Below are 72089 nucleotides of genomic sequence, written 5' to 3'. Positions count from 1 at the left end.
CTTTGTGTGTCCAGTAGGGCATAAGTGAGAATTTCTCTATCTGGATCCATTGTTGACGACACCAGAACTGGAACAATGCTAGAGGTGGCAGAAGTATGCTGCGTCAGTGCATGGGACATAACTTTGTGGATCTCCTTACTAGTATGTTCTCCTGTGGCAGCAGATTATTTGCCTGATGTCTCTGCAGGTCTTTTGTCTGTTTCTATGTGTAAGCAGGTTGGGTGACGTCGACTGCATGTGCTGCAGGTGTGTCGCCTTTTACAGTTTTTGGAAATGTGCCCCTTTCCTAGGCACCCGAAGCAAAGGTTATTCTCGTGAATCAAAGTTTTCTTCTCGTCTGTAGTCTTTGCTGTAAAGGTTGGGCACCTTGCAATACCATGCGTTTCATCCTTACAAACTAAACAAGGTGGCCATGGTTTTGAGTTTGAAGTTACAAATGTCTCTGAGGTGGGTTCATTCATTTCAGTACTGGTGTTGAGTGCTTTCGTTCTCCTGAGAAACCTCTCATCTGTGGTCTTGGTGTTTTTCATCAGGAGGGGGAATACAAAGGGATTACAAGCTATTCTAGCTTCCTTTTGTGTAAACTCTGTAAAACGTGCAAAACTTGGATAGTCTCCAAATGTGTCTAACTCTTCAACAACAATCCGACTCCACCTGTGAACCATCCACTCAGGCAGTTTTTGGAGAAGCTTGTGATTTTCCTCGCAATCGTTTAGGATGGACAGGCCCTTTACATGGGGAATAGCTTCAACACAACCTTGAAGGAAATCTGCAAACTCTCTGAGTGCTATGGGGTCGTTTAAATCTATCTTGGGCCACTTCATGAGCTTGTCTCTGAAAGCCTTTTGGACAATAAAGGGGTTTCCATATCTATCTTGCAAGACTGCCCAGGCACTGTGATATGCATCTTCTGAGTTTCTGTAGAAAAATCCTTCTACAGCCTTGTGCGCCTCCCCTGCGAGGTAACTCTTTAGATAGAGCATCTTTTCACCAACTGGGAGGGGCTTATTTCCAATGAGGGCCATGAAGGACATCTTCCAGTCTATGAACTTCAAAGGATCGCCAGTAAACGTTGTTGGTTCTGGGACAGGTAGACGATTCAGAGTAAAAGAGCTTGCAATTGCCTGGGTTAGGCTGACTTCTTCCTGAGACGTTGGCACTTCAGGCGGTGCAGGATGAAGCCGGAATGGCTTTGCTTGTGGATTTAGTGGGGGGGGGGGGGGGGGGGGGGGGGGGTTTGTGGTCGGTATTTCGGCCACCATGTTGAGATGTATGGTCAACCTCTTCTTCACAACTTTCAAACCCATCAAAATGTCTGTACGCTCTCACTCGAGCTGCTGCTACTTTTACTTCATTATCTACATGTAGCTGTTATAACCTTGTTTTTTCCTCTTCTAGCTTTAACTTCATTTCAGCCTCCTTCTGTTTGATTTCTGCCAGCATTTGTGTTTCCTTGAGTTTCCATTCACTCTCCAGTTTATCGAGTCTTGCTTGTTGGCCATGTAAACTTCGTGTAGCTTTTGCCTGTTCTTGTTTGGCTGCAAGGTCTGCTTCTGCATCTGCACGTTTACTAGAGGAGCTGGAGGTGTTACTTGGTTCTCGTGATGACTCTGAGATTACAGTTTCTGTGTTCGTGTTTCCAAAGACAGAGCCATACTCATTCTTATTTAGCGCCGCCCTCACTCTCTCCTTCTCAAGTTGGTCGTTGAAAACCTCATCTATATTCTCTTGCCTTTTACTGAGTAATTCACGAATCTCAGCTGTAAGAGTGACACATGCATCCATTTTCTTGGCAATATCTGGAGTAGTGGTAGGGTTGCGTCGAATGGGCTCATAATGTTGCTGTACTATGACATATTTGGATTCTGTGTCCTCTGTGCATCTATTTAGGTCTTCAGCTGAGCAGAAATCTTTCAGTCTTAGTCTAACCTCTCTTGCTGTCTGCTTCCAAGAGTCGTAGGCTTTATTGAATGCCTTTTCGTTTTTCTTAGCTTCATTTTCTTGCAACTCTAGGGCTTTTTGTGTTAGACTTTGTTCACGAGAGCTGGACCTGACTTGTGTCTCTGGGGGTTTGTCTGTTTCTTTAGCAGGTAGTGACATTTTGTTGCCCTTTTTCCTCTGTTTGTGCTTTAACTATAGTCTTACAGTGTTTTATGTCTAAACTCAATTTAAGTGAATGGTGACTTTAACTTTATCTATATACCACTCACATCAGACATTTACATGCTAAGATAAGCAAAACATGAATGATACAAAATGTCCCAAACAATAGTACTGCTAATGCTCTACAGTCAGACCATTTTTACCCTTTAAACATTACACGTTCGGGAATTAAGTTCTCATGAAATGACAGATGGTTAAGGGCCCTCTTTAACTATATAGCTCTCTGCTTTACGACTGTATTTTTGCACGATATGATATGGCTGTTCTTGAGCTCATTAATTGTGCATACAATGAATAAGCTTAGCAGACAGCTTTAAATCGATTTACCACCTTAACATTGACTATTTTCTTATATTTATTATTGGCTTTAACTTTTAGTCAGCCAAGTCTCCTACTGCAGCATTGGCCTCCGTACATTGACGTGCAGGACGTCAGATGATCTCGTATCCGCTGGCTGAGCCGGCACGACGTGGTGAATGACTCGTGCAGTCGAGTTTTCACTGTAGCTGCCCTCGGCAATAATCACAGCAGAGTCTCGACGGATGCAGTTTCTTTAATGGTCTTTCAATCATCGTGAAAACTAAAATATATACAGACATAGAACAAGTACAATTCATTGATTAAATCACAAATATATATATTCACGGATCAAACAAACACTTGTAATACAGTCCCTGTAACGTACCTCGCTCCGCTCACCGAGGGTGCAATATGTGCGACGTCAGGCATGGCAGTCCTTATCTTAATATATCACTTGGCACTATGAACAGTTGAGCCAAGGAACAACACACACAGTTTCAATTAAAACCTATAAAACCGATTATATAACACAATGTTCGTGGCAATTCAGTAACTTACATGTATGTTTGACAGGTCCGTAGCACAGGCTAGACCTCGTTGCCTGGCAATAGTTTAAATCAGTTATGATTCCAGGGTTCGCAGCGTCACACCCATACCTACGCCCACCCCTAACCATGCATATTAAAATAACGTAGCGGTCAGTTACAGGGGCTAAGGACCAAAGATCTGAGCAATAGCCATCTCTAAGGTTGCATTCATGCCGAATAGTCCGCGTCTTTACACCAGACGCAAGTGTATTACATCGTTTCATTTGCAGAAGGTTGGGTTTGCGTTCACCCAGGCAACCTCAAACAGACTATGAACTGTAAACTAAAGTCATTGTACGGAGATGCTTTTTCAACAATTGGCGGGACATTAAGCGGATAAAATGCAGATCCCAGCAATTCCTACAGTAGCCTGCATCATGGAGCATTGGCAGGTTATTTTCATGCTGCTGTTAATCTGGAGAGTGCATCAGCAGACTCTGCAGCCGGCGCATAGGATTATAAATCAGACAACGTGCATTAAAACATAACACATAATGAGGCGTTATGCAATGAGGAGGTTTCACCGATGACAGGTGGCTCTGATGAGATTGTACCACTGCCTTTTCTCTGTACACAGGGGACCAGTGAGGTAAGCAGTCACCAGAATGAATGCATGACCCTAAAGGTTACTGGATGTTGCACACAGCATAGATAGCAAAACAAGCGATGACGCGCAAATAGTTGTTTCCCATGTTTTGATGCGGACTACGTCACACCAGCAATGAATCTCTCAAGAGTTTACTAGCGAGCAACCCGAGACCACCTCTTTTAGGCGGAGCAGAGGTATCGGACTGCTTCCACACCAATCCAACGAACCGCATCAAGGGGTTAACGCTACAGGGACCGATTCAATAGTACTAACCAAGCAGGTGTGAACGTGACCTAAGACTAAGGTGCCTTAAGGTTTGGACAGATAGGCTTGTTCCTTATAAATATAAAACATCTCTTTTAGAGAGACTACCCGTGGGAGACCATAATTGAAGGCAGTAATCAGTATTGAATGTATTACAAGTATAATATGTAGTATGACGTAGAGCACTTTGAACATTTGGAAAGGCGCTAAATAAATAACATGAATTGTAATTATGGCAGTTCTGATGCGGGACAGCTTGTCTGGTGGCAGTGAAGCTTGCATCAGCACACTATCGAGAATTCTAGACGTGTGGAGCCTAGGGCTTCCAATCCCTGTTCTGAAAGAGGTAGGCCTAGCTGTTGAAGTTTTTCTGGGAAAGTTAACTAGGAAATGGTTAAAAGATGGACACCAAGGGGTGCTTGCAGGTGTTGCAGAGAATCAAGCATAATGCTTCTGATGAGGTGTCAAAGAAACGTGGGCTACTATAGCAACCAAATGCACATTTGATTGTAAAACCTTAAAATATATATGCCACGGAAGGCATATGGGATGTCTGACACACACACAATTTTTATTGTATTAGGTTCCAGGTTGAATTGAGGCGAATATTTATAATGTTCAGAAGTTGTTGTGTTTAATATTCATGAGAATATTTGTCATTGTTCAAATGATAAACATTAGCATAAAGCATATTTGTCCACATATGTTGATAAGAGTATTACAAACTTGAAAAATATTCCTCTAAGGTACATTTAAAACAGATCAAAAATGTGCGATTAATTTGCGATTAACTATGGACAATCATGCGATTAAATATTTTAATCGACTGACAGCCCTAGTTTAAATAGCAGCACGTGTAATACTCCTGGCTCCTTCAGTGCAAACTTCAGTCTTGAGTGCAGGTTTCAACAGACATGGGTCCCTGGGAGCCAGCATAACCTGCTAAGAAACCTTGATTTAAGCCTGTGATAAGGTCATTTGACGAACATCTGTGATTAGAAAGAGCTTGGAAACGATTTGCAGCATGAGGCACACCCAGCGAGGGGCAGAATATTGCAGGTAGAGCTTAATTCCTGTGAGGAAAAACTCTTCTTTGGTAGGTGATTAAATGTACATGGCCGCTTGGCAGAGAATGAGTCATGGTATTCATAGAAAAGACACTGTAGGAGAGATTGAAGTCAAAAATGTATCGAGCTTCCCTTCATATTCCCGTGATGGAAATTATTAATTTATTTCCATTTTAATTTCATTGGTTTATAGTAGTATAAATACTTATACACATACAACTTCTGTATAATTGCCTCAAATATGACTTACTGCAGGCCAAATATTTCCATAATAAAACATTGCTTATGCAGAATAGTATTATATACAGGGCTGCACATAACTGGTGCGCAGGTGCGCATGCGCACCTCCGCCAAAAAAAGAGCACCGTGTCATTTGAAACAAAGCGCATTTGCGTACCAACATTGAGAGGGAGAGAGAGAAGAGAAAAGAGAAAATAGAGGAGAGAGGAGAGATGAGAGAGAAAGATATTTGCGAGTTGCATATGAACCATGATATGAACTCAGGGCCGGCCCGTAGCACTGGCTAGATGTTCGCCTAGGGCGCCAGATCTGGGGACGGTGCTGCGCTGGCAGTTCTGGGAGGGAAAAATACATTTTGACCGTTGGGGCTCATCCTAATTTTCGGCCTTGATGTAACAATATTCACAATTAAGTAAATGTAACACCCTTTTCACCCCGGTTGGTACCAGCGCTGTTGTTATTAGAATCTGGTGCCGTGCTAGCTGCTCTAACGGAGATAAGAAGATGTTTCTACAATAATGTGGAGGGAGAGTCCTCTCCAGTCAGACTGAGAGGCTGATGAGTAAACTACAGCTCAGTGAGGTAAAGGACTCTTAGTCTAAATTTAAACGGTTTGGCCACAATTTAGCCTATGTAAACACATATTTCCAAGGCACTCCTTTGTAATTATTGGGATAAACAGGTTTTAAATCATTCCAATGTATACTATAGGACAGTAACCAAAAATATCCTTTCAAACGAGATAAAAAAAAAATGCATAAATAAATAAATGTTAAGGTAAAATAAGATATGAATTAACAACACAAATAAAATAAGTTACATTAATTTGTTATTGGCTATGGTAGGCTATTGGTTATGTTCACATACTTATTTGATTACATCCACTTTTCTAAGATGACAACAGAGACTTTCGACTCAAAAGCAGCTGTTGACTTGTGGAATCAAGCATCTAATCGCAGACTCAACCAGAGAGAAAGTAGTAGGCCTACATCATCAGCTACCATGTCTGACAGAGAGGAAGACAGTGAGGAGAACAGTCAGGAGGGTAGTGATGCTTGTAGGATTACTGGTCGTGCTAATGTTGTCTTGTGTTCACCTCTGCATGTGTGTTCTGTGTTCACCTCTGCATGTGTGTTCAGTGCCGTGTGTCTGGCAAATAAAGCCAAGACCCCCTCAAAAGTTACGGTTTATTTCATTTTAAGGATGAGCACCAAGCAACATCTCCAGGTGCTCCTTTGAGAACCAGGGCAAAAAAGTTATGTGCACCCCTGTTTATATACGTGCCAAGATGCGATTCCTAAGGAATTGCTGCTGCCCCTGAGGGGCAGGAAGCTATAACTGGATCTGGGACTCCAATTCCCAGAATCCTCGGGAGTGTGACGTCAGCGGCACAACGTGGTTGAACGCGGAAGTAGAAACATTTGTTTACATTGCAGGTAGAGGAAATCGAGTTTGTTCACGGGAATATATCGTGCAATTAAAAGCTTCAATCGCTGATTTTACTTCGAGAAGGTAGGACAGGAAGGCAGGTACTTTGGGAATGCCGAAGTCAGCTTGCTCCTGCCTTTTTTGGTGTTTAAATACTCACCGACCGAGAGACAGTGCGACTCTTAGCTGACACACAAGAAAGGGGTTGTTACCGGAGCTGGCGTAGAACTCGGAACTTCCTCTGGCCCAAAGGATATTAAAAGTTACTCCAAATGAGGACGGAAGGGACACCTGAATGTGTGTCGTGCGGGAGCTGTGGCTCGTTCCAGCGGCGTCTGAACCATGCGCTGAGCTAGCCTGTGTTTCGGGAATGAGGCATTTCTTACGGCTTCTTGCGTATGATGATTCGGTTCCAGAGTAGGAGATTGCAATAGACATATTGCAAGGACAGCACCGGCAGGTAAGCAGCAGCAACATGAAACACAGCAGCAGGAACATGAACGCAGCAATAGCAAGTGAACACAGCAGGCAAGCAGCAGCGACGTAGAGGTAGCTGCGGCAATAGCAGCAGCAAGCAATGCATGGAGAGAGATCTGGCAGGTTAAATAGAGCGGCATATTAAGGAGACTCTGTTTGGTTGGTTGTAGAGTGGCAAGGGGCGTTATGTATGAATGCAGCATAAGTGCTCGAGTTGACTGCCTGAACTAGCTCGCAGGCTTCGCCCCATTTATTCAGAATCATTCTGAAATGTTAAAATTTCATTTATTGAATTCCCCTCAGCACTCACTTGTATTAGGATTCCCCTCGTTAAAACAACACAATCCACACATTGATTGGTGCTCAGGCCAAGTTAAGGAATGGGGAGGGGAATGTGAGCAAAATTGTAGTGTTCCTAATCCGCCTCACCCTGCTATAACGCAGACCCTGGCGATCAGACTTCACGCAGTCATCATTTTCTGGTAAAAACTCAGAGACTACACCAGTTAATGGTTATGATGAGTATCCTGAGTTGTCTAATATAACTGCATGTTACCACGATCTGAGAGAAGTTTTTAACAAAACCAAGGCTCTGTCACTACCTCCACATCGCCCCTTTTGATTGTGCTATCGATCTGCTACCCGGCGTACATTCCTAGGGGACGCCTTTATTCCATCTCAGGACCAGAGCGAGCGGCCATGGATGAATACTTTATGAATACATTTTTATATAATTTATACTATTTATTGATGTAGTATTTATTAAATGATTAAACCGTATTAATTGGAATGTCATCTGGCAGATGCTGGTCGGTCCTCGGCTCCACCTGAAAAGAGAGGGGAGTTATAGCGAGAGCGCCGAGTGGTTTATGATTGTGTAAGATTGACAGCGGTTGAGATGAATACATTGTGTGGGTGATTCTCACGAACTTGGTGTAACATGAGCCAAAACAGTTCGATGCAGATTTTGAAAAATAATTGTTCTCATTAGTATCAACCAGGTTCTAAATGAACTAGCCCTAGTAAAAGAAAAGTTCTGTATATGTTTTAAAACACATTTTTAGAGAGTTTTAACGAGTCATTGACCAAATAAATTCATTACCGTAACACATTTTCAATTGATGATAACTAAATATTTGAGTAAATGTTGGCATTTTATTTTTTAACGTATGCTGCTGTCAATAGTCACAAGTAGTCACATAGTGTAATAATTCAGGTAAATATATAATAATATAATAATTTTAGTTATTAACTTCATTACCGTAACACAATTTTATGTTCCACACATTGACTTTTACTGTGGTGTAAATTGTACAATTGATTGAAAAAAGACAATTTAAAATATGAACAGACATACCAAACATTTCCTGTACAAAATGAAAATGTGAAGGTTTTCCATATTCCTATCAAAATATTAACTTATTAAGGAAGTGTTATGGTAATGAACAGAGCATGTCGGTAATGAAAAGCTTTTGTTATGGTAATGACCTTACATGGAGAAGAGATATACTATTGCTTTTTAAATACTTTCGCTTTACGTATATATTCACACACACACAATTTTGAATTGCACCGTTACTTTTATATACTGTCTACTTGTGTTTACACACACAATAGACAATAGTAAAGTAACGTTTGTTACATGATACATAATGTACCTGTATACAATCACCGCTGCCGGCAGGGACATCGCTCCTTGCATGGTCCTTGGAAAATGCGGTAGTGTTTTTCCACTCTAAACTTTTCCAGGGCTCTGTAGAAGTCAAACTGTTCAATGGGTGGTCCTTCAATGCAGATTCAGTCGAGATTTTCTGCTTTTATTCTTGCCCCTGCCCTTGGTCTTTATGCGATTTTGAATGCTGAATCCACGTCCGCACCGCACCGTGCTCATTGGAATGACCGAGATTGCAGCCAGGAGCTTTGTGGTTTCAGGTAGGAAGCCAGCATGTTGTGTAGCCATGATCTTCACCAACTCCTGGAAGGAATTGTTGCTGTAGTTTGCATGGACCAGCTCCTTAAAAGGTGACCACTCTGCGCTGCAGGTGTCCGTGTCAACGATAGGTTCCCGTCCCGCTGGGCACAAGTGATCCAGGATGGTCTGCATCTCATCGCGTCCAAATCGCGCACGTTCAGTGTTGTCCCGTGGCAGACACCATGGGTCAAATATGCGAAAAGCGGAAAAGAGGCCAATGTCGGGGAAACGATCTTCAATATTCTGGATGAGGGTGTCGAGGAAGCGCTGCCTTACACCATCCACGGCCTGCCGCATCGCCCTGGTGGCCTTTATCTTTTCTCCCTTAAAATACATCTCGCCGTTTTTCTCCACAATGTTGGCCAAGAATTCTTGGAATTTTAGGCCGCCTTCATCTCCAATCTGCATGACTCACAGCGCATTGATCGTTGAGGTTACAGCAGGCTGAACGTCATCAGTGTCCAGGATGACATGCATTTCTTTAAGCCGTGCTTGCCGAGAGCTGCTGTTGGAGAAGTATCCATAGATGCTGCCCACCGTCCTCTGGTAGCGCTGGAGGGATGGAATCGCCACAGCAGCCTGCTGGGCACAGAAGTTTAGCTTATGTGCAGCGCAGTGTGTGCCACCGATGGCTGGGTTTTCCCTTTTTAAAACGCGCCACGAACCCATTTTCTCTTCCAGTCATAACCGCTGCCCCATCTGTACGGACGCCAGTTATGTCGTTCAGGTCGATGTTGTAATTTTGCAACTGCTCCTTAATGGTTTGCGTTACGGTATTAGCGTCGCATGCAGTATCTTTGTGTTGCACAAGTAGTGGGTTTCTAAGTCACCGTCATTTATTAGGTTAACATATGTGCAAAGAAGCTTTTCCACCGAAATGTCCGTGGACTCGTCAGTCATGAGCCCCTTGAATGTTGAGTTATTTAACTTTGCAATGAAATCCTCCTTCAGCACATTACGGCGCACTGCATGTCCTGCACTATGTCGTTGTGAGGGCGTTCTCTGAAACTCGCAGTTCTGCCAAGGTTTCACATCCCTGCAGAATGCACAGTTCATTCAAGCTTTTGTTTTTGGTGTGTCAGTAACAGTTATTTTGCCAGGTAATACACGTTCCTCTTGGCCGCAATTACCCGCCTTTGATCTGGCACAGACCATTCGATTAACGGCAACTTGAATGTTGTTTCTCCGTAAATGCTGTGCATCTAGCACTGCTTTGTGATCCACCCCCTTTATGTGCATCTCTATAGTCTTCACCCTGAAGTTGGACGTCCCCGAGGTGAACACGTTGTGCTTTTTTTCCCTTACACATAGTGTGCAATACATTTTATGACTTTGTTTATTATAGCACAACCACGGGAACTTCATTTTCCAGGTTCCGACAAACTTCCTTTTGTTGTGGCTGACCGGTTTCTCTTCGTGGCTTACGGGTGTAGAAGTGACATTGTCAGATGGCGTAGGCTCTGGATGGGGTGGGAGGCTAGATGACGACAACTCCGGCCCCGGGGCACCTGCACGGGCGGGGGATGCTGGCGGAGACTAGGATAGCGGCAACTCAGGCTCGGGCTGAGAGCCAACGGCAAGGCTCGCTGGCAGTACACTTTTTTCCGTCACAGGAACCGGCTTTGTTGGCGGCGAAAAAAATCCCACCAGCCTCCTTTGCCCCTCCAACAGAGGGATGTCATTTTCCTTTTTGTCATTTAAACCAGGGGTTCCCAAAGTGTGGGAAGGTGAGCCTCCCCTCAGAGAACATAATCACAGCCGCGCCCCCCCCTCCCAATTATTATTGCTATTATTATTGTTGCTATAATGCAGGGGTATTCAATTGCATTGCAAAGAGAAAATGTAAGGTGAGAAAATGTCATAAAATGCTCTGTTTTCGCTACCTTCCTATTTTTTGATTGGCTGAGCGTCACCTCCTTAAAACATTAAACAATAGCTTTTTTAAACCTCTTTATCTTTATGTTTTAAAACATGTTGAGGTTAAGGATGGCAGCTTCCTCATACGTTGCACTCGGAGAGAAATAGTTGAGACGGAGATGTCTTTAGCAGCAGGGAGGAGTAACGTTTCACCAATGTTGTGAGGTTTACCTGTCTTAGCTATCCGTAACGCCACTCGGTATGATGCTTCGGTTGCCTTTGTATTCACAGTGCTAAATGTGTCAATGACATTTTTCTGTGACTGCAATTCCTTGAGCTTCCGGTCAAAAAACTCCTGTGGCTTGGTCACCAAAACATGGGTGTTTCGTCTCAATATGACGCCGGAGTTTACATGGTCTCATACTGTCATTAGCTCGCACCTCGTTGCAGATAACACACTGTGGCAGTGGAGTGTCATCAGGACCGGTCCATGAACATCCTAGCTTCAAATAATCATTGTCATACTTCCTTCATTTTTCTGACAGACGCTGTCTCCTCTCTCACTTTAGGTAACTTCACTAAAATCTATCCATATTTTGCAGCTCGCATAAAGTTAGCTGAAGTTAACTAGCTAGATTTCACTGTTTCTCTTTATTTTTTTCTGGCGGCTGCGCCTCCCTCTGGAGCCCCCCAGGGGAGGCGCGCCTCACACTTTGGGAACCCCTGATTTAAACGATAAAAATGTCGATCTTCTCTCGGATAAATCTTTTTTTTGGGCCGCCTCGGCTCGAGTTGAGGGCGCTCCGAGCTGAAAAAGGGCATCCAATGGCGGCAAGACGGCCCCCTGGTGGAAACACTGGCTCAGTCTCTCTCTCTCTGTCTCTCTCTTTCTCAGTCTCTCTCTTTCTCTGTCTCTCCCTCTTTCTCACTCACTCTCTCTCTCTCACACACAATGTGAAGATGTCCTGTTCTAACCTCTCTCTTTCCTTCCTTATGTATCTGGGTTGCTGTACACTTTCTCTCTGTGCTTCACCACCCTCACCTTAGAAGCTGCCCTTTTCCTTTCCACCTTTTCTGAACTTAATTTCAAGAGGGATTCAGTATTCATTAAATAAATTAGATTCAAATAATATATATAAATTATTTCTTTATAGTTAAAGCTCATAGCACATAGCTGCACACATTTCTTTCATTACCGCAACAATTTTGTTCATTACCGTAACAGCCTCCTATATGACATGGTAATGAATGCAGAGCATTACGGTAATGAATGACCATAACACTAGCTAGCATAATAGTTAGCATAGCCATGATGCTACAAAAGAAATATTTGCACTATCATTCTGGCTCTATAAAAGCAACTTTTCTATTGATTTTGGAATCAATAACTTTAAAAAAAAAACATTATATAATACCCCATTACGGTAATGACAGTTAGTAGTGTACACTGGGGTGTCAGTAAATTGAATCTTTAACATATCCATAGCTTGACCTTGAAAGGACATCTTACCTTGTAGCTATCTTGCATCTTCTCTTCCATGCAATGCATCATGGGTAAAAAAAAAACTAATTTAAACAAACAGGAATTGTAATGGGGCCAAATAGGCAGTGTATCGGTAATGAACTTCACATGCTCCGGACACACATATTAATCCAAAAATATTTTAATTCATAAATCTTAGACCCAAAATAATTATATTACCAGTAAGAATGTACCATTTCAAAAAAAAATTGTATTTATGTATGTATTAAATTGTGCAGATTTATTGTGATATTTTGGGGTTAAATGTAAAAAAATAAACTCCGGACGCATTACGGTAATGAATTTCTACATGGAAAAATGGTGAAAAAAATATGAATTACTACCTCAACTACAAAAATAGCAATAGTACCACATACAATACACAATGCAGTTTGATATAGAATTGATTATTTTGATTATTTTTGTAATTTTGTCTGTCAATTCCTCACAGACATGACCAAAGGTGGTTTCGTGAGAATCACCCATCTATGCTATGTATTAGCGTGTATATGTCCTGACATTAAGTTGCATTCATTGTAGAAGTGAACACTGTGTAAAGGTTACTGTTGTGCGTAGACGGCTCTGCTAAGATTGTTCCCTAGTTTAGGTTTCATGTTATGTGTTTAGATAGGTTCCTGTTTTATTTTGATAGTCTTGTCTACCCTCATGTGTCTAAAGTACGTTTCCTGCCTTGTCTGTTGTCCCACGGTTGTGATTGTCTAATTGTCTTCACCTGGTGTTGTCTGTCTAGTATATCTAGTTCTCGTTTCCCCTGTCTCGTTGCCAGATTGTCTTGTGTGTTCCAAGCCTTCCAGCGTAAGATCCTTTAGTCATTGTCCATAGAGTTATCGTCCATAGAGTTAGATTAGTGTATTAGTAGTTTTTGTTTTGTTGCTTTATGTATTCAGTGTGTTATGACCTGTCTACATTAAAACACTTTATTTTGATACTTTGTTTGTCTCTGCATCGTGCATTTGATTCCACGCCCTTGTACAGCCCTAACAGTACAATCTGGCCAAAACATGGAATTAGCAGATGGAGAACCAGTTAAAACAGCGATACGACTTCAGGGCGAACGTCTACACCATCATGAGGAGAAGTTCTCTGTCATACACCAGGCAGTGAGGGACCTGGCGGAGCAGCAACATGGACTCCAAGCCTCTGTCAACACCCAAATCAGCGACATCGCGGAGGCGGTGCATCGTGTGCTGGCACGCCTGGACGCCGGTTCCACTGCTCCGGCATTACCTGATGCTGCGGCTCATCCTCAACAGCTGGCAGCCCCTCCTACTACAGCGGCGCCGCTTCCTGGATCTCATGCTGTCCCGTTGCCTGGCTTGGCCCCTCCAGATAAGTTTTACGGAGATTCCAATGACTGTAGATCCTTTCTGACTCAGTGTGATCTACACTTTAAGTTAATGCCCTACATATACAGCTCTGATTATGCTCAGATTGCATTTATCATTTATCATCTGTCCGGCCGTGCGGCTGCGTACGGCGGAGTGGGAGAAACATTCTGCAACTTGCAACTCTGTCTCTCAGTTCATCCACTCGTTTAAAAGAGTGTTTGCACATCACACACCAGCTGTAGAGAGCGCACAGCATTTGACATACATTCAGCAAAATCAACGCCGAGTGGCGGATTATGCAATTGAATTCCGCACTATGGCTATTGATTGCGATTGGAATGATTCAGCGTTAAGGGACATATTTCGGAACGGACTATCAGAGAAAATTAAGGATCATTTATTGCTTATGGATCCTCCCACAGACTTAGAAAGTATCGTAGCGGCTGCTATTAAGATTGACAATGGCATCTGTGATAGAGAAAGAAAGAAGACTGCCGTTTCGTCCAGCGGAACCAGAGGGTTCTCAACAGCTGTCCATCCTGTCCGGAGGACATCATTCGGCTCGTCACCTGCTTCAGAGGCCACAGCGCCCCCCATTGACTCGGAGGAGCCGATGCAGCTCGGCAGGGCCAGAATCTCACCGGAAGAACGACGTCGCCGCCTAGTGGAGGCAAGATGTTTCTACTGCGGTCAACAGGGGCATCAACAAGCCATGTGTCCAGTAAAAGAACAGGCTCACCGGTGAAAGGGAAGACACTGGTGAGCCAATCTGACTTTTTTGACTTCCCTCCACGCACACTAACTCAAGTTATGCTATGTGAAGGTAATCAGGTTATTGAACAGGGGGCACTTGTAGATTCTGGAGCCGATGAGAGTTTTTTGGATAAAGAGCTAGCTCTTAGGCTTAACCTGACGTTGACGCCATTACCTTTGCCGTTAAAAGGGAATGCGTTAGATGGGCGCCTACTATTCACAGTGACTCATTGCACCACACCTGTAAAAATGACAATCAATGACACTCATGTTGAGAACATAGTTTTTCACGTGTTTAAATCAGCTCAACACCCGATCATTTTAGGTTACCCTTGGTTACTTTTGCACAATCCTGTCATTGATTGGCGGTCAGGGAAAGTACAAGAGTGGGGAATGTTGTGTAAACAGAAGTGTGTACACGATCAGAGTAAGTTGATACTGAGGAAAATCTCCACTTCTAAAGCAGACTGTCACAACAAACCTCTTTCTGACTATTTTTCTGATTACCCTGATTTATCAAAGGTCCCCACATGTTATCATGATCTAAAGGAAGTCTTTAGTAAAGCTAGGGCGAGTGCACTACCACCCCATCGGCCTTATGATTGTGCTATAGACTTGTTGCCAGGATCCACGATTCCCAAGGGCCGTCTGTACTCCCTGTCAGCTCCAGAAAAGGGGTCCATGAAGGATTACATCGACACCTCACTCAAGGCAGGACTCATCCGACCGTCTTCCTCTCCTGCCGGAACGGGTTTCTTCTTCGTGAAGAAAAAAGATGGTTCTCTCCGTCCCTGCATCAATTACAGTCCACTGAATGACATCACGGTAAAAAACAGATGCCCCCTCCCTCTCATTGACTCTGCTTTTGACCTATTGCAGGATGCTAAAGTGTTCACAAAACTGGATTTACGCAACGCTTATCATCTGGTAAGAATAAGGGAGGGGGATGAGTGGAAAACTGGATTTAATACCCCAACAGGACATTACGAGTACCTCGTAATGCCTTTCGGGTTAACTAACGCCCCAGCAGTTTTCCAGGCGCTGGTCAATGATGTACTCGGGGAGTTTTTGATCGTGTTTGTCTTTGTGTATTTGGATCACATTTTAATCTGCTCTCCTGATAAGGAGACTCATGTGCAACATGTCCACCAAGTACTACAGCTCCTACTGGATAATCACCTGTTTGTAAAAGCAGAGAAGTGTGAGTTCCATGCATCAACTCTCATTCCTGGGGTTCATCATTTCTCCTGGACAAATCCTGATGGACCCTGCAAAGGTCAGTGCAGTGGCAGACTGGGCCACCCCCACCAATAGGAAGAAGGTACAGCAGTTTTTGCGGTTTGTTAACTTCTACAGACGATTTATTAGGAACTTTAGCTCTGTTGCTGCTCCCCTTCATGCACTGACCTCACCAGGGGTTAACTTTGTATGGGGCCTCAGGGCCGAGGAGGCTTTTAATGAGTTAAAAAGAATGTTTACCACAGCTCCCATACTGACTGTTCCTGATCCTCAACGACAGTTTGTTGTGGAGGTGGATGCCTCCAATGATGGGGTGGGGGCCATTCTCTCACAGAGAGCGGCTGCGGATCATAAGATGCATCCTTGTGCCTTTTTGTCTCGCAAACTATCTCCCGCAGAGAGAAACTACGACGTCGGAAACCGAGAGCTGTTGGCAGTCAAGATGGCTCTGGAGGAGTGGAGGCACTGGCTTGAGGGGGCGCCACAGCCGTTCTTGGTTTGGACCGACCACAAGAACCTTCAATACATCCGCAAAGCTAAGAGGTTGAACTCACGCCAGGCCCGGTGGCAACCTTTTTTTAACCGTTTTGACTTTACATTGTCTTTTAGAGCTGGGTCCAAGAATGGCAAACCTGACGTCCTCTCACGCCTCCATGACCCAGAGCCCATGGCCAAGGATCCAGAGCCAATCCTTCCACTCTCCCGTGTGGTTGGGGTGGTGACATGGCCTATAGTAGATCAGGTGAAACGTGTCAATGGTGAGGGGCCGAAACCTAGTGGCTGTCCATTGGACAGGCTATTCGTGCCTGAATCCATGCGGTCACAGGTTATTGGTCTCACACATTACTGCTCACTTGTCATCCAGGGGTCAAGAGGACCGTATTCGTCGTTCGACAGAGGTTTTGGTGGCCTTCTTTGGTTAAGGATGTCTCCGAATATGTGGCTGCCTGTGTAGTTTATGCCAGGAACAAGACGTCATCAAAATCACAGATGGGACTGCTGCAGCCTCTCCCCGTTCCCAGCAGGCCCTGGTCTGACATTTCGTTGGATTTTGTCACGGGTCTTCCTCCATCCAAGGGTAACACCACTGTCCTCACTGTAGTGGACAGGTTCTCTAAGATGGTCCATTTTATTGCCATGCCAAAGTTGCCGTCAGCTAAAGAGACTGCTCAGGCGTTATTGACTCATGTTGTCCGTATTCATGGTATTCCCAGAGACATTGTGTCTGATCGAGGTCCTCAGTTTTCCTCCAGGTACTGGAAGGAGTTTTGCACCCTCCTGGGAGTGTCAGTCAGCCTCACCTCAGGTTATCATCCCCAGTCCAACGGACAGACGGAACGGCTGAATCAGGAGCTGGAGACGTGCCTGCGCTGCCTGGTTTCTCAGAACCCTGCAACCTGGAGCGAGCATCTGACATGGGTGGAGTATGCGCGCAACTCTTTGCCCACCTCTGCTACCGGTCTGTCTCCCTTTCACTGTGTCTTTGGCTATCAGCCTCCTCTATTCTCAGAAACTGAGAAGGAGGTGGCGGTGCCATCTGCTGACGCCTTAGTCAGAAGATGCCACCGTGTCTGGGCTGCAGTTCGTCGGGTCCTCCTGAGGAATTCGGCTCGGATGAAGACGGTGGCGGATCAACGGCGGCGGGCGGCACCTACATACAGACCGGGGCAGCGGGTGTGGTTGTCCACAAAGGATCTGCCACTCAGGGTCTTGTCAAAGAAGCTCGCTCCAAGGTTTGTGGGTCCATTTCCTGTCACTAAAATAATCAATCCTGTATCTGTCCGTCTCCGTCTGCCCAGGTCACTACGGGTTCATCCAACGTTCCACGTCAGCCGAATCAAGCCGGTTCCCCGTGTTGTTGATGGCGGTCCGGTGTACTCTGTCAAACGTCTCCTGTCAGGGAGAAATCGAGGCAGAGGTCGTCAATTTCTGGTTTATTGGGAGGGCTACGGTCCTGAAGAACGGTCCTGGGTCCCGTCCAGTTTTATCGTGGGCAAAGACTTAATCGAGGACTACTACAGGTGTCATCCGGAGGTCCCAGGGCCGTCAGGTGTCGTCCCTAGAGGGGAGGGTACTGTTGTGCGTCGACGGCTCTGCTAAGATTGTTCCTTAGTTTAGGTTTCATGTTATGTGTTTAGATAGGTTCCTGTTTTATTTTGATAGTCTTGTCTACCCTCATGTGTCTAAAGTACGTTTCCTGCCTTGTCTGTTTTGCCACGGTTGTGATTGTCTAATTGTCTTCACCTGGTGTTGTCTGTCTAGTATATATACTGTAGTTCTCGTCTTCCCCTGTCTCGTTGCCAGATTGTCTTGTGTGTTCCAAGCCTTCCAGCGTAAGATGCTTTTGTCATTGTCCATAGAGTTAACGTCCATAGAGTTAGATTAGTGTATTAGTAGTTTTTGTTTTGTTGCTTTATGTATTCAGTGTGTTATGACCTGTCTACATTAAAACACTTTATTTTGATATTTTGTTTGTCTCTGCATCGTGTATTTGATTCCACACCCTTGTACAGCCCTAACAGTTACGTTCATCAGCTCCCATGCTGTTTCGTCCTGTGTCCGCTCCAGTGTGTTTGGCCAAAAGGTCCTCGGGGGGAAACAAACACTGACTAAAGAAGGTTCCGGGACGAACCAAGTGGCGAGATGGGCGTAGGGGTTTCTGTTGTAGTTGGGAATGTATGTCTATATATTATGGTCAGTTATAATGTGGGTTTTGGGGTTAAATTAATAGATGGCTATAAACCACTGATCATACATGCACAGAATATGATAGATTATTGTTATACCCATTAAGATGACATGTGTATTTATAATGGATTACCTGTGAATGGTTTCTCCCAATAAGATCCTCTATAAAAGAGCCAGTCTTCAGTCGGAGGAAAAGGGTGAATACCTCCATGCTGGCTGGCTGTTCTCATATGGTGGTTGTGCAATAAAGTCACTATGGTGTGCAACTCTACCTCCTCTCGGGTTTGGTTCTTTCACTGGAAATCCAGCCACTAAAAGGGTCGCTGTCTCACACCTTTGGATTATGTAACGCTCCTGCTGTCATCCAGACCTTCGTCAATGACATTCTAATGGCGCGTTTCCACTGCAGGCCTCGCTCGGCCTCGCTCGGTTTGGTTAGGCCTTATTAGGCCCAGCTCACTTTAATGCTGCACTTCCATTACAGTTTAGGAACTGGGGTAGTTACTATAGTAACGCAGTGTAGGCGGAGCCGTGACGTCATCTTCAATGAGCACCCCAGAAAAACAACACAGCAGTTAGCTCTTAGCACTCAGAGCTCACAGCTCTTCATATCTGTTCAGAAACTACACAAAAGTTAAACAAGTACAAACCACAGACTGCCTGTGTCATGGAGAATACAGTCGCTGGTTTATTTATGTCTGTATGGGCCGTTGTTGTGAGTGTGGACGGTCGGAGCATATATGACGTTAGCTTAGCCAAGCTCCATTTAGAAAACACGCATTTTAAAAGGGTTTTTTGCCTGCCGTCTGTCTGCAGTCTTGTCAAAGCATTAATTCATGGTTTTTACTAACCGGTATCAGTATGTTGTTACTTCGGCATCATTTTGAAACTTGTATTACAATTCAATCACGGTCAAATATGTTCATCTTGTAGTTGTAGCCCCCTTGCCAGCGATTCTCTCTAGTTTAGCATACTCAGCCCGACTCAGCCTGGTTGTTCCTGGCCCTAGAACCACGATTTGATGGGGCCAGAAAAACTGTGAATTATGACCCGCTAGCCGGTACTAGGCCAAGTGGAAACGCAACCAACATCGGGCCCCGCACAGCTCGGCACGCTTAAAGCGAGCCACCCGCTGCAGTGGAAACGCGCCATAAGAGACTTCTTGATTGTATTTTTGTATGTATATCTGGATGATTTCCCCAGACAGTCAAACCCATGTTCCACAGGTTCGTCAAGTCCTCCAGAAGCTACTGGAAAACCACCTGTACGTCAAAGCCGAGAAGTGTGAGTTTCACGCAGCCACCGTTTCTTTTCTGGGTTCCATTGTAACCGCCAACCAGGTACAGATGGACCCTTCCAAGGTTAGTGTTGTGGCTAATTGGCCCACATTAACCAACAAGAAAAAGGTGCAACAGTTCATAGGGTTTGCAAACTGTTATCGAAAGTTTATCCGGAGATTTAGCTCTGTTGCTAAACGTGAATGGCACCGCCTCGGCCATATCCTGGTCCCCCAAACACTCGAAGCAGAGATGGTGAGGATCGGTGCCCACTATTAAGCCAGAGCACGAAGGACAGGCCCGGGTCTCTAGAAGTGATGACTCCATGAAGGTATGATAACTCCTTCCTTCAAACGTTTTACTTTCTCTGCTTCAGTTGTTGCTCGCCCGCTGAAGAGAAAAGGATGACAGTCAGGAGGCGTGGCCGCCTTATATACGGTGGGCTTGCGCGACCGCAAGCCGACCCGAGGGGCTGGCTACGTTTATAGATATCTCAGTAGGTGAATTAGGCCGCAAGGTGAACCTCGAAAAGTCCTTTAGAAAAGAAATCCCGCTCCACAGAAGTGAAACTACACAATCTTTAGTTCATAAAAAAGAACGATTCATGCTTATCCACCAAAAAAAATGTCGTCGCTAAAATTCCTGCCAATTCTTCTAGGCACGTAATTATTGGCTGAACTATTCCCTTCGAAGCGTAATAATATCTTGGTCCAAAGTCGTGCCACGGTTCATCACGTGATCGTGCTACACCAATTGGGTAGCTGCATATTGTCAACAGAAGTGAAAGATGGCGGCCGCCATGGTTTCATCGAGTAGCGGAGACGAGGAAAACGCACCAGAAAGTCTCAAAAAGTCAAAATTGTCAACACACAAACATTGTTACATGCATATTACGTCTGTGAAGCACGAAAAGGTTGATTGTTTTACCAATACAAGATGGAATACGTACAGGACAAGCTTACAACGGTCGCTCGGCTTGAAGGGAGACTCTCGGAACGTGGTGGCTGAAAACCACAAGCACTGTCTTGATTTCGAGTTCGAAGATATTCCTGAGGACGCTGGCTTCCACCACACATGCTACATAAGGTTTACCGACACAAAGGCCATGACGAAGGTGGAAAGACGGCTCGCACGTGAGGGAGATCAAGACGTTAGGGAGGACCTTGAGGTCGAGCCCATCCCATCGACGTCTCGCAGCACGTACCGAAGCCAAACAGAGAAGCTACGATCAAGGTCAGGCCTGCCAATCGCAGGCTCTGGCCCCGTCCTTCCTGCCCTGTGCATTATATGCAAGATGAAGGAGAAAATGATCATCAAAGCAGGCAAGCGACAAAGGGATCAACTGTGTAAGGCTGAAACATTAAAAGCAGGTAAGCAAACCCCCTCCCCCACCCACACACCACACACACACCACACACACACTACACACACACCACACACACACACACACACACACACACACATTCTCTGTGGTTGAATAACTGAAAGGTACAATTATGTGTGAGAGATACGTCAACAAACTCATTGAGTTGTCCTTTTTTTTCCGTTTAGGCAAATTGCAGAAAGCTGCTGAGAAGAAAGATGACCAAAGTGTTCTTTTACATATAAAAGACAAAGACTGTGTGGCTCTGGAGGTGCGGTACCACAAAAGCTGTTACAGTCAGTACACCATGTTTTTGCTGAGACCTGACAAACCAGAGACAGAACAGTAAGTTATTTCTCCTTGGATTGCTTTACCTATTTGCACTACCACCAGACTGAAGTCCAGGTGTGTGTCGGCGATGGCTATATATATATATACACATACACATACTTAACATTATAAGTAAACATCCAATTTCCTTCTGTTATATGTGCACACAATCACAACACTTATTCATTTATCCATTTATTTACTTCTCATTCATGTGTTGTAGGGATGAGGCAATGTTTGATGCCAGTTACAAGCTGTTCTGTGAGAGGATCATCCGCCAGAGGCTGCTTGTCAACAATGAGGTGCTTAGAATGGGCCAGCTGAGGCAGGCCTTCATTGACATGGTGAAAGCAAACGAAGGTGTTGATGCTTCAAACTACAGGTAACTGCAATGTAATACAAGTCTTATTATTTATCATGTGCAAGGCCAGCTTTAAACAAAATGTGTATGACAGGCCTGTTTGGAGAAACCCCCATGATGTGTAGTGTGTAGTGTTGTTTGTGATGATGTGGGCCTTTATTTGGCTTCTTTGGTGTTAAATGTGCTGTATGGCAGATAGGTTCTAGTCTGTAATGTCTTGTATCACCTCCACCACTCTGCTTTTGATGGTACTCCTGTGACTCGTAATTGTCACTGTTTTGTTGTGTTACAGACAGGATCTGTTGAAGAAGAGGCTGGCTCAAGATTTCCCTCAGCTAGCGTTTCACATGCCCACCAAGCGCAACGTCTGCGAACTGGTTTTTGCTGAGACTCTGTCAAAGGATGCACTCGTGGACATGCTACCAGATCCATCCGGTACGGAAACAACACAGTCCAGTGAATTGAGCCAGACAGACAGCGACAATGAAACAGGGAGAACAAAGTGCCAAACAACACATGAGGACACAAGGACACTGTATACAGCAGCGTTGTTTTTGAAAAGACTGCTTAGTGACACTCCTGGCATGTCATGCCCATGGCCTCCCACTTCTGAAAATGTAAATGTCACTGAATCTCAAACTGTTGTCCCCATTGGACTATACAATCTGCTCAGCTGGATTATAGGTTCCACTGAGGAGCCAACACTGGATCATTATGTCAACATTGATGATGACGTACATTTGAAAGTGTTGTCTGTTTGTCAAGACATTGTGTACCTTGCTTCCAAGGGCCGCAAGCAGACACCCAAGTCCTTGGCTTTAGGTTTAACTGTTCGACATTTAACTGGATCATCACGCATTGTATCACTGCTTAACAGACTGGGACATTGTGCATCATGGGACACAGTTTTGAGTCTAGACACTAGCCTTGCCCAACTGACACTAGTAGAAGGCAGAGACAAAATACCGAAGGGATTCTCAAAGCGGACACCCACAACACTTGTGTGGGATAACATTGACTTTGGTGAGGAGACACTATCGGGTCGTGGAACTACTCACCATACAAATGGAATTATGCTCCAGAGTGTGCCCGGCGAGCCTATGTCCACAGCAATCAGACAGCCACTGAGAAAGGGAGTTACCTCATTCATAGCCCCCCCCCCAATGCCTATACAACCTTACCATCAGTCCAAAAGGCAAGGGCCACAGAACTTGTGTCAACCAGTGCAGTCAGCGACATGCAGAATGGACACCCACTTTGCTGTACAAGCTGAAATGGCATATGCTTTTGTGAAGTCCACATGTACGGATAGTTGTACAATCCCAAGCTGGACAGGGTTCCATACACTGCTTCAGGATGAAAACACTCTGCAGAAGTCCGCATTGTATTATCTTCCAGTCATTGAAGCCTCACCAACAGAGATGTCAACAGTCAACACTATCCTCAAGCGAAGTGTCCAGATTGCTGACCAGCTAGAACTGGATCATATAGTTTTAGTGTTTGACCAGGCTATATATGCCAAAGCACAGCAAATACGCTGGAAGGATGTTGAGTTTACAAAGCGTCTAGTGATTAGACTAGGTGAATTCCATACATGCATGTCCTACCTGAGTATTCTAGGCAAAAGGTTCGGAGATGCAGGACTGCAAGATATCCTCATTGAATCTGAAGTTGTTGCCCCAGGATCCATCAATGGGGTACTCAATGGCCATCACTACAATCGCAGCATGAGGGCTCATAAACTTCTATATGAGAGTCTGCAGCGCATCCGGTTTATCACCTTCATGTACTCCTTGCCACCCCAAGAGAGAGCTGCGTGCATGGATGTCATCACTGAGATTGAATGTGCCTTTCCAGACAGATTGATGGATGTTTTGAGTGCAGATCAGAGGTTTGATAATATGTGCTCGAAATATGCAGACTTTGTGCAGAGGAGGAGTACAGAGAATGCAACATTTGCTTTCTGGAGCTCATACATTGACATGATGCAGCTACTCCTCCTGTTTGTGAGAGCAACGCGAGAATCAAACTGGCAGCTTCACCTGTCAACCGTCCGGTTAATGATGCCATGGTTTTTTGCCTACGATAGAGTAAATTACGCTCGATATTTACCTGCATACTGGCTGGAAATGATGAATCTGCCTGTCACACATCCCTCTTGCCACAGTGACATGAATGTGAAAGGCCAGTGGACTGTCCAGCGACAAAGTGTTCATGGATTTGCCTCCATTGCTTGCGACCAGGCTATTGAGCAAACGCTTAACAGAGATGCCAAGACCAAAGGTGGCTGGACAGGGATCACACAAAATCGGTCTGCAGTGTATCGCTGGATACTGTCACAGCATGAAAGAGCCGCGATAGCAAGACAGTGTGAATCAATGGCAGGGATATCTCCTGAGCTACGGACAAGAAAAGACCTGGACAAGACACGCATCTCTGCTGATGCAAAGGCTGTGAGTAGAATCTTGGACACTATTGATTCCATGCTCAACCCTTTTGATGTACACCAAGACGGCATTGTGTGTCTTAGCTCTGGAAGAGTAGCAACAGGAGAAATCACAAAGGATTTGCTTGTTGCCTCAGAAAAGGGTGAAAATGCTGTAAAGGAGTTTATGGAGCAGAGACTGTTATCCAAAACAGTTGACATATTTGCCCCCATAATATCACAAAAACTCAAGACTCTCAGTGATCAGAAAAAGCCCCCCAAAAAATCTGCAGCAGGCAAGGAAGTGATTTTGCGTGCTGACAAGAAGTTATTTTCCAGGCTCCTCATCCTTGGCCAGAGCAGGAAAATTGAAATGAGGGAAATTCTGTCATATTCCTTGGGAACTGTGTCATATCCATTAGCAAGTGCTGATGGTTCACTTGCCAAAACAAACAAATCAGCTCTCATGGATCTATTGCAGAGCAAAGGTGGAGAGTGCTTGGTTGACAAAGTTCCAATAGGTGGTGCCATTCTTTTTGATGGCATGGCAGTCATGCAGGCCATGCCATCCAGACCAGCAACATTTGGAGAGCTTGCAGAGACCATACTGCAGAGCATACTCCAACTTGCTTTGCATCACAAGTGTACACGCATTGATTTTGTCACTGACCGGTATCCACCCATCAGCATCAAAAGCCTAGAACGGTCCCGTAGAGCTGATGCAGGGTCACAACTAATAACAATCTTCAGATCAGATCAGAGAACTCCAACCCAGTGGAAGAAGTTTCTCTCTGACGGAAAAAATAAGGAAGCACTGGCCGAATTCCTTTATGTGGCATGGACACATGCAGACCTCACAACAGTGGGTAAAAACCTCAGCTTGTACATTGCCCATCAAAATCAATGCCACTGTGTAACTGTCATGGAGGGTGTACAGTCTGTTGATGTTGTTGAAGACCTGCAGTGTGATCATGAGGAATGTGACACACGGGTGTTTTTACATGCCCAACATGCTGCACAGGAGCACAAAGCTGTCATCATCAAGAGCTCGGACACTGATGTGGCAGTCATTGCTGTAAGTCTGCAGGCAGATTTGCCATGCAGCTTATATGTGTTCACAGGGACTGGCAACAGGACACGGATCATTGACATTGCCATGGTGTCATCAGCTCTCGGAACCAGTGTGTGTTCAGCCTTGATTGGAATTCACACGTTCTCTGGGTGTGACTCCACAAGCGCTTTCTATGGCAAAGGCAAAAGAAAGTCATTTGCTGTTGCATGTGAGAAAGATGACTACCTTAAGGCTTTCAGAAGTTTAGGTACTAACTTTGACTTGGAGCAATCAACATTTGCACTTCTTTGCCGGTATGTATGTCACCTGTATGATCAGCCAGCAGCCGAACATGTAAATGATGCTAGGTACAAGGCTTTCTGTATGGCATCATCGGCCTTGCCAGAATTAAGCATTCCCCCTACTCATGATGCCCTCCATCAGCACTGCAAAAGGGCAAATTACCAGGCAGCAATAATGAGGTCCTGTCTCAAAAGAGAAATGAATGCTCCATCACCTGCTGGATATGGTTGGGAAATAGAGGATGGGAACTTACACGTCACCTGGATGACAAGAAATCCTGCCCCTGACAGTGTGTTGCATGTGATACACTGCAGCTGCAAAGAGTCTGCCTGTGAGAAAGGCAGATGTTCATGCTTCTCTGCAGGACTCTGTTGCACAGACTTATGTCGTTGCTCAAATTGTGCAAATACAAAAGAAACAGAGGAAGAGAACGATGACTGCCCTGACACTGACAGTGAGGAATAGGAATAAAAGAGCCTTCTTTCCATCTTTCTTAAGCTCTTTTCTGTTCTTTTGGTTTTAGTGCCTGGCCGACGCGCTCACACATCACTCATAGATACGTTTGTTTTTGGTACTAGAACAGAGTATAATCAGCAGGACTCTTTTAACCAGCTGAGGCAATCACAGCACCAATCAGCCGCTCCGCCCAGCCTGACACCAATCAATTATACTACATTACATGTCCTTCTACTGTTTTCTATGTCATACCTTTTATATTTGTAATAAATCTCGTTTTTATGGTTCATCAGTGTTGTTTTCATTTGTGGAGGGATGAATGAGTAAATAAATGAATCAATGGACATTGGTATAAGTAAGGCAAGGCAAGTTTATTTATATAGCACTTTTCAACACAAGGCAATTCAAAGTGTTTTACAAAAAATTAAAGACATTAAGAAAATGGCATTTAAAATCAGTCATTCAAAAGAAAAGCTAATAAAAGAAACATTAAAAGAAAAAATACATGGATAAAAGTTACAGTGCAGTCTAAGATATGAATAGTTCAATTAAAAGCAGCAACAAAAAGAAAAGTCTTCAGCCTGGAAGTACTGCATTTTATTGATCTAAATTACTTAACGTAACAAGTTAACCTTCTTCTTGGACGCAGAAATCAAGTCATGTTTATTTTAAGAGTGCATTTAACGTGTACAGGGTAACAACAGACAGACAAAAAGTCCTCAGTCTAATGGAATAATCCCAATGAACCTAGCGATGTGAACATGGCAGTCCAGGAATGATAGTTTGATAAATATGAGTTTGATATACTTTATTAATCCCCGTGGGGAAATTGTTTGTAGCTGGAGTTGGCTGATAAACGCTGCTAGTCAATGTTGATTCGATGGTCAACTCTGTTCCCAGATAGTAAAACCTCTCACAAATACCGCGTATATAACGCAAATACCTCGGACTTAGTGATGTATTAAGACATATGACAAAACATGACATAAAACAAGCATACAGCACTGTTTAGAATCCATTTGGTCTGGTTTAGCGTAACCATGGCGGCCGCCATCTTTCACTTCTGTTGACAATATGCAGCTACCCAATTGGTGTAGCACGATCACGTGACGAACCGTGGCACGACTTTGGACCAAGATATTATTACGCTTCGAAAGGACTAGTTCAGCCAATAATTACGTGCCTAGAAGAATTGGCAGGAATTTTAGCGACGATATTTTTTTTGGTGGATAAGCATGACTCGTTCTTTTTTATGAACTAAAGATTGTGTAGTTTCACTTCTGTGGAGCGGGTTGAAACGATAACAGGGTTCACCTTATGGCCTAAATGCTTGCATAGCATGATTGAGGGTAGTACCCATAGAGCCCAGTAGAGGGCGGAGCCTGTGTAAAATATAAATGAGTCCCATTAAGAATGCATTGAGGATTATATCTGACAATGTTGCCACCTATTCAAAATTACCAGACCGTGAGCATCAGGGAACCCCAATGAACTGATATATGTTCTTTTTTTGGGTTTTGTGTGTAAAATATGGAGATGGGAGCAATTTGTTTTTAAAGTGTACTTATTTCTGGACTGAAGAATGATCCGGACAACATTTAACATGGGAGTCTATTGGGAGCTAGGTGGACTTTTTGACAAGTTGTTGTCTCTTCATGCCGTCTTCAAGAGGCATTTTGTTAAATATCTTTTCTTAATTATTTTTTTTTCAACGTAGGAGAGGTTTTCCTAAGTTTTTCATGAAAAATGATGTCCAAGGAGTGTTGGGTTAGGGAATTATGGCAGGTTTAAAACACAATTTTGGGCAAATTTCAAGCTCTCCTCCACTCTGTTTTGACATCAAAGCACTCTAGCCTTAACGATCTGTGCATTACACATTAATGTTAAAATCTGAAAAAGGCCTCTCTACCTAGCTGTAAACAGCATTCACACTAATAAGAAGGACAATTCCATTGAAGATCAAAAACCTTTATTGTGGTATATTTCACATCATATTATATGATTAGAAACAGCCAATCAACTCAAGTGCTTTATTCAGCTGCTTCTTTTCCCTGTAAAAAAACAACAACATATAAATACATACAGTGTATATACAAGCATTGACATCATACTCTGCATACATCTGAATGTTTTCTCTGTCGTTCATTTCATAAAGATTTGGGCTATATTTGTTCTGTCAAGACTTAAGTATTGCATTAAGAGATATTTAATTTAATTTTCATTCATAAAAGCTGAAATGTCTTTATAGTTACCTTGCCAGAGTCACGGCTCTTTGCTCTCAGTTTGTTGACCTGGGACTCTGCAATGTCAGCACGCTCCTCAGCCTCCTCCAGCTCATTTTGAACCTTCCTGCACTTGGACAGATGAGTATTGGCTTGTTCCTCCTGGAATAAGAGATACATAGTTTAAGGTACAGAAACCTTCAAAGACTTTAAAATATAATATAAGAATGTGATGGTAATCTTAACAATCAGCAAGATTTGCTGGTATAAATAAATCTGACATATCTACAAAACAATGTATATATTGTCCTTACCGCCTCCTCAGCCTGCCTCTTGTAGGCCTTCACCTTCAGCTGCAATTTGTCAACCAGATCCTGCAGCCTGGCAACATTTTTCTTGTCCTCCTCAGTCTGTGCCAATTTAGATTTGCATGTTTCAATATTTTAAAAGGTTTCTATATTAGATGAATTGGTACTGTACATTTTAACTATGAAAGTAACCATACCTGATAGGTGAGCTCCTTAACTCTCCTCTCATATTTGCGGACACCTTTAACAGCATCTACTCCACGTCTCTGTTCAGCCTCAACCTCTGCTTCCAGCTCACGCACCTTTTGAATAACATTAAAACATTAAGTATCCAGCTTGTTTTCAAAAGGTTTATTTCAGCTATATAAATCTTAGTATGACTTTTTTTACCCTAGACTCCAGTTTCTGGAGCTGCTTCTTGCCACCCTTCATGGCCAGGTTCTCAGCCTCATCCAGACGGTGCTGCAGGTCCTTAACAGCAACCTCCAGGTTCTTCTTCATCCTCTCCAGATGAGCACTAGTATCTTGCTCCTTCTTCAGCTCCTCAGCCATCATAGCAGCCTACAGGAGACATCAAAACATGTTAATTAGAAATATCAACAAAAAATGTCCGTTAAAAGTAAGAACACATGACATTGAAACCTACATCAGTGATGGCCTTCTTGGCCTTCTCCTCTGCATTCCTTGCTTCCTGCACAGTGTCATCCACTTCACCCTGGACCTGGACCAGGTCGGTCTCAAGCTTCTTCTTGGAGTTCACAAGGCTTGTGTTCTAAAAGGTGAACATATTTAGCCTCTTAAGTCATCACATGCCTAATATTCATGTTAGTTGAAATTGTATTTGATTCTTGAATTATTGAAATGATTAGGTTTGTTCACCTGAGAGTGCAGAAGTCCAACACGCTCACTGGCATCAACCAGCTCTTGCTCAGCAATTTTGCGACTTCTCTCTGTCTGTTCCAGAGCAGCTCTAAGTTCCTCAATTTCAGCCACCATAAGACCGTTTCTACGATCCACCATAGCAGCCTGCTCCTTGAAGTCCTCCTGGGCTCTGACAGCATCATCAAGGTGCAGTTGTGCATCCTAGTGAGAAAAGGATCAGACATATATACATGAATGCCAAAATGTAGCCCAATCTACCATAGTTGGAAAATAAACTGTTCCTTTTCTATACCTTCAGCTGTGCCTGCACATTCCTGAGCTGCTTCGTGGACTCAGCAGCCTGGCGGTTGGCATGGCTGAGCTGAATCTCCATCTCATTCAGATCTCCCTCCATCTTCTTCTTGATTCTCAGGGCATCGTTCCTGCTCCTGACCTCAGAATCCAGAGTGCTCTGCATGGAGTCAGTCACTCTCTGGCTGTTCCTCTTGATCTGTTCCATCTCTTCATCTTTCTCTGCCAGCTTCCTGTCCACCTCACCCTTAATCTGGTTGAGCTCCAGCTGGACACGCAGAATCTTAGACTCTTCATGTTCCAGAGTTCCCTAATGAAATCAAACAATGAAACACTCATCTTTGCCTTCAAACACTGATATATTTGTCAATGATTTGTAATGTTATGAACTCCCAGGAAAGAAATACCTCAGCCTCTTCAAGAGCTGTCTGGATCTCAGTCTTCTCTGTCTCCACCTGCTTCTTGGTCTTCTCCAGCTCATGGATGCTCTTGGCAGTCTCACCAATCTGTTCAGTCAGATCTGAGATCTCCTCTGCAGAAAGATACATGGGGTTTATCATATTGTTGAGCCTTAAATGGTAAAATATCAACAAAATGTCCAACTCATGTTGAACTCTGTGACATTATGTAGAACTCACGTTGCAGATTCTTGTTTTCACGCTTCATGGTCTCCAGATGATCAAGAGCCTCCTCATAAGAGTTCTTCATCTTGAACAGTTCAGTGCTGAGAGAACGAGCCTCCTTCTGTGCTCCCTCAAGCTCTGCCTGACCCTCCTCGTACTTCTGCTTCCACTCTGCCAACACCTGAATAATACAATTCATACAGTTTATTTGGTTATGTTAAAGTCTCATATTCATGTCATTGTTTGTGTGTTTTGACCAAACACAGTACATTGCGTTACCTTGTCAAAGTTCCTCTGCTTTTTGTCCAGGTTGGCAGCAAGGCCATTGGCCCTCTCCACATCAATCATGAGGTCCTCCACCTCACTCTGGAGCCTCTGTTTGGTTTTCTCAAGAGAAGCACACTTGGAATTCACTGCCTCAATCTGTTCCTCAGCCTCCTGAAGGCGCTGGGCAAGCTTTTTCCTGTTTGAAAATTGAGGTATTTGTGGATCAGTTAAACTCACAAAGTTACAAGTTATTTTCTAGTTATATTTGCATAACTGAAACAACTAATTACCATATTAATTAATCTCAATGATTGGCCTCAAAGTAAGAAGCTATACACATTTTAAAATATTAATGTTATTAGCAGCAATTCAGGAATCAGTAGAGTTTTTGCTAAAATGCTACACTTCTGGCCATTTAACAGTTGGAATGTCACTCACTTGGATTCCTCAAGCTCCTCAGTGCGCTGGATAGCATCAGTTTCATACTTCGATCTCCACTGAGCCACCTCACTGTTGGCCTTGGACATTCCACGCTGCAGCTCAGCCTTGGCCTCCTGCTCCTCTTCAAACTGCTCCCTCAGCAGATCACAGTCATGGCGGGCTGATTGCAGGCCATGGGCAAGAGCATTCTTGGCCTGTTGTAAGAAATATTGTTAACCTTTACACAATTTCTAAATCACAAACAAATCATACAAATATATACTATCTTGATGGTTTCTTACCTTAACCTCCTCCTCAATCTGTCTCTTCAATTCATCAATCTGCTGTGTGGAGGCCTGCTTGCCTCTGGTCAACTGAGAGACAAGAGCTTCCTTCTCTTCAACTTGACGGCTGAACTCACCTTGTGTGAAAAATATTATAATACGTTAGTTTGTGTTACGTTTCTCAATCATATACTCCACAGATGGTTCACAAAAAACATGTAGATACCATTTTCTGTCAGGAGGCGTGCTTTCTGTGAACTTGTGTCATTGATTTGGTGGACGTTTTCATCATTCTTGGTCTTCAGTTCGCTAAGTTGGTCCTCAAGAGTACGGCACATCTTTTCAAGATTTCCCTAATGAGGAAAAATAAACAAGATTAGTGATCAGATTTTATTCACAAAATAATTTACATGATGTACTATATTCATATTGGTAACATATAATATAATAAAAAAAGCATGTATTGCTAGTGTACCTTTGCCTTAGCAACATTCTCCATGTTGCTAGAGAGGTCATCAATCTCCATCTTGTATTCACTCTTTTCCTTCTCAAGCTTCTGCTTGACACGCTGGAGGTTGTCAATCTGCTCTCCCAGATCAGCAACACTGTCAGCCTGCTTCTTGCGAAGGGCAGAAGCAGTTGCTTCATGCTGCAGAGTGGACTCCTCAAGATCACGACGGAGCTTCTGGAACTCAGCCTCACGCTTCTTGTTCATCTCAATCTGAGAAGCGGTGGCACCTCCAGCCTCCTCCAGCCTCTCACTGATCTCCTCAAGTTCCCTGGAGAGGTCAGCTCTCTGCTTCTCAACCTTGGCACGAGCTGCACGCTCAGCCTCAATCTCCTCTTCCAGTTCCTCAATACGAGCCTGTTGAATGTAGATGTTTTCTCTTTTAGCAATCATTCACTTTATTACACATATAGTAAATGTATGTAGTATTGTTAAGTGTAACACAATATCTCACCTGGAGCTCCTTGATCTTCTTCTGGAGCTGAGCACCCAGAGACTGCTCATCTTCAATCTTGCTAAGGAGCTGACTGCATTCAAAGTCCTTCCTGTGAACAAAATTGATAAAGTCCATTGAGTTCATGCAATTGAAAACTTCTTAAAAAAAATGTATGTTGTTTAAACAGAAAAACTAAGCTACTTTTTGATTTTCTCATCAGACTGCTGCTTGTCATTCTCAAGATCCATGACGGATTCCTGGGACAGTTTGAGATCACCCTCAAGCTTTCTCTTAGTTCTCTCCAGGTCCATACGCAGCTTCTTCTCTTGCTCCAGAGAACCCTCAAGCTAAACAAAGGTATACATTTTTAATTATCATGTTCAAGAATAATCTTGCTTTGCCAAATCAAGTGACTGTAAACTTACATCATCCACTTGCTGCTCAAGCTTGGTCTTGGCCTTGGTCAGAGTGTTGACTTTGTCTTCCTCTGCCTGCAGGTCATCAAGAGTCTGCTGATGAGACTCCTGAAGGGCTTTCTTTTCCTTGGTCAGCTTAGCAACACTCTCATCCTGAGAGGCCATCTCCTCGGTCAGGTTCTTCACCTAAGTGTGCAAGAAATATGTTGTTAATACAAATACATAATTATAATCTCACTAACTAATGGACAGATCATTGATTACAAACCTTGTTCTCAGTGGCATGTTTCTCCTTTTCCACTTTGGCCAAGGTAAGCTCCAGGTCATCAATATCCTTCTTGAGCTCAGAGCATTCATCCTCGAGCTTTCTCTTCTTGGCAGTGAGCTCAGCATTCATTTCCTCTTCATCCTCCAGTCTCTCAGTTGTCTCTTTGAGTTTGGCCTCCATCTGAATCTTACTCTTGATGAGTCCCTCACATCTCTCCTCAGCATCAGTGAGATTGTCTCCTTCCTAGACCATTTTCATAAAAATACATGTTAGCTCATATTCACAAACATGAAAAAGCACATTTGTCTGTTGACGTTTACTTACAGATGCTACTTGCAGAGCCAGATCAGTCTTCTCCCGCAGAAGGGAAACCATCTTCTCCTCCAGTTCCTTCTTCTTGGCCAGGGCAGCAGCCAGGTCAGTTGTCATTTTTTCATAGTTCTCCTTCATATTTGCCAGCTCCTTCTCAGTTTCAGCACTCTGCAGCAGAGGCTTAATCTTGTAGTAGACCTTCATCCATGGCCAGTGTTTGACATTCATGAAGGAGCGCACGTTGTACTGGATGGTGTATATGGCTTCCCTGCACAGAGAAATTGGTTTTAGACAATATCTATTTTTTCTTTACACCATTGATCAGAATTAGCAATTTTCAACGTGCCTCCTTTCTGTCATCTTCACAAACTCCTTTCTCATGACGTAACCACGGGCCAAAGCCTGAGTCATGGTGACCAGAGATGCCAGTTTTTCGTCTCTCATCTCCTCAAGGGTACCCAGCAGGCCAGCCTTGAAGAACACCTGAACAAACAGAAGCAACAAATGTTTTCAGAATCAGAATACCTTTTTTCGAGGAGGGGAAATATTTTTTTCAGCAAATAAATGATGAATTCAAGTAATGAACACTTGAAACACTGTATAACAAGCAAGCAAACAAACAAAATGAAATATGTGACTCCTATTTACATGATGGTTTCTGGTTGGATGGAATGGTTTTAAGGCCAAGTCTTAATTACTTGTTTCATCATAATCAAGGAAGTATTGTTTTTTTTTATTATTATTTGCCGGGATGGAAAAAGAAAGGCTACCTGAGTTGACCTCCTGAGGTAGTTTCATTAATTACATGTATAATACATACTACCGTAGTCACAGTAACATCCAACAAATACACTGTACAGCGTCTTTGGTAAATATTCATTAGCTCAGTTATGAAGTAAATGTAAAGTACTTACCTTGGTGTGTCCAAATTTATATTCATCCTGAGGAACATCAATTGACCCAAGCAGCTTCTCTGAAGCCTTCTTGTTGTCCATGAACTGACCGTCAGGGATGACACCGGCATTCAGCACCTTGTATCTAGATGAAAGAGTTTATTGTCAGGAGGAGCATTACATTGTAATAATGAGAGGTTCAAATTCTATGTATAAAAACATTATACCTCTGCTTGAAGTCAGCATAGAGGATCCTGCTGGGGAAACCTTTTCTGCAGATTCTAATACCCTCCAGGACACCATTACACCTGAGCTGGTGGATAACCAGGAAGTTCTCCATAAGACCTGTACAACATTTTTTTATATTTAATTATTTGAATAAATAGTAGGATTTTTGTTGATGCAGCACAGAATTAAAAACCAAACCAGTCATCAATACTGTTGTATATGTACCTGGAGTCTTTGACTCATTGGGAATCAGACAGCGCACAAAGTGAGGATGGGTGGCCCTCAAGTTCGTCATCAGCTTGCCCAAGTTCTCCTGTAATCCATAATGGTGTCTCATGTCATGAAATGCCACAATTGGGAGTTTTGGTTTAAACAGAGATCTATTAGTTATGTTTGCTTTGAGAAAGCTTACCCTGAACTGCGAGGACACAGTCTGCATAGAACCACCCTTCTTCTTGCCTCCCTTCTTAGTAGCATCTGTTGATGTTTTGTTAGAATGTCATGAAATTAGCATAAACAAGTAATAGTTGATGAGTTAAAATAAAACAATAATACAAATATACATTTGATCTTTACTGTAGTTACTATCTTACCCTCAACTACTGGAGGATACAGCGAAACCAGCAGTTTCACTGAGGATTTCTGGTACAGCTGAATGACAGAATCATTCAGGGGATCCTTGTTCTTGTCCAGCCAGCCAGTGATGTTGTAGTCCACGGTACCAGCATAGTGCACCAGGGAGAAGTGGGCCTCAGCCTTGCCCTTTGTGGGCTTTGGCTTCTCAAATGCTCTGTTTTTGCCAAGATGCTGGTCATACAGCTTGTTCTTGAAGGATGTGTCTGAGGCCTTGGGGAACATGCACTCCTCTTCAAGGATGGAGAAGATGCCCATGGGCTTGAAAAGGTTGAAAGAGGTATATCATTTAGTGATACATTATAACAAATAAAAAAACTGTTACATATGATGTATGATATAATAAATGAAGTGGTTACCCTTTCAATCAGCTCAATGCAGGCAGCCAAGTCCATACCAAAGTCAATGAACTCCCAGATAATACCCTCCTTCTTGTACTCTTCTTGCTCCAGGACGAACATGGTGTGGTTGAAGAACTGTTGCAGTTTCTCATTTGTGAAGTTGATGCACAGCTGCTCCAATGTATTGAACTGCAAAAGGACATATCATCTTCATAATCTCTTACAAGGCAATAAGAACTATTATTTATTGAAAAGTATCAACTGCTAAATTGTTCAAACTCTGGCTTACATCAAAGATTTCAAAGCCAGCAATATCCAGCACACCAATGTAGAACTGTCTAGCTTGTTTGGTGTCCAACATATTGTTGATACGGATGACCATCCACAAGAACATCCTCTCATAGATAGACTTGGCCAGGGCAGGCACTGAGTTCATGACCTTAAAGAAAAAAAGTGATGTGATTTCATTTTTGACATATACAACTGGTATATTATATTATTTTCAAGATACATGCCACTAAAATTCCAAAACAAAAATGTAATCAAAGATCGCCCTTGAATTTAGTATTCAATTAGAACTCATTGACAGAAGTACAGAAAATGCCAACTGACATTGCATATATTTTTCCAAATGAAATCTGTACTACATTTTTTGTTTATAAACAGTAGAAGGTTCGATATTGACCATCATTGTTTACCTGAGGCACAGTCTGTCCCTTGGTGACATACTCATTTCCGACCTTCACTCTAGGATAGCACAGACCCTTCAGCATGTCAGCGGAGTTCAGACCCAGCAAATAAGCAACCTTGTCAGCATCTGAAAATAATTCAGAAATGTCCATCATAATTTGTGAAGAACACAACGTTATCAAGAAATGTATCAATGTTGTTGCCAAGCTCTAAGCTAAGAGCTAAGATGAAATACTCACCCTCTGTGCCATCATTCTCAGCCTGCTCCTCACGCTGCTTTTGCTTGAACTTCATGTTACCATGGTGAAGCACAGCACCGGTCATCTTGTAAATGCTCATCTTCTCTTCATTAGTGAAGCCCAGGATATCAATAGCATTCTGATGCCAAAAGACACAAAAAACACAATTGTTCAAGCAAAAGTTCTTAAAAGAGTTGTAATGATGTTGCATTTATTTCACAAAGTCTATTTAAATATGTTGAATTGAAAATTACTCACATCCGTGGCTTCCAGCTCCAGTTTGTCATCAATGCTGGCCACAACGATCTTACCCATGCTACACATGGGGAAGTCGTAGGGGTTGGTTGTGAGGAGTGCCAGTTCTAGAATCCAAAAAAAATAAAAATGTCAGTACTCAGTAGATATTTTTTATAAATGTAAAACTCTAATAAGGTTGAAACAATTGCTATATCTAATTCTCCTTACCAAGGAGCTCTGGCTTGTGGCCGGTCATCATCTGGTAGAAGATATGGTAGCCTCTCTCTTCCTCAAGCTGGAATGTCACTCTAGACTTCTCCAGCAGATCTACAAGTTTTGATAATGTCAGTGCCAGGCTAAATCTTACTTACAGTAGTTTGTATACACTATAAGGATTGTTACTTACAAGTCTCAATATCAGCACTAGCCAGTTTGCCAGCTGTGTTGAAATGGATTCTGATGAATTTACCCTGTTTGAAATAACATAATCATTAATGTCCCTCCACATGTGCAATGTAACAATGCTTCTCTCGTGTGTAGAAACTGTTCCATACTTACAAAACGAGAAGAGTTGTCATTCCTCACAGTTTTGGCGTTACCATAAGACTCAAGCAATGGATTGGCTGCAATAATCTGATCCTCAAGTGACCCCTAAAATCCAGGTTAAGAATAGCTGTCAGGAAACAACTTCATTTGTTCATCCCTGAAAAAACTTCTAAAGATAAAGAATCCTGAATCGTCATCATCATAGAGTAACATACCTTTGATTCGTCTCTCTTGGGTCCAGAAACTGAGATTGTTGCAAAGTACTGGATGACACGCTTGGTGTTCACAGTCTTTCCAGCACCAGATTCTCCACTAGGTAGAGACAGAGATTATTAAGAACTTGACCAATATGTTTGAATAATCTTAACTTAAACTAAATTGGCACAATTGTTAATGTTACAAACTTACGTGATCAAGACAGACTGGTTTTCCCTATCTGTAAAAGTAAAAAAAACATAAACCAATCAAGTACATGTTAAAAACAGAAACTCTATACTGATGCGTTTTAAATGAGTGGTAATGACTTACCAGTAGCCATGAACTGATAAGCGTTGTCAGAGACAGAGAAGATGTGGGGTGGAGCCTCCATACGCTTCTTGCCTCTGTAGGCACTTACACATTCAGTATCGTATACTGGGAGCCACTTGTAGGGGTTCACAGTGGCACAGAACAACCCAGAGTAGGTCTAAAATATATCGCAGAGAATTTAAATGTAACTTCATGTTTCCAGCAAACATTTTTCAGTCTCATTAGGCAATTAGTCTTACGTAGATCATCCATGCTGCATAACGCTCTTTGAGGTTATACAGCACAGAGGCTTCATTGAGATGGGTCATCATGGCCATGTCCTCAATCTTGTCATACTTGGGAGGGTTCAATGGGAAGACCTCCTCTTCTTTCACTACCCTCTCCTAGAACAGGAAATGTGTTACATGAGAAATGATCAAATTGAATTCCTTGTACACACTGATTTAATGATACGAACCTCCTCAGTGTCCAGTACTTTGACAGTGACTTTGCCACCATCTTTCTTGAGGATTGTTGCCTTCAAGTACAGCTCCTTGACATCAGACACAAAGCAAGCACTCTTGGCATCAAATGGTGCACTTTGAGCCTCAAGTCTTTCCCTCTCTGGCTTACGAAGGTATATTGCAGCCTTGCCATACAAGGCCATCTCCGCGTCGGTACTCATGGTGGCAGTTTATTTCTGTGAAGTACACACAAGTAAGATAAATCTTATTAATCTTACTTATTTTAATGTTTTCAATCCATTTGATTCAACAGCCCAGAATGTCTGTCATCAAAGAAAAATAAACATATCCCCATTAAATTGAATTATCCTTGAAATTGAAATGGAAGGATTCAAATCAAATTCTCGTTAAATCGTCACACAAATGTGCACAGCACCGCACTCAGTGAAATGTAGTCTTAGAATTTAACCCATGCTAGTATTAGAAGCAGTGGGCAGCTACTATACAGGGCCCAGGAAGCAGTGTGGGGGTCAGCTGCTTTGCTCTCAGAGGTAAGAAGTAAACTGAAATGTGGATTGGTAACTGTCCACACTTCAATTATTTTCCTGTGTACCAGAACACATTCCAGTATGGAGTTAAAAGTAATTAGCTCATTAAAACTTTTTTCTAACTTAGATTGACGGAATAAAATATATTTGCAAATGTAATGTAGTATGTATACCTGTTCCACTCTTATTGAAAAGTCAGAAATATTCCACAATCCTGTTGAGAAGATATCATATTGGTTTTAAATCAATTGGTTTTGATAATGATAATTTTTTACAATGAATTTATATTTCAAACAAATTGAGCAAATACAGAATAAATTGAAATGCTATACAGCAGAAGATAAGCCTACCACAAGCTGAAGTCTCCAAAGGCCTTCCACCACACCGTCCTCTGTCCTGTTGGGGCCCCCTTATATACGATCTGGCTTGCTTACAATGTGAGGTTAAATATGGGCCCTTGCCAAATATGGTGTGGAAAACAGGAATTTTTTGGATTTCATCCAATAGAGCTAGTAACTCAGTCTCTTAGGCGCGGTTCCATAAAAAAATTATGACTTGGGTGCATCTGAGATTACAGGGGATGCAGCTGTAAGTACAATGTATGGCTCACCAACCTTAAATGTTAACACAGAGAGAGATCAATAAAACACAAACAGACATAGTTGAGATTAATTCTTATTCAGTTGCTCAACAACAATAATAATCTTGTAACACAACATCACCTGCCACATCAGTCAATCGTGGAAATGCCCCCCACCAGTAGCAATAACCACACAGTGTATATATAGCCACTGTAATGAACACACACACATTTTATCATATAGCCTACCACACGAACGTCACATGTTTTTCTCTCTGAAAGCTATACTTGTATATGTTGAAAAGTCATCTCATGACGTCTTTAGGAGTAATTAACTAACAAAGACTTAAGTGTATTATCTCTGAGTAGCCTCTCACACTTCCTATGACCTCGGCATCAGCTCACGTAAAATGAATATATCTATTGATAATTCAAAACGACCATTGTCTCTCTAACTCTGTGTGACCCAACTCAATAACACACATCATATGGCTTACCATGTGATCTTAATGAATAAGCCAGAAATACGCTGTAATAAGGATTCTGCCATAACACTTTCTCCTTTTCTTAATTAAGGTCACATAATCAAAAATATATTCTTACAAGTAACCTACTCACAATAGCCAAAACATACCTTTTTGATTATAACATAAAAGTGAAAGAAAAGACTATTGCGCTAATCTACTCTACTTAAATGGAAAATCATTAAATACCTCAGTATGCTTAAGAGGAAAAAATATATTTGTCCCATTCAAGTTGAACAAACTTACATACATAGCCTAATAACAAAGTAACATACCATTTAATACTTGATTATACATAATGAAAAATCTTCCAAAACACTTATAGCAAGATGTAACTGTTGTCGTTCTGCTTCTGTTATATTGTCCAGTAAACAATTCTTCAGGGTGTGCACATTCTGATCTCCATGCGTAGCCATTAGATGGAATATTTATCTTAGCCTTCATGCTGTGGTGTCCCATCTCATAGCAAAATCCCTCGATGACATCTGAAGCAACATCATCTTCCTATTATACACACATGCATTTCCAAACATTTGGTCTACCTATGTTGCAAATGTATTATCTTTTCAATTTACCCACGGCATCTATTGCACGTCTGTCCGTCCTGGGAGAGGGATCCCTCCTCTGTTGCTCTCCCTGAGGTTTCTCCCATTTTTCTCTTTAAACTGTGGGTTTTCTCCGGAAGTTTTTCCTTGTACGATGTGAGGCTCTAAGGACAGAGGGTGTCGTGTTGTCATACTGATATTCTGTACAAACTGTGAAGACCACTGAGACAAATGTAACATTTGTGATATTGGGCTTTATAAATAAACATTGATTGATCATTACCATTTGAATTGGACGGAACCGTCGTCAGAAAACTGAGGCTTCTGGAAGAAGTAACTGAAGTCTGAGTCATCCAGCTGCCTTCATTGACACTCAGTCTGCCTCCAGATGCAGCTCCTTAAAACATCTGCCTCAGAATTCTCCATCTTCCCTCCTCAAGTGTGCAAGGGAAAGACAGCTTTGACCTGGGTAGAAAATAGCACTTGCATTCTGGGTTAACAGCCTACAGTCGACCACTAGGCCTTAGTCTTATCCATACTTTTTAAACTTCTTGAAACCATGAAATGTTATTTGTGTTTTGTTGTGTGTTTAAAAGACATCTGAAACCAATGTGTCACAGAAGAAATAATGAAAGATTTCACCTGGGATGGAAACAAAATTGTGTCAAATACATCTTAAAATGTAATTACTAAATGTAACAATAAACCCATTATACCCATCCTGGAAACATTGTTTCAACATCAGGAACACCTAAAACAAAGGAAAAAACCTTTTCCTGTCGAAAAGAATCAGCAATGTTAAAAATCAAGTTACATAGTCATGCACAGTGGTGTAGTGGGCGTTGGACGCGGGGGTACGCCGTACCCCCACTTATTTGGAGCATGATCTTTTTTTTAATAGTCTAATACATATAAAATCATTGCCAGTGTTATCAGTTGCAAGTGTGTATTTGTTGTAATAATGACAAAAACATAATACATTTCACAGTAATTATAATACAAAATAAAAACGATTTCCTTAAATAATTATGATTTGTCATCACGCTCGTGACCCTGCAGAGAGCTGGGGGTGTGTCAATGACACACCCACTGGGGGGAGCCAGTTCGCCGCCCGCCGATTTTGCGGCAGCTCTTTCCCTCAAGAACGCTAAAGAAAAAGCTCTATAATGGCAGGCAAACATTTTTTACTTGACTTATTTTCTAAAAAAGAATATAATTAACAAGAAGAAAGAGGCTAGCAGCACCGAAGCTACAAGTGAAGCTGCTACTAGTAGCCTACTACATCATCAGAAGAGCCGCCTAAAGACGTGGATAATGCTAGCACTAACGTTAACGTTAGCTATAGCAACGTTCCCCTAGCTAGCTCAAGCTCACCTTTCCCATGGGTATGGACGGAGGACATGTGGCGGAGGAAACAAGAGGCATACCCGTGGATAGACTGCAAAGCTGGGAAACTGGGCTGCAAAGTTTGTTCATCCATTTCGGATTTATCAGTCTTCAAAACACAAGGTGTGTGTGTGTGTGTGAAAAGCAGCGCTGTCTGCTTATTTGCAATGTAGGCTAGGCGTAATCAGATTAATTTCAAGTCCAGATTCAGTTGTTTGCATAAGTAGGCTATATTTTTCGTTTCGTTTATTTAATAAGTTAATTTCAGGACTACTTTGTGAATTTTGTTTGTTTGTTATGAGTTTTAAATAGATTGAGAGAGAGAGAGAGGTCTGCTTAGTTGCAATACTGTAGTTTATGCAATTTAGGCCTATAAATTGTTTATGTAATTTATGTGCCAGTGTGTCCATGGTTTTGAGTCTGTGTGTGTGTTGAGCGCAGCGCCGTCTGCTTTTTGCATAGTAACTAAAGTGGGACTAAGTTAGTTTCTGTGGACCTGTCTGCCCGTTTTGTGAGTGCACTGCACGCGTGCGCCCTTGTGTGGCATTGTTTGGGATTACCTAATTAAAATAGCTTCCCCCCAGTAAAAAAAATCCCCACTACACCACTGGTCATGCAGTTATGCATGGATCATGCAGTCAGACAAAGTTCATGCGCCATGTCTCACAATGGTTCAACTAATATGGCATAGTCAGAAATCCATTGCAAAAAACATTGTGTGCATCCCAAAATAAAACATTTTTAATTTGTCAGTGGGTCAAGAATTGAGAAATGAATTCACATTCATTCAGTCTAAGTCAGTCTCGAGATCTCATGTCCTATAATGCACTTTGTTATTCTACCAGCTGGAGTTTACTAGTGACATCATTGTGTCCCTGTGATGCCAAATAATGCAACAACGTTTTCCCTGTGTTAGCAGCACAATTTTCTTCAGATGTTAAATAAACAAATTATCAATAAACTTCATTAATGTACTGCCCCTAGGAAACACAAAGCCTGACAAATGTTCATGCAAGGCATTCCTAAGTGATCCTGCAGACATCGGCCTTTTTAATTAATTATTTTAAATAATTAATTAATAATAATCCTTTTTATTAATTTGTCAGGATGTTAAATAAAGTTTTAGCCAAATCAATCATACCAAACCATTTTACACCAGGCACTGAAGTAGATCATTATTACTGATATTCAGATTTAACAAAATCACATCATGCAGACCACTAACACATTTTTCCAAGTTCCGCATCAGCCTTCGTTACTGTTACGGCTGCTGTTTCTGCCTGCTCGGTAACCTGTTTGGGATTGCCTGCAGCTGTGTGTGATTATGTAAATGAGCTGTGTGGTTGCCCCAACATCATTGGCTGTCATCTCCTGGTCCACTTCCGAGGACACTGATTGGAGCACGCCGGGCCCGACGTTCTCCAATCCCTGTGCAAGCCCAGCGCACACCTGCTGGAGAAGACTACAAAGCTGGGGACAATCATCACTCTGGAGGCTCTGTTGAGTGAACAGATGCCTCTCGCTATTTGCTCTTCATTCTGGGTGTTAACTTGTGTGGACCGTGTTATTGTGATTAGATGTGCTTAGATTAGGTTGATTAGATGTGCTTAGATTAGTTTAGTATTGTTTGACTGTTGTCCTAGCTGTGTTTTATTACAGCCTTCCTTTGCTAGTTGTACCACTTTTACAGTGAGGTTTTGTTCCCTTCTTTATTTAGTGTGTGAGTATTTAGTTTCCCTGTATGCGTTTAGACTCACTTTTTAGAGTACTCCCTTAGTTTGGTTTCCCCTTTAAACTTGCGCCCTTGGGGCCTCTATTGTTTGTGATTTAAACCAGTGTTTGTGGCAATTTGTGTGTTTCAGGCTGCTTGCCCGCCATTTTTGTTCACCGATTGTGCATTAAAACAGCTTATAACTTTTACCAATCCCATTCTGGTTGTGTTGCTTCCCTTTGATTCCCCTAGCTCAGAAGGGAACGTAATAGTTACTCTAAAAATTACGTTTTAAAGAGGAGTATTAGAAATGGAACAAATATTCAGTCTTCAGAAATGTTCTCAATAAATGGAGAGTAATGTCATCTCTCTATTTAGTAAATAGCCAACATGTTTAAAAAATGTCAGATATATAAAAATAAGCCTAAATACTCCTTTACTATCAAAGTCTAAATCTAGACCTAAGGTGAAAAGTTTCAACCCTGTCTCCTAAAAATTACGTTCCCACAGAACTAAACTGCATTCTCAATTATGTTTAGCTAGAAAAGTATTTTCTCCCACGTGACGTTTCTTATGAACGTATCTTGAATACGTTTATTTTCTACATATCTTTGCCATTTAGTATCTTGCTTATAATAATGATAATAGTAATTTATAAATATCATTTAAGAGCACACATTTGAAATCGAGAATCGGGCTCGATATATGGTTAAATTAAAATCAGTAGGCGAGGCTATAATTTCGCCAGCTGTTACTCTCATGAGCAAGGCAGAAAATAATAGTTTTAACATGCCAAAAAGCTGCTGTGTCGTTTTTTGCACCTCAAACATTAAAACAAATCCAGAGTTACGTGTTTCTGTACTTCCTCTAAGAAGAAAGAACAGTAACTGAAGATCTCTGTGACGCCAGATGTGGTGTTGTTGTTAATGCGATATGGCCTTGTAGAGGGTAACGAGGTACAGAGTCGCTTAGATAAGCGGGGGAGTGCATCTGACGAAGAGATAGGTTGTTGTGCTCCCTATCTCTCTTTCTTATCCTATATCTAATAGAACTGCTCGGGTCTTGATAGATTGAGTGGGGAAGTTCATGAGATCTTTCTAGAGGGTTTTCAAGAATAACTTTTATCCAATGACCTTTTCCCTCTCTGTCTGTGTCTGTGTATTCTCTTGTTCCGATTAACCCAGCCAAATCTTTTTTCTTGTTTTGTATCTATATCTACGCCGGGATCCGGAGTCGAGGCTGATCCTCTTGCTGTAGTCCTGTGTCTTGGATCCTCTATCCTGAGTTCTGGATTAAGTCGTGGACTTCGGGTCGTGGCTGAACCTGTCTCTGCGGTCCTGCCTTGGGTCTCGTCATGCTGCTTCCCTGATGGCTTCCACAGAATTGTACCTGACATCCTCGTGGATTCATCTTCTTATTACAGACACATGCATTTCCTAACATTCGGTCTATATGCTGTAAAATGTATTATCTCTTCGATTTACACACGGCATCTATTGCACGTCTGTCTGTCCTGGGAGAGGGATCCCTCCTCTGTTGCTCTCCCTGAGGTTTCTCCCATTTGTTTTCCCCTTAAACTGTGGGTTTTTTCTGGAAGTTTTTCCTTGTACGATGTGAGGGTCTAAGGATAGAGGGTGTCGTTTTTCTCATACTGATATTCTGAACAATCTGTGCTGTTGTATTTGCTGTAAAGTGTCTCTACTGTAGGCTATTTTTATTATATGTACAGCACTTTGGCTCAACCAAAAATCGTTTATAAATGTGCTATATAAATAAAACTTGATTTGATTTGAGTGGACTATAGTCTATGCATGGACGGAGAGAACCATCTTTCTTGCCCACAAAGAAAAAGCCTGCAGCCGCAGGTGATGACGACCGTCTAATGAGTCCAGACTTAAGGGAAGAGTCAATATCAATGGCGTTTTCTCCCGAAGGCCAAGGGAAGCCAGGCTTCCCCTGTTTTTTTGGATTGTAGTTATAATTTAAATAAATAAATAAAAACACTTTGTTTTGTTTCGATAATTCTCCTTTGCTGTGTGTTGTTGCCGGCCCGTCTCTCCCCCATTCTCATTGAGTATTTTACAAAGAGTGAAACAAACAGCGCCCCTCTAGATGTTATGGTGAAACAGTAGATTGCACTCACTGTTGCGAGAGGAGGCCAGCCGAATCTGGCTTCCCTTGGTGAAAAAAAATGGAGGGATTGACCAATCAGATGAGGCTCACGTGATGCCCCTGCCAACCTGTGATTGGTCAGGGCCATGCCAAGGGAAGCCAGAGGCGGCTGGCTTCCCTTGCCTCACAATCCAATCAAATCGCATCAATTTAGTGTTGCAGTGACGCGTCCTAAAATCCGGAAGTAAGCTGCGCTCGGTTTCCCCCATGTTTCCCTCGACAAAAAAGCAATGGAATTTCTCCATAGGATTTAGGAAAATAGCTCGAAATAAGGTCAGTGGAAAACGAACCTGTTAGATAAATGCAAGTTTTGTTCAGTCGGATAATATCCACATGTCTACCCTACTTTTATAATTTTCGAATCATAAATCTAATCGATAGAAGATAGATAGCGTCACTGCATCACTCTCACCGCCGTTAGAAAGTAGCAAGCAACTGAAGCAAGTGCAACTATGGAGGGTGGAGATTTGGAGTATTTCATCAAAAATAATTGTACTAAACTTCCGCTACAGCAGCAACAACAAATACAATCTGATGACAGGCCAATGCCCAAACTGGAGCTGTGTACAGCGAGGAAAAAAGGAGCGAGTCGGACGTAAAACGTTAAAGGTCTCCTGACTTAGTTTGTGAATTAATGCTTGAATTAGAGTTCCGGCTGGAGAGTGCGTGCGGACCTGTCGGTTAGATAACAGGCGTGTGTAAGTCCTGCATCTGATACAAATGTGTGTAAAATGATACCGGGTGCTGTAATCACTCATCTGGTTACGTTATTACATTGACCACCACACCCCCGACCCAAAAGAAAGGACATATTATTGGCAGTGGCGGTTCTAGAACAATTTGACTGGGGGGGCCACTGGGGGGCCAGTTATTTTCTGAGGGGGGCACACTAAATGCAGGACGAAAAAGAGAACTAGACAGTATGAAGTAATTGCGCATAAGAAAACAATGCAATACAGTTATTGGTATTTGTTTCAGTACACTTATTTATTTCAGATAGATCTTATAGTTATTACTGTTAACTTCAGCTTAAGTTATAGTGCAATGTTTGCACTAACACCATATTTATATAAAAATAAAGGCAATGAACAGTTACATCTCTACTTTACATAAGGGTGTCTGCACAATCTCACATTACAGCAACAAAATCCTGCGGTTTTTGGCAAACCGAGTACCAGAAAATATACATTTAAAAAACAAAAAAAAACTTGTCATTGTTAGGGGGGCCACAGGGGGGACAGAGGTCAGTGTTAGGGGGCACTGGCCCCCCCTGCCCCCCCCCTAGAACCGCCCCTGATTATTGGCTTCCCCTAATTTTTTTCCCACGCAACGCTACTGGTCAATATACGTCTTCATGGCCCCTCTTTCTGGTGCAGAGATGGAGTAAAGCCGACCTCTAGGGATCGGAGCTCCAGGCAAAAGGTCAATAGGGCAGTCATAAGGTCGATGAGGTGGTAGCGAAGTAGCCTTAGTCTTGTCAACAACCTCTTTTAAGTCCAGATAACATGTAGGAACTCTAGACAGGTCAGCATACTCTGACTTGATGTCAGTGGTAACTCTATTGGGTTTGTCTGTCTGATTAACAGACTGTCTGGAGTTCCCAGGGGAGGCTAAGCAGGTAACTTTACAATCAGGAGCCCAGCTCTTAATGTTTCCCGACCGCCAGTCAATATTCGGATCGTGTCTGAGGAGCCATGGAAGTCCCAAAACTATAGGGTGAAGTGCAGAGTCAAATAAGTGGAATCTTAATCTTTCTGTGTGAATGTCATCTATAGTTACTTGAATGGGTTCAGTCATATGGGTTACTCTGAATAACAGCTTGCCATCTAAGGCACTGGCATCTACAGGGGAAGTCAAAGGAACAGTTGTAATGCCCAGTCTTTTAGCAAGACCCCAGTCCATCAGACTTTCGTCCGCCCCTGAATCCACTAGTACCCCCTGAGTCATGGTGTGGTCACCATCCATCCATCCATCTTCTCCCGCTTATCCGTGGTCGGGTCGCGGGGGTAGCAGTTCCAGCAGAGAGCCCCAAACTTTCTTTTCCCTGGCGACATCAACCAGCTCTGACTGGGGGATCCCAAGGCGCTCCCAGGCCAGCGAAGAGATATAATCCCTCCACCTGGTACTAGGTCTACCCCTTGGTCTCTTCCCAGCTGGACGTGCCTGGAACACCTCCCTAGGGAGGCGCCCAGGTGGCATCCTAACTAGGTGCCCGACCACCTCAACTGGCTCCTTTCGACGCGAAGGAGGAGCGGCTCAACTCCGAGTCCCTCCCTGATGACCGAACTTCTCACCTTATCCCTGCAGAGAAAACCCATCTCGGCCGCTTGTATCCGCGATCTCGTTCTTTCGGTCATGACCCATCCTTCATGACCATAGGTGAGGGTAGGAATGAAAATGGCCCGGTAGACAGAGAGCTTTGCCTTCTGGCTCAGCTCCCTTTTCGTCACAACGGTGCGGTAAAGCGACTGCAGTACCGCTCCCGCTGCTCCGATTCTCCGGCCCATCTCACGCTCCATTGTTCCCTCACTCGAGAACAAGACTCCGAGATACTTGAACTCCTTCACTTGGGGTAAGGACTCATTCCCTACTTGGAGTGGACAGTCCATCGGTTTCCTGCTGAGAACCATGGCCTCAGATTTGGAGGTGCTGATCCTCATCCCAGCCGCTTCACACTCAGTTGCGAACCGATCCAGTGAGTGCTGAAGGTCGCAGACCGATGAAGCCATTAGAACTACATCATCTGCAAAAAGCAGTGGTGCAATCCCTAGTCCACCAAACTGCAGACCCCCTCCCCCATGACTACGCCTCGAAATCCGATCCATGTATATTACAAACAGGATTGGTGACAAAGCGCAGCCCTGGCGGAGGCCAACCCTCACCGGAAATGGGTCCGACTTACTGCCGAGGACCCGGACACAGCTCTCGCTTTGGGAGTACAGAGATTGGATGGCCCTGAGTAGAGACCCCCTCACCCCATACTCCCGCAACACTTCCCACAGTAACTCCCTGGGAACTCGGTCATACGCCTTCTCCAAGTCTACAAAACACATGTAGACCGGATAAGCGTACTCCCAGGCCCCCTCCAGGATCCTTGCGAGAGTAAAAAGCTGATCCGTACCAGGACGGAATCCGCATTGTTCCTCCTCAATCTGAGGTTCGACAATCGGCCTGACCCTCCTTTCGAGTACCTTAGAGTAAACTTTCCCGGGGAGGCTGAGTAGTGTGATGCCTCTGTAATTGGCACACACCCTCTGATCCCCCTTTTTAAAAAGGGGAACCACCACCCCGGTCTGCCACTCCTTCGGTACTGTTTCCGACTTCCACGCAACGTTGATGAGACGTGTCAACCATGACAGTCCCTCAACACCCAGAGCCTTCAGCATTTCAGGGCGGATCTCATCCACCCCCAGGGCTTTCCCACTGTGGAGTTGTTTGACGACCTCAGTGACCTCCCCCCGGGAGATTGGTGTTGATCCCCCGTCATACTCCAGCTCTGCCTCTAACATAGAGGGCGGAGTTGTCGGTTTCAGGAGTTCCTCAAAGTGTTCCTTCCAACGCCCTAACACTCCATCAGTTGAGGTCAACAACATCCCATCCTTACTGTACACAGCTTGAATGGTTCCCTGCTTCCCCCTCCTGAGGTGTCGGACAGTTTTCCAGAACAACTTTGGTGCCGCCCGAAAGTCCTTCTCCATGTCTTCTCCGAACTTCTCCCAGACCCGCTGCTTTGCCTCGGCCACGGATGAGGCTGCTGCCCTTCGGGCCTGTCGGTACCTTGCAACTGCCTCGGGAGTCCCCCGGGATAACAAATCCCTGAAGGCCTCCTTCTTCAGTCGGACGGCTTCCCTGACCACTGGTGTCCACCAGGAGGTTCGAGGGTTACCGCCCCTTGAGGCACCTAGGACCGGCAATAGAGGCTTTGAACACCGACCACTCTGGTTCAATGTCCCCAACCTCCACAGGAATGCCCAAAAAGCTCTGCCAGAGGTGCGAGTTGAAGGCCTCCTGAACTTGTATGCACAATTAATGAGCTCAAGAACAGCCATATCATATCGTGCAAAAATACAGTCGTAAAGCAGAGAGCTATATAGTTAAAGAGGGCCCTTAACCATCTATGTCATTTCATGAGAACTTAATTCCTGAACGTGTAATAATGTTTAAAGGGTAAAAATGGTCTGACTGTAGAGCATTAGCAGTACTATTGTTTGTGACATTTTGTATCATTCATGTTTTGCTCATCTTAGCGTGTAAATGTCTGATGTGAGTGGTATATAGTTAAAGGTAAAGTTAAAGTCACCATTCACTTAAATTGAGTTTAGACATAAAACACTGTAAGACTATAGTTAAAGCACAAACAGACGAAAAAGGGCCACAAAATGTCACTACCTGCTAAAGAAACAGACAAACCCCCAGAGACACAAGTCAGGTCCAGCTCTCGTGAACAAAGTCTAACACAAAAAGCCCTAGAGTTGCAAGAAAATGAAGCTAAGAAAAACGAAAAGGCATTCAATAAAGCCTACGACTCTTGGAAGCAGACAGCAAGAGAGGTTAGACTAAGACTGAAAGATTTCTGCTCAGCTGAAGACCTAAATAGATGCACAGAGGACACAGAATCCAAATATGTCATAGTACAGCAACATTATGAGCCCATTCGACGCAACCATACCACTACTCCAGATATTGCCAAGAAAATGGATGCATGTGTCACTCTTACAGCTGAGATTCGTGAATTACTCAGTAAAAGGCAAGAGAATATAGATGAGGTTTTCAACGACCAACTTGAGAAGGAGAGAGTGAGGGCGGCGCTAAATAAGAATGAGTATGGCTCTGTCTTTGGAAACACGAACACAGAAACTGTAATCTCAGAGTCATCACGAGAACCAAGTAACACCTCCAGCTCCTCTAGTAAACGTGCAGATGCAGAAGCAGACCTTGCAGCCAAACAAGAACAGGCAAAAGCTACACAAAGTTTACATAGCCAACAAGCAAGACTCGATAAACTGGAGAGTGAATGGAAACTCAAGGAAACACAAATGCTGGCAGAAATCAAACAGAAGGAGGCTGAAATGAAGTGAAAGCTAGAAGAGGAAAAAACAAGGTTACAACAGCTACATGGAGATAAAGAAGTAAAAGTAGCAGCAGCTCGAGTGAGAGCGTACAGACATTTTGATGGGTTTGAAAGTTGTGAAGAAGAGGTCGACCATACATCTCAACATGGTGGCCGAAATACCGACCACAAACCCCCCCCCACTAAATCCACAAGCAAAGCCATTCCGGCTTCATCCTGCACCGCCTGAAGTGCCAACATCACAGGAAGAAGTCAGCCTAACCCAGGCAATTGCAAGCTCTTTTACTCTGAATCGTCTACCTGTCCCAGAACCAACAACGTTTACTGGCGATCCTTTGAAGTTCATAGACTGGAAGATGTCCTTCATGGCCCTCATTGGAAATAAGCCCCTCCCAGTTGGTGAAAAGATGCTCTATCTAAAGAGTTACCTCGCAGGGGAGGCGCGCAAGGCTGTAGAAGGATTTTTCTACAGAAATTCAGAAGATGCATATCACAGTGCCTGGGCAGTCTTGCAAGATATATATGGAAACCCCTTTATTGTCCAAAAGGCTTTCAGAGACAAGCTCATGAAGTGGCCCAAGATAGATTTAAACCACCCCATAGCACTCAGAGAGTTTGCAGATTTCCTTCAAGGTTGTGTTGAAGCTATTCCCCATGTAAAGGGCCTGTCCATCCTAAACGATTGCGAGGAAAATCACAAGCTTCTCCAAAAACTGCATGAGTGGATGGTTCACAGGTGGAGTCGGATGGTTGTTGAAGAGTTAGACAAATTTTGAGACTATCCAAGTTTTGCACGTTTTACAGAGTTTACACAAAAGGAAGCTAGAATAGCTTGTAATCCCTTTGTATTCCCCCTCCTGATGAAAAACACCAAGACCACAGATGAGAGGTTTCTCAGGAGAACGAAAGCACTCAACACCAGTACTGAAATGAATGAACCCACCTCAGAGACATTTGTAACTTCAAACTCAAAACCATGGCCACCTTGTTTAGTTTGTAAGGATGAAACACATGGTATTGCAAGGTGCCCAACCTTTACAGCAAAGACTACAGACGAGAAGAAAACTTTGATTCACGAAAATAACCTTTGCTTCGGGTGCCTAGGAAAGGGGCACATTTCCAAAAACTGCAAAAGGCGACACACCTGCAGCACATGCAGTCGACGTCACCCAACCTGCTTACACATAGAAACAGACAAAAGACCTGCAGAGACATCAGGCAAATATTCTGCTGCCACAGGAGAACATACTAGTAAGGAGATCCACAAAGTTATGTCCCATGCACTGACACAGCATACTTCTGCCACCTCTAGCATTGTTCCAGTTCTGGTGTCGTCAACAATGGATCCAGATAGAGAAATTCTCACTTATGCCCTACTGGACACACAAAGTGATTCAACCTTCATTTTGGAAGATTTAGTTACTGAACTAGACGTGGACACTCAACCAGTGCAGCTGAAACTCAGTACAATGACAGCGGCTAACACAGTCATTGCAAGTAAGACTGCCAGTGGTCTTCAAGTTCGGGGACTCAACTCTGAAGCCTATGTCAAACTACAGCAGACCTACACACGAGACTTCATACCAGTTGAAAGGTCTCATATCCCCACTAAAAGAACAGCACTCCAATGGCCTCATCTCAAACACTTAGCAAACAAGCTACCACCACTTCAAGACTGCGAGGTAGGATTGCTAATTGGTTATGACTGCCCATCAGCGTTGGCTCCCTTGGAAGTTATCACAGGAGGCGAAAACGAACCTTTCGCACAAAGAACCGTGCTTGGATGGAGCATCATTGGCTCAGCCAATCCCCATTTGGATAGACAGGGACACCAAAGCTTCGTACATCGAGTCACAGTGAAAGAGATGCCAACACCATCAGCCACCGACGTGCTGAAAGTCTTGGAATCAGACTTCAATGAAAAATGCTACGAAGACAAGTATGTGTCCCAAGATGATGTTCGATTCATGCAACTCCTTAGTGACAACATTAGGCAGAAGGAAGACACGTACTCGGCTAAAAGGTGGCGACGAGTGCAATACCTGACCGAACAGTTCTGGAGTCGGTGGAAGAAAGAATACCTCCAGAACGTTTCCTTAAGACAAAAGTGGCACATACCCCGGCGCAACCTGAAGGTTAACGACATAGTCATTATCAAGGAAGACATGCTTCCAAGGAATCAGTGGCAGCTAGGGCGAGTGGTCGAGACAACTGAAGGGACCGATGGTTTGGTTCGTTGAGTCAAGGTGCAAGTTGGAGATCGGAAATCAACAAAGAAACAAGATTACACCTCCAAACCCTCGATCATAGAACGTCCCATTCAGAAGCTAGTTTTACTCATTGAAGGTGAATAATTGGCTAAAATACACTTGCATCAGACATACTAGTAAACATGTTTGCTAAGGCGACAAAGCTTATTTGTGTGTGAACCACCATACCTTTAAGTGTGTTTTGTTTTTTGACGGTCTAGAAATCCTGTATGATTCACCCAGTTTGTTTACCTCGTTAAGTTTGTTCATCAGGACAGGATATGGTGGGAGTGTAACTGACTGCTACGTTATTTGAATATGCATGGTTAGGGGCGGGCGTAGGTATGGGTGTGACGCTGCGAACCCTGGAATCATAACTGATTTAAACTATTGCCAGGCAACGAGGTCTAGCCTGTGCTACGGACCTCTCAAACATACATGTAAGTTACTGAATTGCCACGAACATTGTGTTATATAATCGGTTTTATAGGTTTTAATTGAAACTGTGTGTGTTGTTCCTTGGCTCAACTGTTCATAGTGCCAAGTGATATATTAAGATAAGGACTGCCATGCCTGACGTCGCACATATTGCACCCTCGGTGAGCGGAGCGAGGTACGTTACAGGGACTGTATTACAAGTGTTTGTTTGATCCGTGAATATATATATTTGTGATTTAATCAATGAATTGTACTTGTTCTATGTCTGTATATATTTTAGTTTTCACGATGATTGAAAGACCATTAAAGAAACTGCATCCGTCGAGACTCTGCTGTGATTATTGCCGAGGGCAGCTACAGCCCCTCTGCGACGAGTGGAATGTTATGTTCATTCTTTTATAATGACCTTGCGGTGTCTTCAGATCCTCTCTAGTTACTTACAGATGCTGCGCCTTCTGCTGGTTCGGGGGATTTCACAATGAGTGGTTTGCCCCACCAGCTTGCCATGCCCTTCGTTCAACCAAATGACTCTGGATCTACACGTCAAGCCCCTCAAGGATTTCCCATATTCTGCCTCCAACCAAGAGCATGATTCAAAGCATACAATTCAGCTTGGTATTTTTATCTGCTTCTGTCCCTCCTCTGTGTACTTATGCAATATATATAATAGTCGTTCATGCATTATATATAATTGTATTTTCATTCGAATCCTGCAATCTTCAAGTGCTAAGTATTAAGCCACGCAAGAGTTAATTAATTTTCCTCAAGGGCCTTACGAAGGCACGTCCTCCACGCAATGATAAAGACTGCCTCTTAACTTTGCACCCGTGCAAAGGTTAATGTATAAGTTCAGGCAAAGGGGTTTCACTATACATTGATGCAGATGCAGTTGTTACAGCTTTCTTTGGTTTCTCAGGTGGCGAATATACACAGACCTCTCACCTTTTAATCCTCAGCATAATCTCACCCCTACTGAATTAACTTTGGAGATCAAATATACACACTGTTTTGAAACATTCAATGTCTGACAGTTCTGTCTGGGGAGTCAAGGAACCCCGAATAATCATTGCTAAAACTAACACTGTTTTCTTTGTCCTTACTTCTCGCATCATTGCCCTCTGACACATGGGTCGGCACCCATGTTTATTCGATGGCTGCAAACCCAACAACGAGGGTTCTCCTCCAAGCTGCGTGATCTCTGCCTAAGCTGCGACCTGCCCCCAGATCGCTATTTCCACTGTTTAAGAATCTGCACAGCCACAACCACAGCTCTATATCCGCCTACCTCAACCCTGAGTATCCTGGGCCGTCGGTCATCTTCTGCCCACCAGCGCTATATCATGCCTCACAGGAATGAGATCCTTTCAGCACAAACAACCATAAACTCTTGCACTACTCGATGATGAGTAAACGTTCAAAGATGTATATCTGTAGAATTCTGTTATTGCATACCAGGTGGTTGCTGGGTTAGATTATATTTATTTCATTATAGTATATTCCCCTCATAGCTGCATGCTTGGGAGGGGGGGGAGCTTATTGTCGCTGCCTCAAAGACCTAGATACAGCAGTCTTGATAGGTAGTATATTCCCCTCAAAGCCGCGGTGCTTAAGTGGGGATGGCTTTTCGGGCTGTTCCCGGGCCTTCAAATAGCAGTCACTAGGTAGTATATTCTCCTTCAAGCCGCGGTGCTTAAGGGGGATGGCTTTTCGGGCTGTTCCCGGGCCTTCACATAGCAGTCACTAGGTAGTATATTCCCCTCAAAGCCGTGGTGCTTAAGGGGGATGGCTATTTCCGGGCCTTCACATAGCCGTTTTATTAGGTAGCATATATAGGTAGTATATTCCCCTCAAAGCCGCTGTGCTGGGGGGGGATGGCTTTCGGGGCGTTCCCGGGCCTTCACATAGCAGTCACTAGGTAGTATATTCCCCATAAAGCAGCGTTGCTTAAGGGGGATGGCTTTTCAGGCTGTTCCCGGGCCTTCACATAGCAGTTTCACTAGGTCGTGTATATTGGTAGTATATTCCTCTCAAAGCCGCTGTATGGCCACATGGCAGCTCGCCAGGCCCTCTACTTATCAGATTTACATCACCAGCGTCAGGCTCGGGCTACGCAGTTTTGGGGGATAGTATCTAATCTCCACGCAGTTTTGGGGGTTAGTTATTTAATCATCACTCATCGTGCTATGTATATCTATGGAGTGATGATGCCCGAGCCTAGTCGCCAAACTCAACTATATGCTGCTTCTAATAAACATGTTAAAGAAACACGTGAGTTGTCTGACTGAAATGGGGCAAAGCCTGCGAGCTAGTTCAGGCAGTCAACTCGAGCACTTATGCTGCATTCATACATAACGCCCCTTTTACATTACATTACATTGCATTTAGCTGACGCTTTTATCCAAAGTGACTTACAATAAGTACATTCGACCAGGAAGACACAACCTTGAAGAAAACAGAATCATATAAGTACATCAGGTTTCATAGAGCCAAACAATTCAAGTGCTGCTCAACTTGCTTTAGATAAGCCAGTCCTTTATTAGTATATAAGTGCTCTGTTAATAAATCTATCGCTCAAAGTGGAGTCGAAAGAGATGAGTTTTCAGTTTGCACCGGAAGATGTGCAAGCTATCTGCTGTCCTGATGTCAATGGGGAGCTCATTCCACCATCTTGGAGCCAGGATAGCAAACCCACGTGTTTTTGCTGATGGGAACTTGGGTCCCCCTCGCAGTGAGTGTTGTTGAGATCATAGTATGAAGTGAATACTTAAAAACGAAAGTTAATTATAAATCATATATCAATCATATTCTTGTATAAACCCATAATGAGAATGCTTCTTGACGGTTTTGAATATGTATGTATGCTTACAATTTTTTCTGTTGCTATTTGATAACTTTGCGTTTTGAAAAGAGGGTGTTGTGAGTTTTCATAGTATGTTTAATACTTAAAACGAAAGTTAGTTATAATTAAATATAATCAATTATATTATTGTATAACCCACAATGAAAATGCTTCATATTTTAGGTTTTTCTATAGTTACAGTATAAACAAAACAAAGTGGTTTGTTTAGGTTGAGTGTGTAAGGTCTATGATTTATGGGTGTCTCTGATAAAGAGAGTAGGCCGTTTTCTCCCTCTCCTGTGACAGCAGTTCACAGGAAGGGGGGCTCCAGGCTTAAGGAGAAACACAGAGGCCTCAAAAAAGGGTCATGTCCTTTTTACACTAACATGGGAAGGTGTGTCTTATGCCATAAAGCTATGGAACATGTCGAGTCATGTTCAGCCTTGTACATTAGAGGGCATGCGCAGTTTTCCACAAATTGGGTGTAGAGGAGGAGTTTGTTTTTTGGGGGTTTCGTTCCGGTTTTTTTAGCATAAAGAGACTGGTTTTTTGAGAGAGCGCGAGAGAGAGGGGGGGTTTCCCCTGGTAGACTCTCTCCCGGTAGGCTTTGTGCTTAAGAGCTGGGTAAATAGCTCTCGGTAAAGGTCCTCACACACTTGGTAAATATCTCTCGAATTTCTTGGTTGTTGGCTGAGTGGAATGATTTGATGAGAGATGTGTTTGTGAATATTATAACCCGCCACCTGTGAGGAAATCTTCCTCCGAATTATTGCGGACAGGTATGGGTTTTTGAATGTTAATCCGCCGTCTGTGTCGGAAAAAGTGTATGAATATTATAACCCGCCACCTGTGAGGAAATCTCCCTCCGAAATATTGCGGACAGGTATGGGTTTTTGAATGTTATACCCGCCGTCTGTGTCGGAAAAAAGGTATGAAACTGATGTGAATTGATTTGGTGAATGGAAAGTTGAATGCGCTTTTTACTGTCACCGGTCTTTTTACGAGGAAATACCTCGAATTTTAAAATGTCACAACTGAATTGGGCAGTTGAAATTAAAACATTTTGGTAATAAATGTAAGACTGTGAATTAAAGTTTCATATTTGAACATGATCACAGCACCATATTTTTTAGTATGATTATAATGTTGTAAAGAGAGAAGGTAAAAACCCTGTATTAGTTTGGACCTATTTTTCTTCTAATAAACTGAATCCCACCTGTTGGACTGGGATAATTTAAAAGACACCTGTGCTCTCCTCTCCTGCGTCAAAGTTAAGATTGCACCCTGCCACACACACTTAGGTAGGAGCACACTCCATTTACTGATATCAAAATCCTTCGGGATCCCTTAAACAGATTAAAAAAGAGTTGTCTGAATTGAAACAGCAGTTAATTGAACCTAGGTTCTTCGGGAAGTTAATAGAGGTGAGATCTTGCTGACGTTGGTGGATCTGAGCCAAGCAGCAACCTTACATAGACTCAATAACTTCGGTCAGGTCAATTAGTAGGTCAGAGTAATTTACCGGAATAAATTATCAGGTCCTCTCCGACTCTAAACAGTGTGCAGCGAGTCGTTTGGCTGATGCAGAGCGTAGTGCATGCGCTGGGGTGTACGGTTTAACCATGTGCTGGATGTACGAAGGGCCAGATCCATTCGCAGCATGGTAAGCAAGTACCAGTGTCTTGAAGTGGATTCTAGCAGTTACCGGAAGCCAGTGAAGGGAGCGGAGGAGCGGAGTGGTGTGGGAAAATGTAGGAAGGTTGAAGACCAGACGAGCCGCTGCATTCTGGGTGAGCTGCAGAGGTCGGATGGCACATGCAGGTAGATCAGCCAGGAGGGAGTTGCAGTAGTCTAGGCGTGAGATGACGAGAGCCTGGACCAGAACCTGCGTCGCTTTCTGTGTCAGCTGGGGACGTATCATCCTGATGTTGTAAAGCGTGTATCTGCAGCAACGGGTTGTAGCAGCGATGTTTGCAGTGAAGGACAGGTTGTTATCTAGGGTCACACCCAGATTCCTTGCAGTCTGAGTCGGGGAAACAACTGAGGTGCCGATGTTGATTGTTAGGTCAAGAGTGGGACAATCTTTTCCCGGAAGGAAGAGCAGCTCAGTCTTGTCAAGGTTGAGCTTGAGGTGATGAGCAGACATCCACTGAGAGATGTCAGCTAGACAAGCAGAGATGCGTGCGACGACCTGGGTCTCTGAGCGGGGAAAGGACAGAATTAATTGGGTGTCGTCAGCGTAGCAGTGGTATGAAAAACCATGCGGGCTAATGACTGATTCGAGCGAGTTTGTGTACAGGAAGAAGAGGAGGGGACCAAGAACAGAGCCCTGAGGGACCCCTGTAGTTAATTGACAAGGGTCAGACTCAGACCCTCTCCAAGTCACCCTGTAGGTACGGTTTTTGAGGTATGAGGTGAGGAGGGAAAGTGCAGAGCCTGAAACTCCAAGTTTTTGGAGCGTGCGAAGGAGGATCTGATGATTCACCGTGTCGAATGCAGCAGACAGGTCCAACAGGATGATGACAGAGGAGAGGGATGCAGTTTTGGCAGTGTGCAGTTCCTCAGTGACAGCAATGAGAGCAGTTTCTGTGGAGTGACCTGCCTTGAAACCAGACTGGTGCGGATCCAGAAGGTTGTTCTGATGGAGATAACAGGAGAGTTGTTTAAAGACAGCGCGTTCAAGTGATTTAGACAGGAACGGGAGTAGAGAGACAGTCCTGTAGTTTATAACATCTGACGGGTTGAGAGTGGGTTTCTTTAGGAGAGGGTTTACTCTTGCCTCCTTGAGACTGTTTGGAAAGTGACCAGAAGTTAGAGAAGTGTTGATGAAATGGGTGAGAAACGGTAGAATATCAGGAGCGATAGTCTGAAGGAGGTTTGAAGGGATGGGGTCCAGAGGACAGGTGGTAGGGCAGGCAGAGGTAATGAGGGAAATAACCTCACTTGGAGAGAGAGGGGAAAAGGAGGTTAGTGTGTGGGTGGAAGGAGGGTCTGGTGAGTAAAGGTGAGTCAGAAAAAGAAGAGCGAATATCATCAACCTTTTTTTCAAAGTGGGTAACAAAGTCGCTTGACAGAAGTGAGGAGGGGGAGGGGCTTTTGGAGGGTCCAAGAGGGTGGAGAAGATGGAAAATAGTTTTTTGGGATTGGAATAGGAAGATTGGATCTTATCTTGAAAGAAAGTGCTTTTTGCCTGAGAGATCGAAGCCGAGAAAGAGGAGAGGAGAGCCTGATAGGTTAGGAGGTCGTCACGGTGTTTGGATTTCCACCGTTTCCGCTCTACTGCCCTAAGGACGGTTCTATTAGCACGCAGTGCATCATTTAGCCAGGGAGCAGGAGGGGACTGACGAGCCTGCCGAGATGTGAGAGGACAGAGAGAGTCCAGAGTGGATGAGAGAGTAGAGAGGAGAGTTTCTGCAGCAGAGTTTGGAGGTACCCCTTGCCACTTTACAACCAACCAAACAGAGTCTCCTTAATATGCCGCTCTATTTAACCTGCCAGATCTCTCTCCATGTATTGCTTGCTGCTGCTATTGCCGCAGCTACCTCTACGTCGCTGCTGCTTGCCTGCCCCACCACCACCCCAGCTTCCACCCCAGCTTCCACCTGTAGGCTCGGGGGTTAGTTATTTGATCATCACTCATCGTGCTATGTATATCTATGGAGTGATGATGCCCGAGCCTAGTCGCCAAACTTAACTATATACTGCTTCTAATAAACATGTTAAAGACACACGTGAGTTGTCTGACTGAACTACCTGAACAGGCTCGGTATGATCAGTGATTTGACACATTAGTCTGCCGTCCAAAGCGCTGTCATTGATGGGGTGGGGCAAAGGAAACTTCCTTTATAACCTCCTTTAGCTTAGGAACCACTGGACCTCCCTTTACGAAAGGAGAGGAGAAAATGCTGCCCCACAATGACTTGCGGCCGCAGCATTTGCCATCACACAACATTCGGCCGTTCACGGAAACAACCGATTATGTCCGAGAAATCATATCATGAAAGTTACGGTCCTTATTAAGCTGTAACTTGCCAAAATGCTTTGTTTTGAACATTCATCAGTAAGTATTATAATGTAACGTTAGTTTTTACTGAAATTATCAAATAAAGTCAACATTTTACAGTCTTTACTGAGCTGTGTGGGGTTTGTTCAACTTTTAAAATATGTTTGAATGGTGATATACACAGTGATAGATGTTAAGGACCAACGTTTTTAATAAATACATTTGTATTTATTTAAAGATCTTTTCACTTGCAGGAACCACGCCACAACAGTGTGATGTTTGTAAGTTTATTGAAGTAACATGTGAATGATATGAGGGGGTGAAGGGTTGATCTGGGAGGACGAGCTGTGGTCCGTGCAGTGGGAGACTCAGAGTGGGGGTTCCGTCTCCGGCATGATCTGCGTGGGCTGATTACGGGCCCCCAGACAATACCTGGAATTACAATGTTAGTATATACAGTATATAAATATGCACAGTTTAAATATAAATGTTGATGGGCAGAGGATGTTGGGATGAAGGGATGAAGGGATGAAGGGATGGAGGGATGTAGGGATGAAGGGATGAGGGATGTAGGGATGAGGGATGGAGGGATGTAGGGATGAAGGGATGAGGGATGTAGGGATGAGGGATGTACTGTAGGGATGAGGGATTTGGGATGTAGGGATTTGGGATGTAGGGATGAGGGATGAAGGGATTGAGGGATGAAGGGATGGAGGGATGTAGGGATGTTGAGGGAGGGAAGAGGGATGGATGGATGTATCGCTCGGTGTGAGTCGGAAGGGGAACTGTATGGGTAGAAGGGGAGAGGGAGGGTGGGTTGAAAGGATGGAGACAAGCAGTGGCCGGAAGTTTTGCCGGATATAAATAGGGGTGGCCGTGGTTCGAGGCGGAGTTTTAGGCGTGGCCATGCTCCTGAACTTATGTTAACAATGTAACCTCATTTCACTAGCAGGAACCACGCCACAACAGTGTGATGTTTGTAAGTTTATTGAAGTAACATGTGAATGATATGAGGGGGTGAAGGGATGATCTGGGAGGACGAGCTGTGGTCCGTGCAGTGGGAGACTCAGAGTGGGGGTTCCGTCTCTGGCATGATCTGCGTGGGCTGATTACGGGCCCCCAAGAGAGTCGGATTAAAGCAGCTGGCTTAAGCGTGTGCGTGTCTAAGATCATTGAAATCGTTGCGGATGTAAGCGTGATACGCTTGGGATGACGAGCGGCCGAGGGCCTAGATGGTTGGATAAGAGATGCCCGGTCTAGCTGCTGTGAACGCTGCGCCAATGCAGAAGGAATGGCTCGAATAGTATTCTGAGAATATCCCCAAAATAAGCAACACATTGTGGAAGTGTTTCTGGAACCAGAAACGTGTGGCCGTTTTCCCTGTTTCGGTGAGAAAGAGTGGGTGTTGAGGTGTTGCGTATGCATCGTACCTTGCGCTGGGGTATTTGGTTAGTGGCTCGTATGGCTGGGATACCAGTTCAGGCGGAAGATGTGGATGGGGAAAGAAATTCCCAGCTGATCCGTTTTACTCCGGAGTGTGAATATGAGAGTCGTTTGCCGTGGAGGGCTAACAGCTGCCGTTTCGTGCATCTGTCTGCCTGTAAGTAGTTTGACAAGAGGAGAGTGATGCGCTGTACTTTCTCTGAGGATAGAGAAGCCCGGAAAGACATTGAGTCCAGGGTGATGCCTAGAAACTCAATGGAGGTTGTAGGCCCTGAGGTTTTCTCTTCAGACAGAGGAATGCCAAGGTCTGCAAAATATTTGTATGAGTGTGCTCGGACCGTGGCAGGGGGGTGAAGATGGTGGAGTGACCGTGAGAAAGTCGTCGAGAAGATGGAGCACGTAGGGGAGTCTGTGGTTGTTTGGGGACTATCGAATGGCCTATCATGAATCCTTCTTTGACTTCTTTGGCCAGTAAGGTGTCGAAGGTGTGAGGTTCTGTTAAAGTGGACTGAAGGTTGTGGCAGATGTGAGATGTGTCAGGCAGTATTGCTATGCCTGGGTGGAAACCATGGGTGAAACCATTGGTGAGAAAGTAAACAGACTATCTGGATGATTCGCTGAGGCGGTAGCTAAGTTGCTTATCTTGACGGGTGTGCTGAGGTGCCGTGCTAGTCAATCTGCTGATGTAGTTGGGTTGTGAGGGCAGATGCTCCTGGCATGAGCGCCGCCGCAGAAAGAGCAGATGTGCATGAGGCGGCAGCTAGAAAAAGAGCAGCCTAGGTCATTGAAATTGTTGCACACCATCCTGCCTCCCTGCGGGTGATAGACGGTTAAAGTCTGAGGCGTTGCATGATGGAGAGGAAAGTGAGTGAGGTGTTTGAGATGGTGGAGAGCTGACTAAGCATGCTAAGGCCGGGTGGGAGGGGGCTCCGCATAATTGGCAAGAGAGGGATGCGCGTGCTGCGAAGATGCGGCAGTAACGCTCGGAGTCCGGAGCGCCCCGGTATGTTCCCTGGTTGAACTACTTGATGCGGCCGGCGGCTTGGCTAGCGAAGTTTATTTTATTATTTGTATTATTTTTCCTGAGAGAGAGACCGGAGCGTCTACTCGCGGCGAGGGTCAGAGAGAGAGAGACCGGAGCGTCTGCTCACGGCGAGGGTCGGAGAGAGAGAGACCGGAGCGTCTGCTCACTGCAAAGTTCAGAGAGAGAGAGACCGGAGCATCTGCTCACTGCGAGAGTCGGAGAGAGAGAGACCGGAGCGTCTGCTCACTGCGTGGGTCGGAGAGAGAGAGACCGGAGCGTCTGCTCATTGCAAGGGTCGAAGAGAGAGAGACCGGAGCGTCTGCTCACTGTGAGGGTCAGAGAGAGAGACCGGAGCGTCTGCTCACCGCGAGGGTCAGAGAGAGAGAGACCGGAGCATCTGCTCACTGCGAGGGTCAGAGAGAGAGAGAGCACCCAGCACCCCCTGGTGGGGGCCAGGTCGTATTGCCCTCTGTGCCTGCTCTCTCTGTGTCTGCCATGTCACAGCTCATGTCAACCTTTCTCTCATCCCTGTGCTCACAGGCTTCACAAAATCCCCTTGCACATACATCCCTTCATCCCTCCATCCCTTCTTCTTCTCTACCTTCAGCAGTCCACAGCAACCCAGCTTCTGCTTACCTTCCTCCTTTAGCAGCTAACCCCGTAGCAACAGCGCCTCACCCAGTAACCCAAGGGGTCATGCTACATGCTAACCCATTAGCCGACTCTTACCCAGTACCTTCTTTTCCAACTGGTCTATCCTTTCCCCCTCCCCCCATCCCTACCCCATCCCTTCCCCAACACCCAAATGTTTTTCCTCCCTGTGCAACCAGCTACACTCTAGCCACAGCAACACCACCCATCCAGCCAGCCTCCTCAGTCTATCGTCCTTCCCCCGTGTCCCCCGTCTTGCGCCAGCAGATTCTCCTAGGTAACTACGTAGACTTATGGCCCGTCCACACACAGGCATGAAAAAAATCTTGAAAAATCGTGATGCTGGGCGTGTCTGAAGCTTGCCGATTTCACACGCCCAAGGCGACCAACAACCAATCACATGAATCTCCCGCCCCCGACATACAAAGCAATAGCAATGTTAAAACGAAGTAAACTGGATATAAAATCATAACAGGCGAAAACCTACCAGTTTCCCCCACTGTCTCTGCCACCTCCCTCCATGCCTGGTTCCTCCGGTTTGTATCCCGGTAAATAGTTCTGGTCGTAAAGAACCGGGTGATTTGCTACCGTAATTTCTCGTTTGGAATATGAGGAAATTAACTGCGGTCTGGCTCTCCCAGCTTGCACGCGGTTTGATTGGCTAGCGCTTGTACTGGCGGGATTTGCATACACAGGATTTGATTGGCTGATGACAGCTTCGAAAGCATCGGGAGCATCAAAAGTTGAACATTGCTCAACTTTTGATGCTCACGATGCTTGCAAAGCCATGCTCCGCTCCCCACAATGCAATTCGGCGAAGATTAAAAATCTTCTACGTCACCCCATTCAAGTGAAGGGGCGAAGCTTTGAAAGATTTTTTTCATGCCTGTGTGTGGACGGGCCGTTAGCTCAGCTACTACAGCCATCAATCATCGACACTAGCCAGCCCAGGGAAATGCAGATCAACTTCGGTTTAGTCCAGCTGCGAAATCCATCACCTCTGAGGTCTAAGGACTTAACCCCCGCAGAGTTCGCCCTAGCTTTTTCCCTTTACCTCAACGTCATCTGCTCAGTCTATCCCACACGCAGAACCTTATACGAGTACCTCCTCATAGAGCTTGACATGGCCTTACGCTTCGGAGGCTCAGGTTTTTACATCTACCGCATCCACTTCGCTAGCCAAGCCGCCAACACTTTGTATTGTATTATTGTATGAGAGAGGTTCCAGGTTGAATTGAGGCGGATATTTGTAATGTTCAGAGGTTGTTATGTTTAATATTCATGAGTATATTTGTCATTGATCAAATGATAATAAACAAACATTTGCATAAAGCATATTTGACCACTCATATGTTGATAAGAGTATTAAAAACTTGAAAACTATCCCTCTATGGAACATTTAGAACAGATAAAAAAAGTGCGATTTATCGCTATTAACTATTTTAATCGACTTACAGCCCTAGTTATAATAAACATACATTATGTTAAATGGATTTACCCGCCTTCTTTCATTTATCTTTCCATTCCCACAACAATATACATAAAGAAATGGCATATTTTGGACATAGTTTGAATGGTGATTAATCATGATTAATTAATTTTTAAGCTGAGATTAATCTGATTAAAAATTGTAATCGTTTGACAGCCCTAAATAATATCAAACATAATATGACTATTCACTTTATTGTGCAATTAAAACAGAACGGTAAAGGAAAATACAGTTTCAGTCTCTCGATGTGAAGCTTATGCATTGTACCATGAACCTGTATAGACCTGTAACAGTCAACTGCATGAGGAGTTGGAAAGGTAGTTCAGAAAATCAGTAATATCTTTAAAAACTACAAAAAAGTCCCTTTCTATCAGCTGTGCACCGTTATGGTGTAAATACAGACTATCTACTAATTGGATCAAATATAAAAGTCAGCCGAATTAGTGTTGATACTGTAAGGAGACGTATTGTGTGAAAAGAAATGGAAGATGTTGTTTAATTGTTGATATATTTATGGTCCACGTCACGTATTCAGTTTTGGCGGCATCTCTTCCAGTTTGTCCAGAAGTCTTCTGATCAGGGCTCTATAAATAAATATCTACGGCAGATATGTCATATTTAATGCAGCTGAACCGTGTATTACAATGCCGTTATGTGATGACTTTCAAAGAGAAAAGCAAGAACACTCGGAATAAATAATTCTTTTTTTTTTTAATGTTTTCCGATTTCATATCACATAAACACCATATCCCGACGTGCATTGCGGCGTGATTTTAGCCTATCAAAACCTCTGAAAACAGAAATGTGTCTCTCAGAATCGAAAGAGAAAAACCTATGGGAAAAACACAAAAGCATTGTACACAATTTAAACCAATAAATGTCGTATAATTAACAAGGATAAACTGATGTTTTTTAGTGGATGAGTACTGCAGATATCACTGTTAAATCATTTGATCATTGGTTTTATTATGAAAACGATGAGACCGGTAATACTGTTTTCAATCCATAACTTTACATGGAAGCTTGCCGCATATACACGTTCTCCTCACGAAACCTCAAATCATCTTCATAATATCTATCAAACTATAGATCCTACATATCGACTGGACGTGGATTCTAAAAGTACTGTAACAATCACAAAGGGAGTCGGACCAGGCTTCTAGTTATTAGGCTTTAATAACTTCTTCTTATTCACGGATGATCACAGGTTCATGTACAGCTTGTGGGTTCAACCTCACACTCTCTCTAACTCAGTGCAGAGCCATATAATAGAAGAGTTACGACATCTCCGTTCACTCCAATGGACCACTTTTTTACAGCAATGGCGGATCGTGGAGCCTCTCAATCGTTCCCAGGAAGTTAGCGCCAAGGCTAGCAGAGCGGTAGAGTTGCAGCATAATAACCGTTCGTGACGGACTTTTAAAGGTAAGAAGAAGTTTAAAGATTTATATTGCGGATATTATCAGTACATCTGATTCAAATTAACATGTGTATTAAAGGATGTCAGTGGATTATCCCTAAATTAGTAGATTTAGGGAACGTTTACAGATAACAGATTAAGCTAGGATACCGAAGCAAGTTAGCAACAGACGTTGAACAACCTTTTAATTGTAAATTCCGTTCTCTTAATGTCTATTTGGTCCAACGTTGTTGAATTAGAGAAGAGGGGCTTCTAAACGGGATTGTATGTGGGGGTGGAGGGAGTTAAATATTAGATAAATATAACTTTGGTGCGTGTAAGAGTGAGTGTTTTTAGCAGAGCCATATTGTGTCCTTGTGATTATGTTGATTATTACCTGTCTGTATAATGTTGCAGCTCAGCTGATTTTGGATTGATGGCAAAGGGAGAGGGACTTAAGTGAGAGTGAAAACACAAGGTAAGTTTAATACTACTGTTTTATATAAGTAAGCATACTAAACATGTATTATATCACTGTATTATATAAGTAATCTTGTTAGTAACCTACTGTATGGCAGGTGGAGGGGCAGTGATGTTACAGGTGGAGGAGCAAAACTGCAAGACTGCAAACTCACAAGACAGAGAAATCAAAGTTTGTTCTCCAGAGAAGAGGTTGATTTCACTTCAATTTTTTATTTAATATTTTCTAAAGATGTGGAAATGGCAAAAAAAACTACTTGAGAGCTGTAACCAAGACAACTGTAACAACATGAGTAGAGAGCCACCAAGGTTTTTCAAGTCCCTCTCTTACTCCATTTTGCCAACCCAAACTTCCAGGTACATGACGGGACACCTTGCTTGTTTTTGTTGTTTGCGCTCCTCTGGCTGGGTGCTGGCAGGTGGAGGGGCAGTGATGTTACGGGTGGAGGGGCAGTGATGTTACGGGTGGAGGGGCAGTGATGTTAGCTTGGTGCTGGCAGGTGGAAGAGCAATGTTTTCTTATATGTCTTGTCCCTAATTTTCATTGTTGTCTTGAGAGCTGCATTTTCCTTCCTGATTTTTCTTAGTGCAGACTTTGCTTTTTGGTGATTCCTTCTTGGCTCTTTAATTTTCTCTTTAATTGTTTTAATAGATCTGTTTGACTGGCTGCTGGTTCCCTCGTATGCTGACTGGCTGCTGGTTCCCTCGTATGCTGACTGGCTGCTGGCTGAGTGGGTGGTGTCCGCCCTCCCTGTCTCTCCTCACTAGCCATGTCCTCTCTTTCTTCACCCTCACTTTCCTTTCTCTCAGTCTCCTCATCCCTTCTTCCCTCAATCTTTGAGACTAATGTAAGTAGAAGATATGGCACTGTAAATTTTCGAACATTTTAAATATTATACCACTTAAAAATAAGAAATATTACTTTTGTTACTAAGAGTTCATACTTATTATACCTGTGTCACCTTTCACACTATCGCTGTGATCATCAGCTATGGGCTTTGTAGATACAGGTCCCGGGGGTGAATCGTGGTGCAGGGGCCCTTCTCTTTTTGACGCACGAAGATGGTGGGTATAGCCTCTGCTCTCAGCCTAGTCTTGCCCTTTTTTGTCTTGACAAACTGGTCTGCATCAAAATGTCCCTGCGGAGTGACTTGAGGTTACTTCACACACAGAACAACTCAGTTTTGTCTGCCCACATACATATTCCATAGTGGTTGAATACACAGTATTAGGAAACACTTTATACTTACTGGACATGTTACACTCATTACATACTGTATATAAAATATGACCAAGAATGTGAGACAACTTTATAGAAATTCATATCACATCTGTTACTGATGCCATTTGTCATACTTTGTTAAACTCACAAATAATAAAGTTCCATAACTTCAGTTGGGAACAAAGACCACACCTTATATCCCCAAGGCAATTTCCCATCCAATAGGTGTGCTATATAGGTGTGTATAACCCTTTCTCCTGTCTGTTACTCCCTCTTTCAGCACAAGAACCAGAGGGGGATTCAATGGAGCCTGAATACCTGCACTGAGACCCTCACCCTGCACCCTGAGTCTCAACTCTCAGTGTTTTTCAAGCCTTTCCCTGTTTTTTTGTATTAAACAAAACATTAAGCTTTCCCAATGGTGTGGTTTCGTTTTGTGAAAAAGTGCAAATGCAGTGTTTGTATATAATTACATCACATATTTTGTTGCTGTTGGTCGTGAAATTGCTCCTGCTGACTTGAGCCAGCCATTTTTTCCTCCGCTCTGTGTCATTGGGAAGCCGTACATTCGTACTCCTTTCTCGGAGCGATTTGAGCATCCCCAGGCAGCACAGCAAACCATGGTGGCGACTAGGAGGCAGCACAGCAAACCAGGACAACACGGAGGAAAAGGCACAGACAAACTGCATGATATGCTATTCAATGTTTATTGAATTCCATGTATTGGCAATGGATGTTCCTAAAACAACACATTTAACATCATCATCATCACCATCATGCTGCTGCTGCTGCTGCTAGTCCTTTGATAGTCACCTGTCGGTCTCCTGTCCTTTCTGAAAGCCATAAAGATGACATTAGTCATTTAGATAACTTGTGTCCTCAATTACCATGGGATTACTGAAACTACCATGAATTTAAGAAAATGGTATAAATTAATCTAATCTGAATTTTAAAGCATTACTTTAGATCCCCTCCCTCTAAATATATCAAACATTAGAAAGTGATGCTCCTGACTACCATACAGGTTTAAGAAGATAATATTGGTTTTAAAGAATTCAAAGCTATAAATAAACAGCAACAGGCTCTTTAACCAAGGCACTGTTAGCCTAACATGTAAACTAGTTGTTCACACTAATCCTAATATTATCACTTAATATTAGCAAATTCTATTTTATTTTTTAAAACATATTGATGTAAATACATACACATATCGATTTGTTGTATAAATATTGCAAATCAAAACCTTTATTCACTAATAATTACCAAAAATCGTAGTTCTATCTCCTGTTATCAATGCATTCACATTGCCCGCCATGAACTTCCGGGGAACGATCCTCTTCTACATGAACCACGTGACGATAACCGTTTTTGGACTTCCGTTGTCGTAACTCTTCTATTATATGGCTCTGACTCAGTGTTGCCAACTCCATAGTAAGGAAAGTAGCTATTGGCTGCCCGAAAAATCGTCAGAAGTCGCTAAATGACGCCATCGCCTAATTTGCATATCATGTAATCGCGGTAAAAAAACGTTCCACCCCCTTCAAGGATCAAAACTTGAAACCACCAGAGTAAATCCAGACGACAGTAGATCAGAAATGTCTCTATTAAAAAAAGTAGAAATAGTTTTAGTAGTTTTTAGTAGAAATCTCCCTTACAATAAAGGCAGTATGGTATGCCCGTGTGTCATCTCCAATAAATGGCTTCAACCATCCTTTAAACTCAGGGTTTGATTCCCACTCCTTTCTGTACTTTTGTGAATACAGTTTAGACTGTGACATGATGACCTACGCAACCCAGTCTCACGGCATTTCGTGTTCACCAACACGATTTTTAATCTATTGATTCGTGTTCCCCAACACGATTTGCCCCTTTTTTTCCTGTTGCACGATTATTTTTCGTGTTGCACAGCACGATTTTAAAAGCAATGTATTTCTATTGCCTGCAGCACGTCTTTTTCTCCGGTCGGGTCGAGGAAGACCTGAAGCTGTGTGGTTCATAAAAACATGTTCTTACTCAATATCAAGCCACAATTATTGCATTTATTTTAAATCGTATAATTTCGGACTTTTGTTGCCGTCTGTGAGGAAAATAAATGGGGCTCAGAGCCTCAGAATACTGAAATCTGTATTTTTAAATATTTGTTTCCTTCTAATTTGTTATTCTTTTCAAAATAACACACTGTTATTTACTCACCAATAACACACAATTATCCTTGCTTTTATTTATTGGTTTAATTCCATAATTTCGGGCTTTTTTGGCGTCCGTCAGGGACTGAATTTCAAAATAAAATATCCGGAAACAGACGTAGGACTATAAGGGACATTTCGAGCGTCATTGCGATTGTCAACCTTTCTGAGTTTAGGATGGCCGAAGACACTACACTACCCATAATCCCCAGCTATCGTTTAGGACTACAGTCCCCCGTAAGGTTATGCAGAGCGTCAAACAGCGGTGTGAAATGGAACGAAACCACGACAGACTATCCAAAACTGGAATCGAACGCCCCCCCAGAACTACACATGCTGGCTATTGTGTTTCGCCAAATGTTCTATGGGACGTCTTTACTGAACGTTTTCGTTTTTCCCACAATTAGAAGTTGCCAGTATTAAACACATTGGCGTTATCAAATGTAAAACTATTATATATTATTTATTATAATTAATAAATGGGTGAAAATCGCTATATATACCCACATGACAGCTCATTGTTACTTTGTAATTCTACTCCACTACAATTCAGAGGTTAACCTGGTATTTTTACTCCACTGCATTTATTTGAGTTACTTTGCAGATTCTGATTAATGATGTGAAATATAAACAACCCTTAAATCAGACTTTAGTTACACCTGAGTAAAATTCAAGTAAGGTGATTGTCAAGTGCCAACAATCAGGAGAGATATTTGATAGTTGGTGCTTGAGAAGACTAAACATGTATCTGCAATTGACATGAATGGAAACGAGTAATAAAGTATATTCATTACTCGTTATTCTCTACTAATAGTTAATTAAAGACTGTATATTATGGCTATTTTGCACATCCCTTTCAAGATTTTCAAAGGTGTATTGACATATCATATACACAACTACGGTGTAGTTATGCAATGAATGAAACACTTGGGTCACAGGTTCCTCAACAGTGCATTACAAGACATCTATCAATATGTGTGTACCTCCACCATTAAACTGTCATATTCTGCACATTTCTTATTCTATCTACATACATACGAGTATAATTCATATGTATAATATCAGTTAAAATAATTGCTTCAACATAGTTAACATTGCAGGAAAGCAATATATTAGACGTTAAGTACTTTGTCAGGCTTAATATTTATCTGTAGATAGATACCCCCAACGTTTTTTTCTTATTTAAAAGAAGACCTTAATCTGTTATTTAATGTTTAAATAAAGGTTAATTCGTTTTTCTGTTTTGCACCTCCTCCTATTAATATCTTTGTACATGCTGCACTAAACTGTTTTATTGTAGAGATCACTTTATAGTATCTTCTTGATTTTTTATATTCTATATTTCTATATTTATACTTTCCCCCTATGAAAGTATGTACTCTTAATATTTTTTTAATCAAACACAATAATTCAATAACGTGCTTTAACCACTTTAACCAAGGTACACAAATGTTTTCCGGATTTCATATCATATAAACAGCAAATACCAGCATGCATTGCGGCTAAAACATCCAATAAGCAAGCTTAAAACCATAGCTGAGGATCTTGGGTAATGCCTATGTCCGGTTATTTTTATTTTGAAATTCAGTCCCTGACGGAGGCCAAAAAAGCCCGAGATTATGGAATTAAACCAATAAATAAAATCAAGGATAATTGTGTACTATTGGTGAGTAAATAACAGTGTGTTATTTTGAAAAGAATAACAAATTAGAAGGAAAAAAATATTTTAAAAATACAGATTTCAGTATTCTGAGGCTCTGAGCCCCATTTATTTTCCTCACAGACGGCAACAAAAGTCCGAAATTATACGATTTAAAATAAAAGCAATAATTGTGGCTTGATATTGAGTAAGAACATGTTTTTATGAACCACACAGCTTCAGGTCTTCCTCGACCCGACCGGAGAAAAAGACGTGCTGCAAGCAGTAGAAATACATTGCTTTTAAAATCGTGCTGTGCAACACGAAAACAAATCGTGCTGTGCAACACGAAAAAAAGGGGCAAATCGTGTTGGGGAACACGAATCAATAGATTAAAAATCGTGTTGGTGAACA

General features: G+C 43.2%; 2 protein-coding genes across 2 annotated transcripts; one reads left to right on the top strand and one right to left on the bottom strand.

Moving 5' to 3' along the window:
* The first annotated feature begins 21369 nt into the window (after positions 1-21369).
* Positions 21370-26142, top strand: LOC117560891. Its single transcript, XM_034237990.1, has 3 exons — positions 21370-21480; positions 21689-21847; positions 22119-26142. The coding sequence occupies exons 1-3, from the start codon at positions 21443-21445 to the stop codon at positions 26068-26070; spliced, it is 4149 nt and encodes a 1382-aa protein (XP_034093881.1). The 5' UTR covers positions 21370-21442; the 3' UTR covers positions 26071-26142.
* A 1871-nt stretch (positions 26143-28013) lies between these two features.
* Positions 28014-38297, bottom strand: LOC117560890 (myosin heavy chain, fast skeletal muscle-like). Its single transcript, XM_034237989.1, has 39 exons — positions 38091-38297; positions 37873-38016; positions 37634-37790; positions 37514-37541; positions 37321-37417; positions 37118-37210; positions 36966-37029; positions 36788-36886; positions 36581-36684; positions 36323-36461; positions 36092-36210; positions 35683-35832; positions 35412-35582; positions 35013-35313; positions 34832-34896; positions 34645-34732; positions 34419-34536; positions 34213-34336; positions 33645-33781; positions 33311-33566; positions 32987-33229; positions 32728-32904; positions 32504-32649; positions 32321-32411; positions 31834-32223; positions 31585-31711; positions 31377-31495; positions 31093-31289; positions 30667-30850; positions 30403-30568; positions 30172-30296; positions 29766-30074; positions 29471-29674; positions 29238-29363; positions 28982-29152; positions 28789-28893; positions 28598-28693; positions 28314-28445; positions 28014-28112 (listed from the first exon to the last, which is right to left on the bottom strand). Exons 1-39 carry the CDS (start codon positions 38295-38297, stop codon positions 28092-28094), a joined length of 5790 nt encoding a protein of 1929 aa, XP_034093880.1. The 3' UTR covers positions 28014-28091.
* Positions 38298-72089: the final 33792 nt, after the last annotated feature.

This window comes from Gymnodraco acuticeps, unplaced genomic scaffold (assembly GCF_902827175.1).
Source record: "Gymnodraco acuticeps unplaced genomic scaffold, fGymAcu1.1, whole genome shotgun sequence".
In the NCBI taxonomy this organism is placed as follows: Eukaryota; Metazoa; Chordata; class Actinopteri; order Perciformes; family Bathydraconidae; genus Gymnodraco; species Gymnodraco acuticeps.
This window is presented reverse-complemented; position numbering and strand designations above follow the sequence as displayed.

Excerpts from the sequence above, each read along its gene's own strand:
- LOC117560890 (XM_034237989.1), bottom strand. The coding sequence starts at position 38,297 with ATGAGTACCGACGCGGAGATGGCCTTGTATGGCAAGGCTGCAATATAC. Across the intron at positions 32,224-32,320 it reads AGAAGATCAAGGAGCTCCAG|GCTCGTATTGAGGAACTGGA; the intron begins GTGAGATATTGT and ends TACATTCAACAG. Across the intron at positions 31,496-31,584 it reads ACGCCTCCTGACAGAAAATG|GTGAGTTCAGCCGTCAAGTT; the intron begins GTATCTACATGT and ends TTTTCACACAAG.
- LOC117560891 (XM_034237990.1), top strand. The coding sequence starts at position 21,443 with ATGTTTTTGCTGAGACCTGACAAACCAGAGACAGAACA. Across the intron at positions 21,481-21,688 it reads GACAAACCAGAGACAGAACA|GGATGAGGCAATGTTTGATG; the intron begins GTAAGTTATTTC and ends CATGTGTTGTAG. Across the intron at positions 21,848-22,118 it reads GTTGATGCTTCAAACTACAG|ACAGGATCTGTTGAAGAAGA; the intron begins GTAACTGCAATG and ends GTTGTGTTACAG.